The sequence below is a fragment of the Engystomops pustulosus genome, chromosome 6 (genome assembly GCF_040894005.1).
Source record: "Engystomops pustulosus chromosome 6, aEngPut4.maternal, whole genome shotgun sequence".
NCBI classification, from domain to species: Eukaryota; Metazoa; Chordata; class Amphibia; order Anura; family Leptodactylidae; genus Engystomops; species Engystomops pustulosus.
In genome coordinates this window covers 121816482-121877429 of record NC_092416.1, presented here as the reverse complement: position 1 = coordinate 121877429, position 60948 = coordinate 121816482, and the positions used below count along the sequence as shown (strand labels likewise).

At 43.6% G+C, this 60948-nt stretch overlaps 1 protein-coding gene across 1 annotated transcript; it reads left to right on the top strand.

Moving 5' to 3' along the window:
* Window positions 1-13874: 13874 nt before the first annotated feature.
* KIF3B (kinesin family member 3B) lies at window positions 13875-39838 on the top strand. The gene is made up of 9 exons (XM_072110729.1): window positions 13875-14022; window positions 22330-23792; window positions 25598-25699; window positions 25779-25901; window positions 25984-26102; window positions 33992-34105; window positions 34185-34290; window positions 38221-38399; window positions 38847-39838. The coding sequence occupies exons 2-9, from the start codon at window positions 22392-22394 to the stop codon at window positions 38932-38934; spliced, it is 2232 nt and encodes a 743-aa protein (XP_071966830.1). The 5' UTR covers window positions 13875-14022; window positions 22330-22391; the 3' UTR covers window positions 38935-39838.
* Window positions 39839-60948: the final 21110 nt, after the last annotated feature.

The window sequence follows — 60948 nt, the reverse complement described above, 5'->3', positions numbered from 1 at the left end:
ACATATTCCATTTGTTTTGTACTTCTTTCTATAATAAATTTCTAAAATCTGTGGTATTTGATTTTTTTTGTGTTGCCTATTTTTGTATATTTGTGCTTGCCCTCTATTAGTGGGAATGCTGCTACCCTGACAGCCAAACACTATTTACAAGTGAGGGTTGTTGTGTTTTTGTTTTTTACAGGGTTCAGTCTAGATAAACAGATCAGTAGTTCACATCTCTCATGTGTCCCATGGAATCATTAATGGCTGCAATAATACAGTGTTGAGCTGATATCCTGCTCACATCAGCACGTAAGCATGCTTGGTTTACAATCCTCCATCCTGGTGGTAGATGTCCTTTAAAGGGGTTTTCTCACGAACAGAAATTACAGTGGCTGCTAAAAGTATTGGCACACCTGCAATTCTGTCAGATAATACTTGTTTTCTTCCAGAAAATCATTGCAATCACACATTATTTGGTACTAATATCTTCATTTACTTTGCTTGCAATAAAAAAAACACAAAAAAGAATGAAAAAAAAGTAAAATAATTGATTATTTTACACAAAACTCAAAAAATTGGCCAGACAAAACTATTGGCACCCTCAGCTTAATACTTGGTAGCACAACCTTTAGACAAGATAACTGCGAAAAACCACTTCCGGTAACCATCAGTTTCTTACAAGGCTCTGCTGGAATTTTAGACCATGCTTCTTTGGCAAACTGCTCCAGGTCCCTGAGATTCAGGTCTGGACTCATTGCTGGCCACTTTAGATGTCTCCAGTGCTTTTTTTCAGACCATTTTCTAGTGCTTTTTGAAGTGTGTTTTGGGTCATTGTCCTGCTGGAAGACCCATGACCTCTGAGGGAGACCCAGCTTTCTCACACTGGACCCTACATTATGCTGCAAATTGTATTGGTAGTCTTCAGACTTCATAATGCCATGCACATGGTCAAGCAGTCCAGTGCCAGAGGCAGCAAAGCAAAAACAAAATATCAGGGAACCTCCGCCATGTTTGACTGTACGGACCGTGTTCTTTTTTTTTTTTTTTTTTTTTGAAGGCCTCTTTTTTTTTTTTCCTGCAAACTCTATGTTGATGCTTTTTCTCAAAAAGCTCTACTTTTGTCTATCTGACCAGAAAACATTCTCCCAAAACGTTTTAAGCTTTCTCAGGTAAGTTTTGGCAAACTCTAGCCTGGCTTTTTTTATGGTTCTGTGTAAGAAGTGGGGTCTTCCTGGGTATCCTACCATACAGTTCCTTTTCACGCTGACTGACACTGTTGTACCCTTGGACTACAAGGCAGCTTGAACTTGTTTGGATGTTAGTCGAGGTTCTTTATCCACCATCAGCACAATCTTGCATTGAAATCTCTCGTCAATTTTTCTTTTCCGTCCACATCTAGGGAGGTGCTACAGTGCCATGGGCTTTACACTTCTTGATGACACTGCGCATGGTAGACACGGGAACATTCAGGTCTTTGGAAATGGACTAGTAGCCTTGAGATTCCCCATGCTTCCTCACAGTTTTGATTCTCAGTTCTTTGGTCTTCTTTCTTTTCTCCATGCTCCATGTCATATAGACAAGGACGCAGGACAGAGGTTGAGTCAACTTTAATCCGTTTCAACTGGCTGCAAGTGTGATTTAGTTATTGCCACCACCTGGTGCCTCAGGTAAGTTCCAGGTGCTGTTAATTACACAAATTAGAGAAGCATCACATGATTTTTCAAACTGTGCCAATACTTTTGTCCACCACATTTTTTATGTATGAGGTGGAATTATATCAATTCTTTTTGACAATTCTTTTTGTGGTTTTCCATTAGAAAAAAAAAAATAATAATACCAAACAATTTCTGATTGCAATAATTTTTTTTTTTTTAAATTGAGTATTATCGGACAGAATTGCAGGGATGCCAATACTTTTGGCCTATCCTGTGGACTAACTTGCTGATAAGTGGGGTTTTTCGGTGCTGAGACCGCACAGATCCCGAAAAGGAGGGGCCTCCTGCATGCCATATTTGCAGGGTGACCAGGTATGTTATGGTGTTGAACTGCTATTGCACAAGGTGCCTCCTCAGGTCGTCTGAGGCTTGTGAGGGATCTGGTAGGTCACAGGGATTCTGGTCGTACCATCACTTCTATCCTACCCCAACTGCATTAGGTGCATTATCTTGTCAAGGTAGTGCATGATTTACTCAATGATGAGGGATGGCCTTGTCTCCTTCCCAGAGCCAGTTGCCCACACACGTCACCTTTACAGGAGCTCAAAGGGAGAGAACCTTGTTTAGGCTTGTGGAACCTCCAGGTAGGCAAATAGTAGGTGTGGGAGGTACAACTCACAGTAAAGAACCTTTGTCTATGTTGATGGTAAAATCGCCTCTCCTCTAGGCGTAGAGGATGCCCCCTTGTCCTGGTCCCCTAATAATCTTGGTTGCTCTTTTCTGCACCTGTTCCAGCTCTACTATGTCCTTTTTTACACTGGTGCTCAAAACTGTACACAATATTCCATGTGTGTTCTGACCAGGGATTTGTATAAGGGCAGAACTATGTCTTTATCATGAGAATCTATTCCTCTCTTGCAGGGGCGTTGCTAGGGTTGTAAAAGATCCGGGGCAAGGGCCCCAATACATATGTAGTGCTCTTTTAGTAATGCCCCCTCCTGTACATAACCCCCTCACATAACAACTTTACTGACAGTGTATACAGCTACAGAAACACCAGAGAAATCCCTACTTTTTCCCTCCAGTGACTACAGGTGATGTCTCCTCCATCTTCTCCATTAGGCATCACCACATCTTATGTTCCTCATTGTCCCTACATCTTGGTTCCCTGGCAGTGTTATCCTGCTGCCGCCCCTAACAATCTCCCCAAATACTGTAAGGCAGTGCTCACACTTTGTCTTGCATTTAAACAAAACCAGGTGCGTGTTGCCCATCACGCCCCAACAGTAAGTAATGTGCCCACACAGCCCCCCAGTAATGTGCCTCACACAGCCCCTCACTAAGTAATGTGCCTCACACAGCCCTTCAGTAAGTAATGTGCCCCACACAGCCCCCAGTAAGAAAAGTGCCCCACACAGCCCCCCAGTAAGTAACGTGCCTCACACAGCCCCCCCACTAAGTAATGTCCCCACACAGCCCCCCAGTAATGTGCCCCACACAGCCCCCCAGTAAGTAATGTGCCTCACACAGCCCCCCAGTAAGTAATGTCCCCACACAGCCCCCCAGTAATGTGCCCCACACAGCCCCCCAGTAAGAAAAGTGCCCCACACAGCCCCCCAATAAGAAAAGTGCCCCAAACAGCCCCCCAGTAATGTGCCTCACACAGCCCCCCAGTAAGTAATGTGCCTCACACAGCCCCCCAGTAAGTAATGTGCCTCACACACAGCCCCCCAGTAAGTAATGTGCCTCACACAGCCCCCCAGTAAGTAATGTGCCTCAAACACAGCCCCCCAGTAAGTAATGTGCCTCACACACAGCCCGCCCCAGTAAGTAATGTGCCTCACACACAGCCCCCCCCAGTAAGTAATGTGCCTCACACACAGCCCCCAGTAAGTAATGTGCCTCACACAGCCCCTCCAGTAAGTAATGTGCCCCACACACAGCCCCCCAGTAATGTCCCCACACAGCCCCCCAGTAAGAAAAGTGCCCCACACAGCCCCCCAGTAAGTAATGTGCCTCACACAGCCCCCCACTAAGTAATGTCCCCACACAGCCCCCCAGTAATGTGCCCCACACAGCCCCCCAGTAAGAAAAGTGCCCCACACAGCCCCCCAGTAATGTCCCCACACAGCCCCCCAGTAAGTAATGTGCCTCACACACAGCCCCCCCCAGTAAGTAATGGGCCTCACACAGCCCCCCAGTAAGTAATGTGCCTCACACAGCCCCCCAGTAAGAAAAGTGCCCCACACAGCCCCCCAGTAAGAAAAGTGCCCCACACAGCCCCCCAGTAAGTAATGTGCCTCACACAGCCCCCCACTAAGTAATGTGCCTCTCACAGCCCCCCAGTAAGTAATGTGCCTCTCACAGCCCCCCCCCCAGTAAGTAATGTGCCTCACACAGCCCCCCAGTAAGTAATGTGCCTCACACAGCCCCCCACTAAGTAATGTCCCCACACAGCCCCCCAGTAATGTGCCCCACACAGCCCCCAGTAAGAAAAGTGCCCCACACAGCCCCCCAGTAATGTCCCCACACAGCCCCCCAGTAAGTAATGTGCCTCACACAGCCCCCCAGTAAGTAATGTGCCTCACACAGCCCCCCAGTAAGTAATGTGCCTCACACTGCCCCCCAGTAAGAAAAGTGCCCCACACAGCCCCCCAGTAAGTAATGTGCCTCACACAGCCCCCCAGTAAGTAATGTGCCTCACACAGCCCCCCAGTAAGTAATGTGCCTCACACAGCCCCCCACTAAGTAATGTGCCTCTCACAGCCCCCCCCAGTAAGTAATGTGCCTCACACAGCCCCCCAGTAAGTAATGTGCCTCACACAGCCCCCCAGTAAGTAATGTGCCTCACACAGCCCCCCCAGTAAGTAATGTGCCCCACACAGCCCCCCAGTAAGTAATGTGCCTCACACAGCCCCCCAGTAAGTAATGTGCCTCACACACAGCCCCCCCCAGTAAGTAATGTGCCTCACACAGCCCCCCAGTAAGTAATGTGCCTCACACAGCCCCCCAGTAAGAAAAGTGCCCCACACAGCCCCCCAGTAAGTAATGTGCCTCACACAGCCCCCCAGTAAGTAATGTGCCTCACACAGCCCCCCACTAAGTAATGTGCCTCTCACAGCCACCCAGTAAGTAATGTGCCTCTCACAGCCCCCCCCCCCAGTAAGTAATGTGCCTCACACAGCCCCCCCAATAAGTAATGTGCCTCACACACAGCCCCCCAGTAAGTAATGTGCCTCACACAGCCCCCCCAGTAAGTAATGTGCCCCACACAGCCCCCCAGTAATTAATGTGCCTCACACACAGCCCCCCCAGTAAGTAATGTGCCTCACACACAGCCCCCAGTAAGTAATGTGCCTCACACAGCCCCTCCAGTAAGTAATGTGCCCCACACACAGCCCCCCAGTAAGTAATGTGCCCCACACAGCCCCCCAGTAAGTAATGTGCCCCACACAGCCCCCCAGTAAGTAATGTGCCCCACACAGCCCCCCAGTAAGTAATGTGCCTCACACAGCCCCCCCAGTAAGTAATGTGCCTCACACAGCCCCCCCAGTAAGTAATGTGCCTCACACACAGCCCCCCCCAGTAAGTAATGTGCCCCACACAGCCCCCCCAGTAAGTAATGTCCTCACACAGCCCCCCAGTAAGTAATGTCCTCACACAGCCCCCCAGTAAGTAATGTCCTCACACAGCCCCCCAGTAAGTAATGTCCTCACACAGCCCCCCAGTAAGTAATGTGCCTCACACAGCCCCCCCAGTAAGTAATGTGCCCCACACACAGCCCCCCCAGTAAGTAATGTGCCTCACACAGCCCCCCAGTAATGTGCCTCACACAGCCCCCCAGTAATGTGCCCCACACAGCCCCCCCAGTAAGTAATGTGCCTCACACACAGCCCCCCCAGTAAGTAATGTGCCTCACACACAGCCCCCCCAGTAAGTAATGTGCCTCACACACAGCCCCCCCAGTAAGTAATGTGCCTCACACACAGCCCCCCCAGTAAGTAATGTGCCTCACACACAGCCCCCCAGTAAGTAATGTGCCTCACACACAGCCCCCCAGTAAGTAATGTGCCTCACACACAGCCCCCCAGTAAGTAATGTGCCTCACACACAGCCCCCCAGTAAGTAATGTGCCTCACACACAGCCCCCCAGTAAGTAATGTGCCTCACACACAGCCCCCCAGTAAGTAATGTGCCTCACACACAGCCCCCCAGTAAGTAATGTGCCTCACACAGCCCCCCCCCCCAGTAAGTAATGTGCCTCACACAGCCCCCCCCCTCAGTAAGTAATGTGCCTCACACAGCCCACCCATTAATTAATTAATGTGCCATTAATAATGACCCTCTGTTTTCTATCACTAAGCCAATTACTTACCCAAACACACAGATTTTCCCCTAATCCCAGCAGTCTCATTTTATATACCAACCTTTTATGCGGCACGGTGTCAAATGCCTTTGAAAAGTCCAGATTTACAACATCCACAGCATCACCCAGATCCAGTCTGGAACTTACCTCCTCATAGAAACTAATCAGATTAGTCTGACAGGACTGATCTCTCATAAACCCATGCTGATGCTGGGTTATAAGGTTATGCATAGTGAGACAAAACAGGATAGCATCTCCAACAAACCCCTCAAATATTTCCCCCAACACAGAAGGTAGACTCACAGGTCTGTAGTTTCCAGGATCACTTTTTGAGCCTTTTTTTGTATATTGGTACCACATTTGCTATGCACCCGTCCTGTGGAACATAACCAGTCCTCAGTGAATCTTCAAATATTAAAAATAACGGTCTATCACGGTACATAGTTCATGTAGAAGCCGGGGGTGTATGCCATCTGGCCCCGGTGATTTATCTATCTTAGTGGTTGCGAGGCGGCGCCGTACCTTTTCTTGGGTTAAACTGTTGACATTACAAAGAGAATTTGCATTATTCCTCATTGTGTCTTCCACCAGGGGATTTTCCTGGGTAAAGACAGTCAAGAAGGCGACATTCAGTAAATTGTCCCTTTCCTCATCTCCTTCCACCATGACACCCATGTTATTCCTAAGAGACCCACACTCTCCGTTTTTAGTTTCTTATCATTTATATACTTGAAAAATAATTTGGGATTATTTTTGCTCTCCCTGGCAATATTTCCCTTTATATGCTTTTTATAGGATTTATTTTTCTCTCTATAATCCCGTAATGCCTCAAATGCCTTCACGTTTTAGCATCTTAAACGCCTTATCTTTCTCGCTTATTGCTTTCCTTACAAAACTAGTTAGCCACATTGGCTTTTTCTTGTTCCTCTTATGCTTTTTCCCATATGGTATGTATTTCTCACAGGACTTTTTTTCGAATATATGAGAAAAAGTCCCATTTTTGAGTTGACCAAATCTTAAACATGTGCTTAGTCTGTGCATGTTTACTTGATGTTACACCTCTATCTGTTCCTTGAGAGCTTTCGGGCTACCGTCAGCTTTCAATGCTGTCTGATACCCCTGACTGGAATAAACGAGGCTGCTATGTTTTCAATAAATACCTTATCTTCATGTTGCTGAAGTTAGGGACTCGCCACATAGCCTGCCATATTCAGAATCTAGAACTACTCCACCATAATTAGTATATTACCACAAAAAAACGGAGTTACAACGTTCTTATAAAATCAATACATATAAACCTTTATTTTAAATACAAGACAACACAGAATTGTATTATCATAACTTGATAAAATAATGTAATTAGTGTTTTTTATATACAGAAAAATCCAACACGAAAGGTCCGATGAGACAAGAAACCATATGACTGCATAACAGGGTATATTGCTCAATTCTATAAATCACACATCAATATTAAGTAACAGACAAGTGTCCTACCCATTATGCGCCGTCTATGGCTGCCTCCCGGACTCCCCACCGCGCGTTTCGTCCACGCTTCTTCAGGGGGTACGAAACTAACGCTGGGAAGCCGGTTTATATGCATCGGGGCGGGTAGCATCGGCGCACGCGCCATGACCAGCTTCCGGGTCCGACACCTGCCCCACTTCTGGCAGAATGGCACTGGCGCGCATGCGCGGGGTCCGACAGCGCTATCGGACACCCGGTCATGCGCAGTGCGCCAAGTGATGCCGGCGGGGACATGGGCGGAGCCTCACCACTCAGTGCGCGTGCGCACACCCGCCTGAAGGTATGCATCCCTATACTCTGGTGAAGGTAAGGAGAGAGGGGACGAGGAGAATGGGGGACCAGGGAAGAATAGGTCTTAGGAGGGGGAGGAGAAAAAAAGAGTAAGGAAAACCAAAAAAAAGGAAAAAGAAAGAAAAATGAGGAGAAAAAGGAGGAGCGAAGTGTCATATTAGCGGTTACCAGTCTTTCATAACATTGTAAACAACACTATAACTGTGATGTAGATGTGGTGAATCATGAATTTTGTGACATATTTCTAAAAGAGGAAACCAGCGGGTGTAGCACAGCTCCAATGTAGGCGAGCCAAATGCACAAAAGCAAAGTCCAACCAAAGCAAAAGAAAAAGAATGCATTCAAAAGGGCTCATGAGATAGTGCAAAAACAATCATCAAATTTTATTAGTACACGACAGACAATAACCAGTGCTCTAAAAACATTTAAAATACAAAAAATGTACATACCGAAAAACAATGTACAGTGACCTGGTGTTTAGGTACACCGTAACTGTCCACTGTCAATCACTAAATAGTGATATAATACCTCCCCGGAGTTCTCTGCCTTGAAATGACAAAGGTATAAAGTGCCAAAAGTGCTATGTGCATAGAGATCTAAACAATGCTCCGTATACCCTGAGGAAGTTGCCCTCCTTGGCGACGAAACGCGTGGGGAGCCCAGTGCCCCTGTCCCTACTTACCTCCCATCATCCCATGCTGGTCTGCTTGTGGTAACCTTCCATCTCTTTATCCTGTATGTCTTTGATTTGTCACGCTTACCAGCATATCGATAGCAATCTTTATCGCAGGTCACGATTATTGTTTTTCTCCAGCCTTGGAGATACGGAGCATTGTTTAGATCTCTATGCACATAGCACTTTTGGCACTTTATACCTTTGTCATTTCAAGGCAGAGAACTCCGGGGAGGTATTATACTATTTAGTGATTGACAGTGGGCAGTTACGGTGTACCTACACCAGGTCACTGTACATTGTTTTTTGGTAGAGCACTGGTTATTGTCTGTCGTGTACTAATAAAATTTGATGATTGTTTTTGCACTATCTCATGAGCCCTTTTGAATGCATTCTTTTTCTTTTGCTTTGGTTGATATTTCTAAAAGAGGGAAAAGGAAGAAAAGAAATAAAAATGATAAAAGAAGAGTAAATTCGTTGAGGTTAATAAAAATCCAATGTGTGTCTGCCACATCTTATGTGTAAAGTGTAATGTGCATATTAAAGTGACAGTGCTATTATCCAAAATACCAGACAGATAAAAAAAAACTTTTTTCCTTTCCTCTATACACATCAAAAAAATCCTGTGCACAAATAAAAATTACAAAATTGTAGTGAATACAAAAAACTGAGTTGTGCTAAACAAAAAAACAAAACAAAAAACAGACCCGTTAAAATTATTATATGTTACTACATGCTTACAGTAATCAAATCACTGCTTAAAGTGCAGACAGTGCAACTACGCTGCATATATTGCAGCAACTCCACAATCTCAGATGTGACTACTTCATTAGTGTCAGTGTCAACTGTCCCCCATTAATGCATCCAATGTATACCGTCCTCCCGGATCCATAACGTTTGATATCTTCAACATGAGTTGTTATTCGTCCTGGTCCGAGAGATCCCATAAGTGTCAATCATTCTTCCGGCAATATGCTCCCGGAACCAGGATACATCCCCATATAGTTCTCCTTCATCTTTTGTCATCCGGCTATTCCCAACGTACTGTACAATAATTCTAACAAGACAATACAAAAGTGACAATTAAAAACAGTGAACGATAGAGATATGCATGGCTATTACCAATTTGAACTGATCTTTATTTATAGAAATTGAATAAAGCTGAGCGCCTCGTTGAGACCGACTGGGGACATAGTCCCCAGCTGGACTATCCATCTACACTCTCTCTGTGCCAGGATCTTTTTCAAGTCCCCCCCTCTGATTCCACAATGTATTATTTCAATACCTCGTACGGAAAGTCCTCCAGGATCACATCCATGGTGGTGGAAGAAATGTCGCAGAATTGGCTTAAGTTCTTTTGGATTGGTGGTGCTCTTCGTCTTGATGATATCTCGGACATGTTCTCTCACCCTAGTGCCAAGTTCTCTTGCAGTCAGTCCCACATATTTTTGCGGACAGCTGCATGTGGCATAGTATACGACTCCGGTGGTATTACAAGAGATATAATCTCTAATTGTAAACGTACGCTGTCCATCGGCTGAATTAAATGTGTGGGAACGTAGCATATTGGGGCAAGAGATACAATGGCCGCATGGAAAGCTGCTGGTCTTTTTTGTCCTCTGCCCAAAGGGGTTTTCTATTTTAGGGATGTAGTGGCTTTGTACCAATACATCTTTTAAATTTTTGCTCCTTCGGCCGTTAGGAGAGGTTTTTCTGTTAATAATGTTTTAAGGGTCGCGTCCGTCTGTAAGACACTCCAGTGTTTATTTAATGCGCCACGTAGTTCCTCCCATTGTTTATTATAGGTAGAGATAAATCAGATTTTTGGGTCTCCCTTTGGTTTCCTTTTCGTTTGTAACAGTTCTGTGCATGTTTGTTTTTTTGCATTCCGGTACCCTGCTTTTATGCATCGACCACTATATCTTCTATTTAAGAATCTCTCTTTGAGATCTCTTGCCTGATGCTCAAATTTTGCATTTGTAGAACAAATGCGGCGTGCTCTCAGGAATTGTCCCCACGGTATGGCTTTAATGGTGGACGGTGGGTGAGCTGAGGAGGGATGCAGGAGAGCGTTTATAGATGTCAGCTTTCTAAACATGTCTGTTTGAAGATGGGTTGTTGTTTAATTCCTGCATAAACTCAATCAGCTCACCCTCCGTCCCCTGCCAGATGACCAGGACGTCATCTATGTACCGAAGCCAGCACTGCACATGGGAGGACCTCCCGGCGCCGTCACCGCCAAAGATGGTTCTCTCCCAATATCCTAGGAAGAGGTTGGCGTATGACGGCGCACAGGCGGCCCCCATGGCAGTGCCCTGCTTCTGCACATAGAATTGGTCTCTAAAGGTAAAGAAGTTATGGGTCAATACAAAGGATAACAATTCCAATATTAGCAATTGCAGTTCTGTCTCCAACGTACTCCCTGAGAGGAAAAATTTGGTTGCTTCCAAGCCATCCTGATGCCTTATACAAGTATATAGGCTTTCTACGTCGACCGTCACCAACAGCATGTCAGCTTCGATGCAGATCCCATCGATCCTCAGTAGGGCGTCCATACTGTCCCTGACATAAGATGGCAAAACCTCGACTAATGGTTTTAAATAATAGTCTATAAATTTACAACTCGGGTCACATATGCCACCGATCCCAGAGACAATAGGACGCCCCGGAGGATCGACAGGATCCTTATGTATCTTGGGGAGCAAATAAAACGTTGGAACCTTTGGTTCCTTCACTACCAGTCCGTCAAACACTATTTTTGGGACAATTCCTTCTTCTACAGCAGAATCCAAGATTGAGATAATCTGGTTCTTATATCCCAATATTGGATTAAATGCTAGTTTTTCGTATGTATCTTTTTTCCTAAATTGGCGCATAGCTTCCCTCTCATACTTATCCTTTGGCCAGATCACGACGTTCCCCCCCTTATCCGCTGCCTTAATGACAATGTCATCAAGTGACTGTAGTTCCTTCAGAGCTTTCCGCTCTGGTGCAGTCAGATTATCTCGTTTTTTATTCTTGGATTGTGTTAAAATTTTGAGCTCCTCCGTTACCAATTTGGTAAAAATCTCAATTTGTGGGCATAGGGACAAGGGGGGGAACGTCCTAGATCTGGGTATAATGTCATGGGGAAACTTACCTTGAGTTTCGGATGCTTGTGCGCCGATGCTACCCGCCCGGATGCATATAAACCGGCTTCCCAGCGTTAGTTTCGTACCCCCTGAAGAAGCGTGGACGAAACGCGCGTTGGGGAGTCCGAGAGGCAGCCATAGACGGCGCATAAGGGGTAGGACACTTGTCTGTTACTTAATATTGATGTGTGATTTATAGAATTGAGCAATATACCCTGTTATGCAGTCATATGGTTTCTTGTCTCATTGGACCTTTCGTGTTGGATTTCCTCTGTATATAAAAAAACACTAATTACATTATTTTATCAAGTTATGATAATACAATTCTGTGTTGTCTTGTATTTAAAATAAAGGTTTATATGTATTGATTTTATAAGAACGTTGTAACTCCGTTTTTTTGTGGTAATATATGTTTTCAATAAGTTCCCTCGGGTCTCCTTGTTACATCTGAAATGGCAGCCACTAGGTGAGTCTTAGGCCGACACATGTGATTTTGAAAAACGCATGCGTTTTTTAACAGACTGCTTAAAAAACTGACCAAAAACGGGTTCAAAGCTGAGATTCACGTGTCTCATTTAAACCCTATGTTGGACACTGCCTATCTGCCCCTGGAAAGGTCCAAGTGTTACTCCCCCTAGGTTGAATCTGTGGACCTTTCCAATCCTAGGACAGGTTAGAACTTCTCAACAAAGTATCATAGAGGGGTAGTGCTGGTGCCATTGGATCCATCTGGTTCCCCAGCATGTTGGACACAAAACATGGCTTTGTTTCCATTAAGAATTTTGAATATCTCCCCACCACAAGGTCTTATTGAGACCAAGGTGGGCCATAACTCCCTTTTGAAGTTACAGTGCCGTATGTCTGGTAGAAGACCTTTGCAGTATGGCTGTCCTCCTTAGGCTGCGTTCACAAGTTGCGTTTAGTTTGTGTAAATATGCGTTTTCAAATGCATCAGAGCAGCAGAGAAGAGGATATTTGCCTAATTTCATTGCTGCCAACTTTGCGTTTATAAAACGCCTGTGTTAACGTTGATTTATAAATGCAATGTGGACAGCAATGTAATTAGGCAAATCTCCTCTTCTCAGCGGCTCTGATGCGCTTGAAAACGCATACATTAAGGGCGATGTCACACGAGACGTTTTGGCTGCGTTTGCATTTGCCAAACCGCACCCACCGGCGGCGGGCCACGGCCCATTCCCATTGGTGTTTATATAGAAACGCCTGCGATTGGGAACGAGCCACCGGTGTTTTGCATTAAAGTAATGCAGTAAAAATACTGTATTGTAAAATAAAGTAATACTGTGCGAAAATGCCATATACTGCAATACAGCGGTATATGGTAAGAAAGATCAGACCATCTGGGGTTAATGTACCCTTGAGGGTCTAAAAAAATATTTTAAAAAATCGTTTCAAAAATAATTTAAAAAAGTAAAAAACCTAAAAGTTCAAATCACCCCCCTTTCCCTAGAACTGATATAAAACGTAATAAACAGTAAAAATCACAGACACAATAGGTATTGTCGTGTCCCAAAATGCCGGCTCTATCAAAATATAAAAACGTGTATTGCTGGCGGTGAACCAAATAATAGAAAATAGCGCCCAAATGTCCAAAACACGACTTTTACACCATTTTACATGACATAAAAAATGGAATAAAATGTGACAAAATGTCGCACAGTCCTCAAAATGGCAGCAATGAAAACCTCAGCTCATTTTAGAAAAAATGACCTATCACAGCTCCGTACACTGAAGTATGAAAAAGTTATTAGTGTCAGAAGATTGCAAAAAAATAATTTCTTTTTCACACAAAATCATTTAACTTTTGAATTAAACACAGTAAATGTATTAAACACAGTAAAACCTATACAAATTTGGTATCAACGTGATAACACCGAACCAAAGAATAAAGTAGATGTATTATTTGGAGCGAAGATTGAAAGTTGTAAAAATGGAGCCCAAAACAACGTGGCGTGACATGGAGAAGTAAAATTTCTTCTGGAAAGTTCTGGATTTTCAAAGGTGGAGAGCGAGAAATAGGTGAAAAAACCGTGCGTCCTTAAGGGTTAAATGGTATGAAATGTCTGGCTGTCTAGTTCTAGTTATAAAAGTTCTGCATGTGGTTTGCACAAGTCACTATCATATTGAGCTGCCAGTGTTTTGTTAGTGTGACCTTTATTGGGAAACCTCACATATTATAGATTTCCTCTCGGATCATTGCGCCGATTGTGGGAGTGTTCACGCTGCTGTTGCTAAGGAAGTACAAGCCGAGGCCTGTTGACCGTTGCTAAGGAAGTGAACGCGTCTTCGCCGGGCCTGTTGCTAAGGAAGTGAGAGCCGGCGGTCAGTCGGCATCCGGCGCCCGGACAGAGGGACACAGTGACCGGCTGTGAGACATGGCAGGTGAGGGACGGGCCTCTGGGTGACAGTGGGTGCTGGAGGGGCGGCTGTGCACGGTGGTGGGCGGCGGCCGGGATTGAGCGCAGTGGCTCCCTGTACTGGGTCACAGAGGTCCGGGTATCGGATACAGGACACATGAATGACACCCGGAATACCGGCCCATATGTAACATCCTGTGCCCTGTCTTGTGGATGCCCCTCACAATAACACTCCCTATCTTCCAGTCTGAGCCCTGCCCTGTATGTGCCCCCCGCTCCATATCTTCCGAGCTGTGCCCTGTCTGACGTCATGATGTTATATCTCGTACCTCAGTGGCTTGATGACATGTTTATTGCCTGATCTAATGATGTCATACGACCACTGTTATGGCGTCCTATCTTCTGCAGTCTCACTCATAGACATCATGTCAGTGTCTGGTTTGGGGTCACCATTATATGGCTGTGTGATTATCTCTGCACTGATAATAATGTCTATTATTTAGGTCTTGTTCTAATATTTGTCTACATTTTTACCAGGCTTTATCTTTAATCAGATGTGATTCTCTGGAGTGTAAGGTTATGTTCACATGTACCTCATACAGTGCTGATTTAAAGTATTTTACAGTCCCAACAAAGTGGATGAGATTTTAGTAAATGCAGGTGCTGCAAAATATATATTCACAAAGGAAACTGACCCATCCACACTATGTGTAATTATGCTGCAGATGTTTTATAGCAGTATCATGTTTGACCCCAAATTTCTGTGTGTTAGAGACCCCTGAGGATTTTCATAACACTTATGTCTGCTGACCAGCACAAATCCTTTCCCTCTCACAAGAGATGAAAAGATGTACCCTTTTACTGGTTAAATATCAGGTCTCCAGCACCCCCAAAGCTGCGCCAAAGAGACATACAAATTGGGGCACAGGCTTAATGCTTCCAGTGGTAGGGGATAGCTTTCCAACCTCCTGTCCCCGAGTATATAGTTAGCCCTCCCAATGTCCCCAGTATATAGTACGCCTCCAATATACATCTAGTGTCTGCCCCATTATATAGCCAGCCCCTTTGTAGTATGTAACCAGGCTGCCAACCCCTTTGTAGTATGTAGCCAGGCTGCCAGCCCCTTGGTAGTATGTAGCCAGTGTGCCAGCCCCCGCTAGTATGTAGCCAGCCCCCAGATTACCCAGAACATAAAAAAAAGTCAATACTTGCCTTTCCGACACCCCCCACAGGTCCTCTTCTTGATTCTTCTTCTTACTTCTGGCAGTGGCAGGTCTTTGCATACTGGCGGCGCACCCACTCTGGCATTAGCAGCCGGTGACATAATAGGCTGTGTGCTGGCAACTGCAGGTCCGGCACTACACACACACACACACACACACACACACACACACACACACACACACACACACACACACACACACACACACACACACACACACACACACACACACACACACACACACACACACACACACACGTCAGCGCCTGTTGATGCCGGATTGTGTGTTCGGTCAGCGTGCACAGAACTGCCATGAGAAGAGGACCAGCGGGGGTGTCGGAAAGGTGAGTAATTAATAATAATTCTTTATATAGCGCATACAGATTACGCAGAGCTGCACAGAGTTTGCCAGATCAGTCACTGTCCCCAATGGGACTCACAATCTAATCATTTTTTTAATTGATTATAAGCAGAGTTTGTTTGGTTTTTTTCAGCACATTTTTGTTGTAAGCGTAACATTGTGGTTTTGATCACACATACACACATGTCTGTGTTGGAAATGGAGGGTTTTCGGCCTGCTCACCGTTCCGCTCAGGGAGAAGAACTGCCTTATCTTTTCTGATGGCGGCACTGCTCAGACGCAATGTTCACGCTATACTGTGCCTGTGCAATTTCTATGGTGGCTGTGAGCTAGCCGCCGTTTTTGCAGCTATCTTTAATTGAACAGTTATAAACAAACGGAACATACTGGGTTCTATTACGGACCAAAATTACAAGTGATACAGGAGAGCTATTATAAGTGACATTCCATATACTAGAAAATATGCAATTTGAGTCTTGGGTGACAATGCAAGTAAATGTCTTGTCTTGAAGTCCCACTTCTGTATGTTTGCTAGAGGAGCTTAGTCAAATTTCTGTGTTACAATTCCCCCAGTATATATAGGGTACAGCAAGTTTCTCCCTCGACTTCAAGGATGTCAATCATTAAGGGACACAGATCATGCCAGAAAAGACACACTATTAAGACAAGGGATAACAAACCACTGGGACAGACAGGGGTAGTGGGGGAAGGGGTTAATATCCGAACTGCCCGCCCACACAGAGTGTCCTATCAGTTCCTGGCTCACAGTGTTTCCAGGCCAATAGACCCTAAGGTACCAGTGGATAGGCTGATATCTTCGCCCTCCATGGATTCCAAACTTTATCAAATCTTTTGTATTAAGCAGGCTGCTTAATTGGTCGTTAATCATAATCCATGTTAGTTTGGTCCTGATATAGGAAAAGGGGATGACATTTGATTTCCAGAAACTTGCAATAGCGATTTTAGCTGCTAAGAGGGTATATTGTATCAGTTAAAGCATGGTTTTACGGATTTCCGTGATTCAACCATTCAGGAGAGCAGTTACCGGGTTGAATTGCTGTTGACAGTCCGTCAAATGACAGATCAGATCCCAGACTGTTTTCCAGAGTCTCGCTACAACCTGGCACACAATAGTATATAGTAATATTTTGCCTGTACACATTGATTGACATCTCTTGCAGGAAGATAAAAACCGGTGCATCAGCAGGTACAGCCCCATTCCAGGCACAACAAGAAGCGAATTTATAATATTATGGTTCACTGAGAAAATAATTTTGAAAATGGTAGAGGCTTCGTGCACATAAATGTAGGATTTGCTTGGAAAAATGGATTTCTATGGGCTCACATGCATTGCTGTGGTTACTACAGCCCTTATAGGAGCTGAATTTCCAAGCCGCAAAGCAGTGTTTCTATTACCTTTTAAAATGCAACCAAAGCTCAAGGTGTGAACATGGCCTTTATGTGAAATTGAAGGTTTCCAGGAAAGAGCAGTAAATGAATTGTAAAATCTAAGGCTCGATGCACACAACCAACGTGATTTTAAGCCATGAAAAAACGGTCATTAGGTTCCATATTTCACAACCATTTTGGCATCCGTTTTTCACAAATCCATATGGTGCCATCATATCCTGCATAGCATTGCAAATCATGGGTTTCAAAATTATTATATACATATGTGTATAAAACATACATAGTCAGATTATTCAATAGTAATCCATGGAAAACTGTTCTAATTTGGACATGCTATTCTTTTAACATGGTCCTTCATCTGTATTCAGTGTGCAATTCGTTCACATAAAGTATGGCGCACAATGCCGTTTTACACTGTGGTAGGCATGTGTGCTTAACCCCTTAAGAAACATAAACGTGTATTTTCCTCCTGAGTGAAGACTTTGCTACTTAGGATGGATATCCACATCCTGGAGATTGTACAGGTACCCGCAGTGTGCCCACTTTATCAGCTAAAGGAAGGCTTTGCAGTTGTATAGTGTGTACTGTGCAGTGAATCTGCAGTGTAAGGACTTATTCAGATTGGCGTGTTTGAAAAAATGCTGGCGTGTGATGTCCATTTTCAGTCCGTTTTGTATCCGCATCAGATGGTTTTTCTAATCTATTCTCTGTACAGCCCAGCAACATTTGAGAAAAATCTGTGTGCCATTCATATTTTTTGCAGATCCATTGACTTCTTTGGAGGTTCAAAGTCTGCAGGTGAGAAAAAAAATATTGCATGCTGCTATTTTTTTCTCCCTGTCTGCATATTTGTGAAAAAATTGGATGTGTGAACAGACCCATAGGAATCAATGGGTCAGTATGCCATCCGCAAAAAAAACAATAGCATATGGAACTCAAAAACACCCGTCTGAATGAGCACTAATACAATGTAAGGGATTCATGATAATCCTATATAAAAAAAAAAAAATTATATGTGTCAAATTTGCATGATATATCCCAGTGATGGGCAACCTTTTGAGCTTGGTGTGTCAAAATTCGGCAAAAAACCGAGCATAACTCGGTTGGTGTGTCACCTCGACAAAAAAAAAAAAATAATTTTATGATATTTATAGTTTAAATAACAAATATGTATATTATTTAACTTCTAGGGTACTTTAACCCTAGGAATGTGTGATTGATCTTACCATATACTGCCGTACTACAGTCTGGCAGTATATGGGGATTTTCCACATCTATTACTATGTGCAAAACGCACAATGTAATAGATCGGTTACAATCAGACACGTGTAGAAATGCTTAGTAACCTGTGAACTTTCAGTCATATATAAACTCATAGAACCAGGCTCTATGACTGTGAAAATCTTCTTACATTTATAATTCACGGCCCCCTAAATAAAAAAATTTTAAATTATGCTAATGAGCATGAAGGGCTTTACCAAAGCCCTTCCTTGCTGCAGATTCACACACGGCTACACTGTGCAGGGGCACTATAATCCCCCCCCCACACACACACTGTGTGCCCCTTTTATATCAAAGCTTGAATTTGATGGTAGATTTCCCTTTAGTTAAAGTAATAAGTGAAAATGCCCAAAAAATTTATATTGAAGGGCAAAATACATATGAAATTCCCAACTTTGCTCACTATCTCTGGCCCTTTAAGAGCCATGAACTAGAAGCAGTCCTGTGATCTGATGATGCCGTCACTGGGCGTACTTGCAGTATCATGGTTGGTGCTGATCACAGGTCTGACTGATGCTGGGTATATCATACACTGTTCAGCCTGTTTTCTGAACTCTCAAAAGGCCATTATTACAAGCAGCGGCTTGTGCAACTTAAAGGTATAGTAACTCCTTGAATTCTGCTCCGAGGCTCGGCAGACGGCATGTAACCTAAGAGGGGAAGAGTCATAACAATGTACAGTATATGTTTAGACCGATCAATATATAGCGTCTGCGGCATCGTCTGGTATATGCATTTCCTGGAGTGGAGCACTAAGATGCCCAAGAAAGGAGTAGCAAATTGGTGAACGTGTTGAAAGTAATTTAACCCCTTAATGACCAGACCTAAATGACCAACCCTTTATCACCAAATGCTATTTAGTGTTTTCATGGACATGATTCTGTATCAATTCCTCATGGTTTTCTAGATCTCTGCTTGCTGACCTTCTATAGAAAGCTTCTATGTTTACGTCCAGTGGATAGAAATCTGTCCATGGTCACACAGGTGCATGGCTCATACAGTCACAGACAGTAATCAGAGCTGTGAGTTATATATGAGCTGTGCACCTGTGTGACCATGGGCAGATTTCTGTCCACTGGAAATAAACAATGAAGCTTTCTATAGAATGACAGCAAGAAAACCGTGAGGAATTGATACAGAAAGTATATTGGAAAATTGTATAACTTTCCTTAATTCAAACAATAAAACTTATTTGCTGAAATGGGAATACCCCTTTAAATTAGCAGATTAGCTGAAAGCTGCTCTGTTGTTATGGGCAACCCCTCCACTTTATATGCTCAATCGTTTTCAAAAGCAATTTCAGTATACATGTCAAATGTTACCTATACTCTGCTGTGTTAAAGCCTATATTATACTCTAAAGCTACACTCGCTATTCTGCTGGTACGTATTTCTTCAGAATTGCACCTTCTGCACACAGTGTACTGTACCCCTTCTGTATTTCATAGCTGCACTGGATATTGTTAATACCCTTTTGGGCTTGACTTCAGTCAACTATTAGTGTAGAACATGCTATTCTATTAAGATGGTATTAAAGATCAAATGGTAACTGTTACACATTGTACCTCCAGTGCTGAGAATTATCAGGTTTGTGTCCATACGTATGTGTGTATGATTGATATCCGGTATTCAGAGAGCACAGAAAATACTAATGAGACCCTTCTAATGTGTCAATCCATTATCTATGGTGCACAGGTAGCGACACATTAAACATAAATAGCTTTCTCATTTCCAGTGCTGTGTACAGTTACAAATTTAACAATCAATTAAACAAAAAAATAAGAAATAAACAGTTGTTTTGCCTCAGCAATTCGCTTTTGGATTCCTTTCCCCGTTACTTTTAAATGAAAAAGGTGGATTCCTTCTTGGGTAAGGAGCAGATGCTGTTGGAAAAAGCTGCAAAAACATCCACATGGCTACTGGTATCATCCGCATGTGTTGCTGCATGCCGTAACCCTGTACTTTGTACGGTTCAGCTAGAGGTGTGGGGTGGTGAGGAGCTCCCATCTTTTGGACTTCCTGGGAATTTGTGGATATTGAAGAATGATGCTTGGGCTCCTGGTTGCTGTCCTCCAATACATAGGTGTGTGAGTGTGTATCTTGGGCAGTCTTTTCTTCTGTCATCAGCTTAGAAGCAGACCTCACAATAAGTACAAAAAAGTTGGTCCAATGTAACCTAAGAAAGATATTAACATCCCAAGATAGTAATCAAGCATCACAGAAAGACAGGATATAAATAGGAAATAATCTTTATTCAAAAATTCATAAGTTAAAAACAGGAGTATGCGCACTGGAGAGCTTTTTAACAGTTTTTTCTTATGAATTTTTGAATAAAGATTATTTCCTATTGTTTACATCCTGTCTTTCTGTGATGCTTGAGACCTCACAATAAGGTTACATTCACACGAACGTGATTTTTCCAGTCTTGTATTTCTGTGCTGCATGAATCCGTATATATGTGACAATTTTCATCCGTATCCATATAAAACGCGTTGACTATTGGCTGGCTGATAGAATGCACCTCCCGCTAGTTCTGGATATTGCGCACATATATATACGGCAGAATACAGTGCACAACCATATTCAGCACATATAATTTATAGGTTCCCACAGGCTTCTATAAGGATGTGCGGAAATGTATGATAAAAAAAAAGGAAATGCTCTATATTTTTATATTGCTCACTATATAATACAGTACTGTGGGCAATACGGCCATGTAAATGAATGGCCAAATTGCCCATTATTATGAATGGAACCATTTTCTACCCGTATAAAGGGCTGTTTTCATACATTTGTTTGAATGCAGCCTAACACACAGGCTGCAAACAATGAACCACAGTACAATTGTTTGCGGCCTCTGTTACAGGAAGCATAGAGCAGACATATGGTAAATATTAACTTGAAATAATATGAGTAATAGGTCCTTTATTTAATTCTTAAATAAAAATGTCAATATGTAGCGTTGTATTCATTGCTGATGGTGTTATTCCAGGGGAGTAAAATATGAGAACAGGAAGCAGCGTCTTTACTACAACTCCTTGGAATGATCCTCCGGTGAAATGGTCCACCTCTTCCAATAAAGGCACAATAGTAAATGATGTGCTTCACTATTTATGGTGCATGGACACTGATTGTATTTTGTTGCAGCCTTAATGTTTCTATACGGCTTTACATGCTATGTGTCATTAAATACCTCATGGGTAATGCACACTAATATTGGATGCATGGAATCATGTTTTATAGAAACCTGTTATTTTTGGGGTGAAGACTTTATTCCTTTTTATCACAGCTTTACAAGAAGGCATTGATGCCACACCACCTTATATTTTGGATTGTCTATATATGATATTAATCGTCAAATGTTACATTACACATATTTTAAAGGCAATCTGACACCCCAAATCTACTCCATAAACACCAAATAGTACCTTAGATAATAAAGTAAGTGTGCCTTAATGCTTCTGCTGTGGCTCTTTAATGTTGCAGCTTCATTGAAAAAATTCCTTTTATTTCTCCTCTAGTACAGTATGTCAGAGATCCAGTAGAAGCATTGTGGCATATTTGCTGTGTTGTATAAGGTACTATTTGGGGTTTTTCACATGCTTTTGTCTTTACTGCCCCAACACACTTGATAGTGCTTTTGGTAGTATTTTCTAGTCTGTTTTTTTTTTTTTTTTAATTGGGTGTAGTGGTTAATTATATTTGAGGACTCTAGCATTTACATTACCCTTGTGTGACCTATTGCCACTACAAGCAGTGGCAGTAAGTTGTTTTTTATCTTTTGTTATTAGTTTTTTTTGTAATGGACCTTTGTGAAGCTCTGAGTATTTGAGCTGTGAGCATAGCAACAACAGCAATATTATCTCTTCCTCTCCTGTGACCCACTTTACTGGCACATTGACCTTGAACAGATATCAGGCAGTCTGCCTCTTTCCACAGAGATGACAGATGTTCTGCTGAGCCACTACTGTATGTAATACACTGCATGCTATGGAGACGTACTCGAATTTAATTCTAGAATTACTTTTTTCACAATGTAATCTCCTTTCTTCCTCTTAGGGTGGTAATTAGAAGAGTGGAGAAGTGAATCAGGACCTCAGAACCACCTGAACCAATTCAAGATGTCAAAGTTAAAGAGTTCAGAATCTGTGCGAGTTGTGGTTCGTTGTCGGCCCATGAACAGCAAAGAAACAGCTGCCGGGTTTGAAAAAGTAGTAAATGTCGATGTAAAGCTTGGTCAAGTGTCTGTGAGGATCCAGAAAGGAGCTTCCAATGAGATGCCTAAAACGTTTACCTTTGATGCCGTCTATGATGGTAATTCCAAGCAGGTTGAGCTTTATGATGAAACGTTCCGGCCTCTGGTTGACTCTGTTTTGCTCGGTTTCAATGGAACAATTTTTGCATATGGGCAAACAGGCACTGGAAAAACGTACACAATGGAAGGGATAAGGAACGACCCTGAGAAGAGGGGAGTGATACCAAACTCATTTGATCATATCTTTACACACATTTCAAGGTCCCAGAACCAACAGTACTTAGTGAGAGCATCATATCTAGAGATCTACCAGGAAGAGATCAGAGACCTTCTCTCTAAAGACCAGTCTAAACGCCTGGAGCTGAAAGAAAGACCGGACACAGGTGTATATGTGAAGGATCTTTCATCTTTTGTCACTAAGAGTGTGAAAGAGATTGAACATGTCATGAATGTGGGAAACCAGAACCGCTCAGTTGGTGCAACCAACATGAATGAGCACAGCTCCCGTTCACATGCCATCTTCATGATTACTATTGAGTGCAGTGAGCTTGGTTTGGACGGCGAAAACCATATCCGTGTAGGAAAGCTAAATTTGGTAGATCTGGCTGGAAGTGAACGGCAAACAAAGACCGGAGCCCAAGGGGAAAGACTAAAAGAGGCTACAAAGATTAACCTGTCCCTTTCCGCACTGGGAAATGTAATATCAGCCCTTGTAGATGGCAAAAGCACTCACATACCATACAGGGATTCCAAACTTACTAGATTGTTGCAAGACTCTTTGGGTGGCAATGCCAAAACAGTCATGGTAGCAAATATTGGCCCAGCCTCATATAATGTGGAAGAGACCCTGACCACATTACGTTACTCAAACCGTGCCAAAAACATCAAGAACAAGCCCAGAGTCAATGAAGACCCCAAGGATGCCTTATTAAGGGAATTCCAAGAAGAAATTGCAAGGCTCAAGGCACAGCTAGAAAAAAGGGTTGTGGGTAAAAGACGTAAAAGGGGAAAAAGGAGAATGGGTGTGGATGGAGCGGGAGAGGATGATGAAGATGGTGATTCTTGTGAGGGAGAAGATGAGGTGGAGGATAAAGAAGATTATTGGAGGGAGCAGCAGGAGAAGCTGGAGATTGAGAAGAACGCCATTATAGAAGACCACAGTCTAGTGGCAGAGGAAAAACTTAAACTCTTACAAGAGAAGGAAAAGAAGATGGATGATCTAAGAAGAGAGAAGGAAGCTATGGAAATGTTGTCATCCAAAGTAAAGGTAAAAAGTCTTTTAAGTTAGAAGATGGGAATACACCTAATTTATGAAGTATTATAGAGAGCTGTTGATGAATCCTTCAGAACATAGATCTGATTGTAAATCTCTTATCAAGTGCCATAGGGTTTTACCTTCTACTTTTCATATTCCCATCAATACTGACATCTGGTTTCTATTTAATTCATTGATTCATGGGTCCATTGATTGTCAAATCTACTCTACAGACTAGACTCTAAAGAACTTTCCAAGGTTCAGAAATTAGAGGAGTTATCCACTTTCAGCAAATAATTGATATTGTTTGTGTAAGGAAAAGTTATACAATTTTCCATTATACTTTCTGTATCAATTCCTCACCGTTTTCTAGACCTCTGCTTGCTTTGCTTCTATAGAAAGCTTCAAGTTTACTTCCAGTGGATATAATAAGTCCATGGTGATGTGATGGAGTTGCAGGTGCAAAAGCCGTTATTATCACACAGCTCCTATTACTCTCAGTGATAATAACGGCTCGTTCACCTGCCCTTCCATCACATCAGCATAGACAGATTATATCCACTGGAAGTAAATAGAGGAGCTTTCTATAGAAGTACAGCAAGCAGAGATCTAGAAAACTATGAGGAATTGATGCAGAAAGTATATTGAAAAATTGTATAACTTTTCATTACACAAATAGTAATAAATTATTTACTGAAAGTGGCCAACCCCTTTAATTTCCAAGATGCACTGTTTTATTCATACCTAAGGTGTTGAGTTCAGTAGGTCAGCTCTTGCTGGTCAGTGGTAGTAGTCCACTAAACTGTGTTTTGCCTTGCTGTCAATGAACAATCAGGGGTTCTTATTACTTATTGGAGAGGACCAACGTAGATATTAGGTGACATGTGTTACTGACCATAAATGATGCCACATTGTTAGATGTAACATTATGCATATTAGCCTTCTGCCGTATAAAAATTCTTGATGTATTGAGTGCCTGGCTTTGGTGCAAGATTTTATCCGCTATTCAAGTCATTGCATTATTATACTCTCCGGTGCCTGTCTATTTAATCAGCTGAGATCTTTATCAGCTGTCGCCATAATTTAGCACCCTCATGTAAGCTATGAAATATCTTTTCTACTATTGCATCTTTCACACTAAAACATAACTGTTTGATATATTTGTCTTCAATTCCATATGGAAATGAGCTGAAAAGAATAATTTTTAGAGGCTAGAAAGTGAACATTGCTTCAGATGCTCCACTTTTGGGCTGTATTGCACAACCATGGGACTGGTGTCATTGTAAAGAGAGTCTCATCTTTCAAAATGTATCAAATTGGTGGTTCTGTTTATTTAAAAACTTTGATTACCGGCAATAAAAGCCGTATTTGGGAATTGGATCTTTATCTGTAACTCAAATTCCCAGCTATTTCTAACTGTCCCCATCTCCAATTCTTTAGTATACAGAACCACAATCCTTCTCATATTCACTATGACCAGTAACATGGTACCTCTATTCAGTCCAAGTTAGAAGTGTCTGAAGTAGTGCTGCTCCTCCATCCTCCTAAAAGACTTTGCATAAGACTTTGGAGTCTATTTTATTTTTTTATAGGTATGTAGGAAAGGCAGAATGATGGAAAGGATATATCATACCCTACCTAAGGGTGCTGGTAGTTCGGCTGCTGACAGGTTCCCTTTAAGGGCCCATAACCTCTTCACATCCTAATTCTTAGCATGGATATGTTTTCCTGGTTGAATATAAAGGAAATTCTGAGTAGCGTATTGTTATATCAGCTTGTCACCCTTTATGTACACTAATGCGGAGGCTGTCTCTTAGGCTATGGAGAGTAAACTTCTTGTTGGTGGAAAGAATATTGTTGACCATACCAATGAACAGCAGAAGATCTTGGAGCAGAAAAGACATGAGATCGCTGAGCAGGCAAGTACTAGATCTACTTGAAAATGCCTAAATCTACACTACAAGGCGCAGAAGTCTAAATTATGTCTACTTAATCTAGAAACGTAGAGAGAGGGAGATGCAGCAGGAGATGGATAGTCGTGATGAGGAGACGCTGGAGCTGAAAGAGACGTACAGTTCCTTGCAGCAGGAGGTTGACATCAAAACTAAGAAACTCAAAAAGGTGAGTTTTGTGTTAATGTTTATCACTCCACAGTTTGGGTGGCACAATTTAAGGCCATCACTCATTTCCCTTTGTTTCTCAGCTCTTTTCCAAGCTTCAGGCAGTTAAAGCGGAGATCCATGACTTACAGGAAGAACACATCAAAGAGCGCCAGGAACTGGAGCAGACGCAGAACGAACTTACCAGAGAACTGAAGTTAAAGTGGGTATCTGAAGCGCTATGACAAATCTATTATTATCTCTGCCAAATGGTATAGTCAACAGCAGAAAACAGGGAAAGGTCTCATGGGTATCTAGATGCAATTGCAAAAACTTGCAAATCAAAGTTGAAGCAGCTTTTTGGGGATGCCATTAACTTGAGACACCCTGCTCCCCGACAGCGTATACAACCCCTCTAATGAATCTCTGGGTGAGTCTGCATGACTTCATCAGCAGATATATGGTATCTGGTTGCTTGTGGTCTTGTGTCCCTGTAATCTGTTTAGGAAATGGAGAGCAGGATGTGTGAATTATTTATCAGGCTGTTTATATCTGCTTTATAATTGCAGACATTTATAACAAACAGACTTTGAATCATCACTACAATGGCACATTCCTCATTACACAGGCTCAAAGCTATGGAAAAGAATGAGACCCAGTTTTATTACACCCTATTTCAGAGTTTGTCTGGGATTACCTATATTTTTACTATGAAAATTACATGCTGCACTGCTGTTGCCCGCCTGCTACAGCTATAGTGGCTATTTAGATGGGCTACTTTTAAGTGTTGGTACCAGCCTTGATGGCCAGTGCTATTTTTTTTTTTTACATAAAGAGTTTTATACCTATCACAGAATGTGCTTATTTACATTAGAGGATTCAATTTGGGACTTTTCTCTGCCAAACTAGTCAAGAGGTAGCTTATATCCATAGCGGAGAAGCTGTTCCATCCAGTCATATGATTGGTACCTTCAGAGGTTAATAATTTGGCAGAAGTGTGTCAGATGCTGCATTTAAAGGCCATTTACCATTAGTTTTACTAACCATTTCCTAAGGAACTATTCTTCTCAGGACTTCTTTTACTATAACTCTATTTGCCAAGATTTTGCAATAGAGTTATAAAAATTATGCTCCCGCTACATCACCAGAGCAAATCGTCTTTTAATTTATTCACTCCTACGTTACGCGACCAGTCTCACCTGGTCCGTGACGTCACCTGCTCTATGTATTGTGGACAGGCTGGACTTGTAGAGTAACATAGGACTAAATAAATGATATGACAAGGTGCTCTGAGGCTCTCCGTTGAAGTAGCCACTGATTAGCATAATTTTGAAGATTATATTACCGAAATTGCGGCGTATAATAATAAAAGAAGTGCCGAGGAGCATAATTCCTCAGGATATGATTAGTAGGATATTTCTACCTTCAGTAAAACTGGTGGTAGATGTCCTTTAAAAGTAACCTGTCGACAGAAATGTACCTAATAAACAGCTGCCGTTATGTTGTTAAGCAGCTAAAGCCCTTCCAGTTCATGTCTCTTTTATTGCCTAGTGTGGTGCCATTATCCAGATAATCAACATTGAAGTGAGATGTAGTAGATCTGGTTGTGTAAAGTAACAGAAGCAGAGCCTTTAACAATGAAGTTGAGCTCTCCCTTCATCAGAATGCCTTCTTCATTGTAATTGGTGTTTCTACATCCAGGAACATCATAACTGGCTCCCCGAGAATCTAGTGTGTCATGTCATTCGCATCACATCAGACATTATCATTAAGGGAGAACTTGACTTCAGTTCTAAAGTCTCTTTATACAACCAACAATTTCAAATTTGATTTTCAGAATGATGGGGCATGAAAGAAACTGGATCTGGAAGATGTTAATCTGCTTGACAAGATGCTCAAAACCAGTTATTAGGTTAATTTCTATTGACATGGAAAACAATAGGAATAGTTCCAGCACTCCAGTATTTTATTTGTCATAACAACTGGTAAAAGCCATCCATAATGAACAGTTTACACGTTGCAGACTTGGCAGAGTCTTTAACGCCCATCATAAAATACATCAGGCTGTCGTAAATGGGAGTATGGATAGGGCTCACGGACAAATCTCACTGCCTGAGAAAAAGAACACTTAAAATATTAAATTTTAATTCAATCAATTTAAAAAAGGGCCACTCTTCAGCCACTAGAAATTCAGTATATCAGGCGTATTCAGTGTATGTATTGGGGATCGGGACTATATTGCTACTCCCACTCATATCACCCCCTTTATTTATTATTGTTTCCTAATTAACATACAACTGACTAGAAAATGTGTCACACACACGCAGTCATGATTTAACCAGTTGAGGTCACTGCATACTGCTAACACACAGTCCACCAGTAGAGTGCTATTCACATTAACTATAACTTGCACTCTAACTAATCCTATGTTTGTCCTCCGCCTGACGCGTTTCTACACTCCCCAGCAGGGTAGTGTGTCATCAGAGGCTTAAAGGTAGAACCTATAGGATATCGCCGATACACAGAATCATATTTATGTGTGTATCGGCCGGCGTCACCCGGCACTATTGAGGCCGTAGACGCGCGCGGCAGATCGCGCGAAGTATAAAGGGTAAGCCACGCCCACAATGGGAGGAGCTACCTCCGAAAGTGGCCAATCGCGGCAGGACCCCAGAAGAGGGCTCGTCCCCTGATTGACAGATTGAGAAACCAGGGACCTAGCAACTTCAGCAGTATCTGTAAGTATACCCCATAGTCGCCGATGCAAATTGCAATCCATTTAGTTGTGTTCCCATGCCCAGGATTGTTTAATACATGCATGGCCCCCACATCGGATTGCATCAAATTCAACAAAAGAGTTATTTGAGGATCGTATTGCGGTTTATATACTCCAAAAAGTTCTGACAAATCCATGATGACAGAAAGAGTGTACAGTGAAAGGATCCATCATACAGTAAAGGATGTTCAATAAAAGGGATGGAACTAGGGTGGTATAGGCCAAGAGCACACTGAAAAAATATAGAGGAAAAGAATATAAAGGTACCATCCATGAGGAGATGGAATGAGGTTACTCATGAAGATCATAAGAAACAGCTATAATTTATTAGATCATTGAGACCCCGGGGTTTCTCTGTGGCCAACACACAAATCCATCTCGCCTCGCGTTGGAGGAGGACACGATCAAAGTCCCCTCCACGCGCTGGAGGTGTCACCAATTCCACCCCCTGAAACTTAATGCTCAGGGGGTCACCATCATGATTGTCCCATACATGACGGGCGATCGTGGTGTCTTTGGAATTTTTAATATCCCTGACATGTTCTCGGATTCGCACCCGGAATTCCCTAAAGGTCTTTCCGACGTACTGGATGCCACATTGACATGTACCCAGGTAAATCACCCCCATGCTTTTACAGTTAATAAATTGTCTGTTTTTAAACACTCGCTTGGTTGATGTGCTGGTGAATGATTTACTCGTGGCGATGGATTTACAAGCCTTACATGACCCACATTTGAAGGTACCAGTGGGTGGTTTAGGCATCCAAGTACCGACCATGGGTGGTCCAAGATGGCTATGGACCAATTTGTCCCGCAAATTTTGACCTCGTCTATATGTAATTTGCGGGACATCGCCCACTTGGTCCCCTATATCCGGGTCCAATTTAAGGACCTTCCAGTGGGTGGACAGGATATCCCTCACTTGTTGGTATCGAGAATCATAGGTCCCTATGATCCTTGCAGTGCCGGGCGAGGGATCCCTAGTTTTAGGAACAAGGAGATCATCCCTATTGCTGGTAATGGCCGCCTGATACGCAGTTCTTAAAACATCATCAGGGTACCCTCGATCTTTAAATCTCGATCTGAGGTCCGCTGCGGCTGATAGGTATTCAGCCATGTCTGAGCAATTTCTCCTAATTCTGAGATATTGCCCCTTTGGTATGCCGCGTTTCAGCGCTTTAGGATGCCAACTGTTCCATACCAGAAGGGAGTTTGTTGCTGTAGATTTCCTGAACACCTTGGTGCTCAGCCTACCCGATTCAGTTTTTGTGATGGATAGGTCCAGAAAGGAGATAGTGTGTGATTGGATCTCTGAGGTCTACAGCAACAAACTCCCTTCTGGTATGGAACAGTTGGCATCCTAAAGCGCTGAAACGCGGCATACCAAAGGGGCAATATCTCAGAATTAGGAGAAATTGCTCAGACATGGCTGAATACCTATCAGCCGCAGCGGACCTCAGATCGAGATTTAAAGATCGAGGGTACCCTGATGATGTTTTAAGAACTGCGTATCAGGCGGCCATTACCAGCAATAGGGATGATCTCCTTGTTCCTAAAACTAGGGATCCCTCGCCCGGCACTGCAAGGATCATAGGGACCTATGATTCTCGATACCAACAAGTGAGGGATATCCTGTCCACCCACTGGAAGGTCCTTAAATTGGACCCGGATATAGGGGACCAAGTGGGCGATGTCCCGCAAATTACATATAGACGAGGTCAAAATTTGCGGGACAAATTGGTCCATAGCCATCTTGGACCACCCATGGTCGGTACTTGGATGCCTAAACCACCCACTGGTACCTTCAAATGTGGGTCATGTAAGGCTTGTAAATCCATCGCCACGAGTAAATCATTCACCAGCACATCAACCAAGCGAGTGTTTAAAAACAGACAATTTATTAACTGTAAAAGCATGGGGGTGATTTACCTGGGTACATGTCAATGTGGCATCCAGTACGTCGGAAAGACCTTTAGGGAATTCCGGGTGCGAATCCGAGAACATGTCAGGGATATTAAAAATTCCAAAGACACCACGATCGCCCGTCATGTATGGGACAATCATGATGGTGACCCCCTGAGCATTAAGTTTCAGGGGGTGGAATTGGTGACACCTCCAGCGCGTGGAGGGGACTTTGATCGTGTCCTCCTCCAACGCGAGGCGAGATGGATTTGTGTGTTGGCCACAGAGAAACCCCGGGGTCTCAATGATCTAATAAATTATAGCTGTTTCTTATGATCTTCATGAGTAACCTCATTCCATCTCCTCATGGATGGTACCTTTATATTCTTTTCCTCTATATTTTTTCAGTGTGCTCTTGGCCTATACCACCCTAGTTCCATCCCTTTTATTGAACATCCTTTACTGTATGATGGATCCTTTCACTGTACACTCTTTCTGTCATCATGGATTTGTCAGAACTTTTTGGAGTATATAAACCGCAATACGATCCTCAAATAACTCTTTTGTTGAATTTGATGCAATCCGATGTGGGGGCCATGCATGTATTAAACAATCCTGGGCATGGGAACACAACTAAATGGATTGCAATTTGCATCGGCGACTATGGGGTATACTTACAGATACTGCTGAAGTTGCTAGGTCCCTGGTTTCTCAATCTGTCAATCAGGGGACGAGCCCTCTTCTGGGGTCCTGCCGCGATTGGCCACTTTCGGAGGTAGCTCCTCCCATTGTGGGCGTGGCTTACCCTTTATACTTCGCGCGATCTGCCGCGCGCGTCTACGGCCTCAATAGTGCCGGGTGACGCCGGCCGATACACACATAAATATGATTCTGTGTATCGGCGATATCCTATAGGTTCTACCTTTAAGCCTCTGATGACACACTACCCTGCTGGGGAGTGTAGAAACGCGTCAGGCGGAGGACAAACAGAGGATTAGTTAGAGTGCAAGTTATAGTTAATGTGAATAGCACTCTACTGGTGGACTGTGTGTTAGCAGTATGCAGTGACCTCAACTGGTTAAATCATGACTGCGTGTGTGTGACACATTTTCTAGTCAGTTGTATGTTAATTAGGAAACAATAATAAATAAAGGGGGTGATATGAGTGGGAGTAGCAATATAGTCCCGATCCCCAATACATACACTGAATACGCCTGATATACTGAATTTCTAGTGGCTGAAGAGTGGCCCTTTTTTAAATTGATTGAATTAAAATTTAATATTTTAAGTGTTCTTTTTCTCAGGCAGTGACTTTTGACACTTGAACACAAATCTCTTTATCTTTATTCTGTTTTGAACTCACGGACAAATCTCTCTCCATACACGGCAGGTGGGCAGTGCTGGCACCGACCGTTGACAGGCATGCTTCAGGGCGACGTCATCTTTAAATGGCCTATTAGATGCTCCCATAGCTGTCATTAGTAATTCTATATTACAATCTGCTCAGTTGTATTGCAGTATATTTTATAAGTGATCAGACCCCCTGGGTTCAAGTACCCTAGTGGGACTGAAATAATAGTTAAAAATATTGAAAAAAAACTAAAAATTGTAATCACCCCCTTTACCTAGAACACATATAAAAGTAAACAAGTAAAATCGTAAATATATTAGATATCGCCGCTTTTCAAAATGGCTGATCTATTATAAAATAAGAAGAACTGCTATTAGCAATGGAACCCATAACGGTAAATAGTGCCTAAATGTTCGAATCGCCTTTTGCCTCCAATAAAAAGTGATCCAAAGATTGTACAGTTTTCAAAATGGTATAAATGAAACGCGATCCGATCCCGCAATCATTGATCAACTTACACCACTCAGTACACTGAAGTATGAAAAAGTTACAGGTGTCAGAATATGACAATGCAAGTATTTAGGAATTGAGACATAATCAAACAATATAAATATGGTACCCTGTTTCCCCGAAAGTAAGACAGTGGGTCTTTTGGGGGTAAAAAGAATGTATGACACTGTCTTACTTTCGGGGTATGTCTTATATTGGAAAAAAATGTCGATTTTTGTTCAGGCGGGGGGGGGGGGGTGTTTTAACACAAACTATAGTACTGTGCAAGCAAACACACTGACACACACTACATTCATACATTATACATGCATACACAATGTTCACATATAGATCAGGCATCACACCTATATACACACTACACAAAAACACATAAACATACATACTTTTCAGTGTTTCTGATGGGCACTGACTGCAGGGCTGAGTAGTAGCTGGTCCAGGATGACATGTGCTTCCCTGCTCCCCCCCCCCCCTCCTGTTTGGACTGATGTAGCAGAGTTTAGCAGCTACACAGGAGGGGGAGGAGCTGCTCCAGTAACATAGAGCAGGAAGCTTCTCCCTCAGCTCCATGCTGCAGACTCCACAGTGTGCAGCGCTGTCTCCTCTGCCTTGAGTCATGTGACCGGAGCCTGCACGGAGTAGCTGAGCTCCGGTCACATAATCTTCTATTGGGCCGGGAGCTACAGCAGTGACATGAAGAGGCTGCATTGACATGAAGCGGCTCCGTCCGCTCTAACTATGTCTTACTTTCGGGGTACGTCTTTCATTAGCCGACCCCCGTAAAACACCCACTACGTCTTACTATCGGGGGTGTCTTTCTATCGTGTCTTTCGGGGGTGTCTTTCTAACATGGTATAACTGAAATCGTATTGATCCAAAGGATAACAGAGGTGTCATCTCGAGCGCACGTTGAAAGCCGTTCAAATAAAACCCATCAGAATATGGTGCAAATTTGTTTTTTTGCTCATTTAACCGCCATTGGACTTTTTTCAAGCTTCCCAATGCATAGCACAGAATATTAAATGGTGCCCATTGAAAATAAAATTTGTTGGACATAAAACAAGCCCGCATATAGCCTTGTAAACAAAAAAAACTAAAAAAAAGTTGGAAGGAGGAGTAAAAACCGGAAATTAAAAAAAAAAATGAAAATAACTTGGTCTTGAAACGATTATAATAACATTGTCTGAAACACATAAACTGCTCATTAGTGTTGTTATGACAAATAAAGACTAATATTAAGACCATACCAGGAATTTTTGGAGCTGTTCCTATTGTTTTCCCATGAAGATACGCGTGCCTATCCTGCATTTTGTTTTGTGACACACTTACTTTGTTACTTTGGTCCTATTAAGAGAAACGCCTTTTATAAGCACTGAGCCGGTTTGGACTTCTGTCCTCTCTTTCTAATTTCTGTTGACAAGTTCCCTTTAAAGACAACATGCCCTGTACATTTTATCACCTCCTTTCATGTCATATGTATTTGTTACCTGCTATTTTCTGGTTTTACTTTCTGAATCAATGAATTCATGATTGGATCACAAGATGTTTGATGACTTCTGGCCCTTTTACACCCCAGGCATTTGATCATTGAGAATTTCATTTCAATGGAAGAGAAAAACAAAATGATGAATCGCTGCTATTTTGAGGAAGAGGAGGATCAATGGAAGCTTCACCCAATCAGCAGGCTGGAGTGAGTACTCAATTACATGGATCTACCTTCTGTTCTAACCTCCTTTGCATCCGTCTTAACCGCATTTTTATTTTCATAGAAATCAGCAAATGATGAAAAGGCCCACGTCTGCCATAGGCTACAAGAGGCCGCTGTGTCACCATGCCAAGATGTCTATGATGGTCCGGCCTGACCCCAGATACCGGGTATGAAAACTGCTCCATGTAAAGCACATTGGGGCACATTTACTTACCCGGCCCATTCGCGATCCAGCGGCGCGTTCTCTGCACAGGATTCGGGTCCGGCTGGGATTTAAGATGGTAGTTCCTCCGCCGTCCACCAGGTGGCGCTGCAGCGCCGAAAATAATCTTAACGCCCCGGAATGCACCATCCCATAGAAGGTGAAGGTGAGCGCTCCCCAAGCGACACATTTTCGGTTTTTAAATGCGGCGGTTTTTCCGAATACGTCGGGTTTTCGTTCGGCCACGCCCCCCCGATTTCTGTCGCGCGCATGCCGGCCCCGATGCGCCACAATCCGATCGCGTGCGCCAAAAACCCGGGGCAATTCATGTACAAGCGGCGCAAATCGGAAATATTCGGGTAACACGTCGGGAAAACGCGAATCGGGCCCTTAGTAAATGACCCCCATTGACTCCTATAAATTGGTCGCAAATGTTCTGTTTTTACATTTTTATCAACTGCACAAATACATTTCACTTGCACTGCTACACTGCAAAAAGTACTCAGCTACTCGGCTCAGAAAGAGGGTGCTCTTGTAGCACTCCTTCACCAAAAGAGTGATGAGGACGTGGTGTTCCATACCCTGCATATAGAACATACAACGTGTTTATCTGTTGACAATAAAAATAGCTTGGGTGACAAAAACTGTCCTAAATGTTATATTTATCAGGTACACTTTGGATAAATAAATTAAACAGTGCTGTTTTGCCCTTTCTTTTTTAATATTAAGGGCTTGAGACACTTTTTAAAGGGGTTTGCCCATGAAAGAAAATTCTCAAATTTCCACCCCCTAGTGATGTTTACACAATAAAGATCATTTTTAAGCCCTTACTTTACAAAGTTTTATTGCTATTTTAGCTCCTATCACTCGGTGATGGTCAGTGTAAGATTCCAGATTGTGGATGGGGACACACACATTATGATCCCTGTAGTGCTGTGAGATAGTGTCATGACAATGTGATGAGATTATCAGGGTACAGGTTTATCTACACTTTCATTTAGTTTCTGAACATTGTACTTTCTCCCCTCTGCTATCACAGCCATTACATACTGTCAGCTCTACTATATACCCCCCTCTCTCTGCTCTGGATAAAGAACTTGCCTGTAGCTTGAAGCTTTACACTCCTCACACTGTGATGCCGACAGGAAATCAGTGTCTATGTCAGTGTGTTAGAGCTTGTCCTGGAATGCAAGGAGAGGGGCCCTTGCAGGGAGCAGAGGGAGAGAGAAGATCCAAGCGTCAGGCAAGATGGCTGCCGACCCTAAAGTCAGAAGATCCGGGGTTGGAAACCAGGGGGAACTGAAATTGTATACACCAGGACTGATAGAGACTTGCCTTTAAGGACTTATATGACTAAAACAGACACTGCCTTGCAAAAGGGGACTGCCAAACTTTAAGAAGCTTTGAATATAAATGCCCAAATGACTTCGTTTATTGATAATGTTATGAATACTGCTGAGGTTTTCATTACACGGTTATTTATAACAATCGCTAATATATGACATAAACCTTTTAAAACAAACCTGTCATCAGCTAAAAAAAATAATTGCATATAAGACATGCTTTATTGCCATGCACCTTTTTCTCTGTTCCTACCACCTGCCATCAAAGTGGCACACACCTTGTAACTGGATCTATTGTATCTCAATAAAATATATTCAAATTTGCCTAATTACTGGAAAGATTGAATCTTTTGTAACTAAATAGAAAGAGGGTCTTGCTTTGTAGTGGTTTAAAAGCAGGTGACAGGTTCCCTTTAATTGTCCTCAACCACCAGAAATGTTAATAGGGTTGTCCATTTTAAGCACATTACAGCAGATAACCGATATTGTTTGTGTAATGGAAAATTGTACAATTTTTCAATATACATTTTGTATTATTTCATCTCTGTTTTCTAGATCACTGCTTGCTATTCTTCTATAAAAAGTTTTTTATGATCACTTCCTGTAGATAAACCGTCTTCCATAGTCATGTCACACAGGTGCATGTTAGCATCACACACCGGTGTAATAACCGGTTCAGGACTGGGCCCTTTCCTGTTTTTTCATTTCCATTTTTCACTCCCCACCTTCAAAAATCTAACTTTTTTTATTTTTAAACGTAAAGCGCTGTGTGACGGCTTTCTGTGTGACGGCGTAACAAATTGCACTTCATAGTGGCGGTATTTATTATTCCATGCTGTGTACTGGGAAGCGGAGAAAAAAATTCCAAATGCTGTGAAAATGGTAAACAAACGCATTTGCGCCGTTTTCTTGTGGGCTTGGATTTTACGGCTTTCACTTCACGTGCCAAACGACATGTCTACACATTTGTATAGGTTTTATAATGTTTTCATACATTTGCAAAAATTAAAACCTCATGTACAAAATTTTTTATTTGCGCTAATAACTTTTTTATACTTCAATGTACGGAGCTGCGAGTGGTGTCGTTTTTTGTGACTTTTGATGATGTTATCAATTAATTTATTTTCAGGACTGTACGACCTTTTGATCACTTTTTATAGAATTTAAAAAAAAAAAAATTAAATGGAAAAAAGTTCAATTTTTTACTTTAGGTGCGGTTTTACGTTACAGGGTTAAACGCAGTGAAAAACCGTTATTATATTTTGATCGGGCATTTTCGGACGCGGCAAAACCTAATGTGCTTATGATTTTTACTGTTTATTTATATCAGTTCTAGGGAAAGGGGGGTGATTTGAATTTTTAGGTTTTTTTATTATAATTTTTTTAACTTTTTATTTTTACTATTTTTCAGACTCCCTAGGGTACTTTAACCCTAGGTTGTCTGATTGATCCTACTATATACTGCCATACTACAGTATAGCAGTATATGGGGATTTTACTTCTCATTCATTACAATGTGCTGTTAGCACATTGTAATGAATGGGTTAAAACGAAGTGGCCTCGAGTCTTCGGAAGACCCGAGGCTACCATGGGACGGATCGTCGCTTCCCAATGACGTCACGGGGAGCGACGATCCTCGGAAAGATGGTGGCACCCATGCAATCAGCAAGAAAATACCCACGATCGGTGCTGGCAATATGTAGCAAAGACTTACCGGCTATGGAGAGGGCTCAGCCCATGCACCGGGACCCGGTGTTTGGACTGGTGTTTATCTACAGGAGATAAACAATGAACCTTACTGCTGCGTGACAGCATGCTGACAACAAGCAGAGATTTTAGAAACTGTGAAGAATTGTTATAGAAGGTATATTGGAAAAATGTATACCTTTTTATTACACAAACAATATCAATTATTTTCTGGAATGTGCTTAAAGTGGACAACCCCTTTAATGTAACCTGGCACTGCCCTACCATGAGTGCACTGACAAACACTTTTAGGGCCTATTCACAAATAGTCATATTCACTGATGGCTTACTTGCTCTTTATTTTTTATGCTTTTTTTTTCAACAGATCTGGTTAACAATATTTTAGATGTGAAAAAAAGATGCATATACCAGACTTAAAAGTCTTAAAAGGGTCAGCTTGCTTGCCTTGGATCTTGGATAGCATACTGAGGAAAAAAAAAGTGACTCCCAGATATTAACCCCAGACTGCCCTAGAAGAACATGAATGTTGGCTGATTTGTATCTCAATATTAAAATGTTTGTTAATATTTATTTATTGAGATTCTCTATGTAATGGAAGGTTACCCACTCATTGGCTTATGCAGAACATTGGCAGTGATGTAGCTGTAAGGCATAAGGACCTTGGGGTTAAATGTTGACAGTCTTATATTAGGACTGTTACAAAGGCTGAACATCCAGCCTGCTATCATTGATTGTGATTTTCCCATAATAATGACTAAGTACAGTATTTAACAGCAATAGGTCACTGGGGAGTGGTCAGTACTTTCAATGGCATCATGTTCACTTCACCACTTTTTCTCTTATAGGCTGAGAATATTGTTTTGCTAGAGCTTGATATGCCAAGTCGGACAACTCGTGACTATGAGGGGCCGGCTGTGGCCCCCAAGGTCCAAGCTGCTTTGGAAGCTGCTCTGCAGGATGAGGACGACATCCAGGTAGATGCCTCAACGTTTGAGAGCTCTGCTAGTAAAAAATCCAAAGCCAGGTGAGTGGTCTTACAGGTTTTAAGACAGGAAGGATTTATTGGTGTTTGTCCTGCACATCCCTGACTTCAAGGATGGCCCATCCCAAAATTTATAATTACTATAGGGAAGCTCAGTGGGGCTGATTGACTTAAATCCCCACAGTCAGACCCCCAGGGATCAGACACTAATCTGCTATGCCGTGGATAGGAAATCCGTCTTTAATGTTGAAACTCTTTAATAGAACCTTTCTAGAATGTTTTTTATGGTAATTTATGGGTGATTAGTGTCTTAGTGAATTAACCTTATTAAACCCATCACAAGTTAGTCATGATCAGTGACTCCACCATAGCCATGCTGTTACTGCACTTCTCATTAACTATTGTCCAAATGGAAATTGAATTTGTGTACTTTTTGTACCCACTCTCTTATGTTGTAAATCCTTATATTTGTTCTTCCATTATTTTCAGACCTAAGACTGGCCGAAGAACTGCTCCACCTCCTGGTCAATCTGGATCTTCGCATTTTCCACAATCAAGAGGATTGGTTCCAAAGTAATGTAAGAAATTTTAGCTGTAACTAAGACTCTTGAATCAGTAGATGAAGTAGTAGGATGAACTGACTAGAAGATGAACTGCACGTGCCACAGGGCAGATCCCAACTCTTCTATGGCCATGCATCCCGCAAGGTGAAGATGGGAATCATCCATACGTAAACAAAAGGCTTGTAACATGGCAACAAATTTGTGCTCGGCATGACTTCATCTATATGGAAAGTGTGATGGTGTCGGAGTAAATTTGGAATGGATCGAAGGACGTGGAGACCATAAGTGTACTCGGCTCCACCTGAAATTGGGTGTTATCTGTACACATAAGATGTACCAGACACTCAGCCTCTGCACTGATCTCTTAACACCCTCACCTTTCTTTTCTGGTATTTATCCTTTTTTTAAAAAAAAAACTTAGATGTATATTTAGTCGTCCACTTTTATACTGTAAATTTGAGCAATGAGGTACGGTATTGATCAGACACTAAGCTTGCTGTGTTCTCTCTATGCTCAGTGAAGGAGATCAAAGGGTAGACATCATAGAGTTCCCCTGGTATTCACAATTACAAGTGCTCCAATCCACTTCATGCCGTCTGCCATTTTGCTGCTTTGTATTGTGACTGCACTCAGTTTCTTGTTTGGCGTTAAGTGTTCATGGCTATGCTTGCTTGTTTGTTTGTGTCCTTTCATGCTTCCCTCTCTGACATTTAGCCCTGGAGGTGCAATGTGATTGGGAGGCACTGCACGTCCTTGGCCTTATCTGAAGGAGCCATAGGTACTGTGAATTTTATAGGGCAACATGATGCAGTGATGGCTTCTTCCCCGTCCAGGAACAAGCAGGAGGGAGATCTATTTATTTGTACTTTTGTCTCTCGGTGAATGTATATTTAAATAAAATCTCTTTTCTGCACCAGAGAGAGTGTGTCCTCCTTCACCATCCATGTGACCCTTACAGCTCTAATATTTTTACATTTCACCCTTTGTGAAGCTGTACTTTTATTATGAAACTATGATGGGGAATTGAAAGGGAAGACTAGTTTTGTTTGGGACACTGTGGTTGGCACTGATAGATTTATTTTTTATTGAAGCTGAATTGTACTGTTTTATTTTAATAAAATAGTAAAAACTTGCCACTTAAATGTAGAATACGGTACTTCATTTGACTTCAAGTGCCAACTCCGCACAGTGGAAAAAAATGTATATTGCCAATGTATACTATCTTTAATGAGGTATTTAAAAAAGAAAGAAAGGGGTTTACATTTATATGGAGTGGATATATGGAATATTCTTCCACTATAAAAAGGTCATGGAGAATTTGCACTGGTTGTGTAAAAGTGAGCAATCCAAACACATACAGACCATGCTGCTGGATTCAGCGCTTCAAGAACCACCACACAGACGTATCCAGGTCGCGGGTCACAAGTGTTGCATTCCATGTGTTAAGCCACTTGTGACCAATAGACCATGCCAGAGGCCTCTTACCGGGGCCAAGGAGGAAAAGAACTGTACTGTTACTCAGTGGTCCAAGGAGCATGTTTTCTGATGAAAGTAGATTTTCACAATCTGTGATGGTTTGGGGAGCCATGGCATCTGCTGGTGTAGGTCCACTGTGTTGTATTGTTGTGAAATGGACTCAACAATGCAAATGAGCTGAAGTCTGCTACCAAAGCAACCAGGGCTTCCATAACAGCTCTTCAGTGCCATCAGCTCACTGCCTCTAAGCCACTATGCATTGATGCAGTCATTCATGCAAAAGGAGCCCCGACCAAGTAATTACTGTAAATACTTTCCATTTGGCCAACATTTCTATAATATTCTAATTTTCTGACATAATGACATAATCATCAACATTAAAGTAAATACATAGTTTACTCTGTAATCATGTAATACATGAGTTTCACTTTTTGAATTGAATTACTGAAAAAAAAATATTGAGATTTAATAAAAAAAGATGATGCTTCTGCATGAACCAGTCATTAGCCGTGATCTTGTATACAGGCGGTCCCCTACTTAAGAACACTCGATTTACATACAACCCCTGGTTACAAACGGACCTTTGGATATTGGTAATTTATTGTACTTTAGTCCTAGGCTACAATAAACAGTTATCACAGGTGTCTGTAATGAAGCTTTAGTGTTATATTGATTCTTATGACACCCCAACATTTTTAAAATCCAATTGTCACAGAGACCAAAAAAGTTCTGGCTGGGATTACAATGATAAAATATACAGTTCCGACTTACATACAAAATCAACTTAAGAACAAACCTACAGACCCTATCTTGTATGTAACCCGGGGACTGCCTGTATAGGGATCAAGGTGCCTAGGATGCATTGTAGCTTGTTTATTGGTATCTAGTGCTTGAAGGATAACATAGACAGGAGGAGCACACAGGTTAGTGAAAAGAGTGTGCATTACATGCAGTTAGGGTACATTCACACACGAATGGCAGGTGGGCATAGGTCAGCGCGCTGGAGAGGAGGAGGGGTGAGCGCTGCTCACCTCTCCACAGAGAACAGTGCCACACAGCTGCACACACAGGAAAAGATAGAGCATGTTCTATCTTTCCCCATGTATGGCGCGGAACGTTGCCAAGTGTGGCACCGTGCTGTCCACATTGCCTTCTATAGGGACATACATGCGGCCGCATAAACGTCCCCCAGACTTTAGGCCTCATGCACACGAACATACGAAAACGTCTTTATATATGTGTAGCATACATCCCCATTTATTACATTGGGCAACACGGCCATCCGTTTTAATGGCTGTATGGTGCACCCTACCATTTTCAAGACGTAAAAACAATATAGAGCATATCATATTTTCTCATGTACGCCACATAGAAGTCTATGGGGACGTATAAAACACAGGTTTCATATGTGCTGCATATGTTTGTGCACCTTATGCTGCCGTATATACATGCAGTATCCAGGGAGACCAGCCATCATTTGCCAGCCCACTGTATTTTATACGGATACAGTGCTATATGGGTGAAAAACGTTCTGTATTTATGGGCAAAATACAGCTGTATACACAGAACAGGAAAAACATACGGTTTTGTGCATGAGGTCTCAGTCTAATTATAGGGCAATCCAAAGAACTGGAGCAGCTCTGGAGAAGCCCTAGAGATGTCAGTGGGAGGTTAAAATTAAAGAGAAAAATTGTAGGGTGCATGCACACAAACGTGTGCCCACATGGCTACGGCCAGCCCGACACACGTCAGTTGTGCTGGAGAGGAGGAGAAGCGAGCATTGCTCGTCCTTCCCCTCTCCATACAGAATACATGGGGGACGTATATGCGGCCGTATATACATCCCCCATACGTTCGTGTGCGTGGACCCTTAGATTGCTGGAAAATCGAAGAGCACAGGCTAAATGGTAGATGGATATGAGGGAAGAGAGGTAGGTAGGTGCAGCTCTGTGGAGACAGGCAACCAGTGCAGTGCCTGGCACAAACTGGAGGCATCCGTGTAGCGTCTAGATTGAAAGACAAATCTGGCTGCTGCATTAATAGATTATACAAGGGAGATTTAGTAAGTGAAAGACCTATTATTAGGGGGTAACAGTAGTTGAGACAAGAGTGAATGAAAGCATCACTTTAAAGTGTATGCGGCAAGAATGTGCAAGTCACTTAATATTACGTGGAAAGGAGATGTAGGAGTCCAGCACAAAGATAATGAGTATGCTGCCTCCAGCTGGAAACCATGGGTGGAGACCTGCCAGGAGAGCTGCATAGGGACGGGAATCTCCGGACAGCCTGGGCAGTCCCAGACGATTCCCTGCTTCTCAGGTATGTTGCGGGAGTGGGATCTTGTGCTTTATTCTCTTTGGCTTCCTCCTAAAGCAGAGAAAAGGCAAGGCAGTGTGCTAGTTTGTGTATGATGCTGGCTGTGGATGCCTACAGGGGTCAAGGTGGCAGTATGTTTTTTGTTTTTCTGGTGCCAATTTTAAACCTATGGTGCTTGATAGCTGTCTTAACCCATTCCCGACATTTGACGTAATAGTACTGCATCGCGGGAAGTGCGTTCCCGCAAAATGCAGTACTATTACGTCATGCTTCTGGCGCCGGCTCCTAAACGGAGCCGGCGCCAGAAGCTGCAGGTGTCAGCTATATATTATAGCCGACACCTGCCTCTAACACCCGCGATCGGAGATTTCTCCGATCGCGGGTGTTAACCCCTGACACGCCGCGGTCGCGCTGACCGCGGCGTGCAAGGGGCATTTCAGAAGAATCGGACCCCCCCGCGGCGCTTACCGGGGGGGTCCGCTGCTCCGATCGCAGCCCCGGGACTGCCGGTGCCCGGGGCTGCGCGATCCTCCTGCCGGGAGCCGGGTCCTGCCTTCTGACAGGACCCGGCTGTAACACACTGAGCATGCGCAGCATGCTCAGTGTGTTACATTACACAGTGTAATACATCTGTATTACACTGTGTAATGTGAAGAAGAGCTTGAACAAGTGATCAGTGGATCACTTGTTCAAGCTAACCTGTAAAAGTTAATAAAAATGTTAAAAACATTACATAAAATAATTGTTTAATAAAAGTAATTAATTAAAAAAAGTTAGAGTCCCCTAAACACAAATATTCCCTATACACATGGAATAAAGTGAAAAAAACACAAAATCGCCAAAAAACCCCACATATTTGGTATCGCCGCGTCCGCAACAATCCGAACAATAACTCAGAAACATTATTGGACCCGCTCGGTGAACGCCGTAAAAACAAAACCCGAAAAACACACCAAAAATGTACATTTTTCATAAAATCTCTACACAAAAATGTTCTAAAAAGTGATCAAAAAAAGTTATGTGCGCAAAAATGGTACCACTGAAAAGAACAACTCAACACGTAAAAAATAAGCCCTAAACTAGCTCTGTCAACCAAAAAATATTAAAGTTACGTCTCTGAAAAGATGGCGATGCAAAAATAAATGAGATTTCCTCTATATTAGTTTTTATCCAGTAAAATTGTAAAAATAAATGAAAAACTATATAAATGAGGTATCACCGTTATCGTAGTGACCTATAGAATGAAGATAATATAATATTTTTAGTGTACGGTGTACGACCCCCAAAAAATACGAAAAGAAAGTAAACCAAAATTGACAATTTTCTTTTCACCCATACATTCAAGAGTTAATAAAATCTCATCAATAAGCTAATGACCCACTAAAATGAAGTATTTGTAAAGTGCATCTCATGTCGCAGAAAATAAGCCCTTAAATGTCCAAATTGCCAAAAAAATAAAGATTGTATAGCCAATAAAAATTGACAATGCATAATCTGCTCTGAATGGCGCAGCTCCCTTCGATGCCCTGGCGTGTGCCCATACAGCAGGTTACCACCACATATGGGGTATTATTATACACGGAAGAGATTGGGTATCAAATTTTGTGGAGCGTTTTGGTATTTTATCCACTGAGAATTTGTACATTTTTAGAAAAACATATTTATTTAGCCAAAAAAATGTTACTTTCAAAATTGCATCCGATTTTGTTTTAACCCCTGTAAAACAATTAAAGGGTTAACAAACTTCATAAAAGTTGTTTCACGTACGTTGAGGGGCGTAGTTTCTGTAATGGGGTAATTTATGGGGTTTACTTTTTATTTAGGTCTCTCAAAGTGATTTGAAACCTGAGCAGGTCCCTCAATAGCAGGATTTTGCGTTTTTTATGAAAATGTGAAAAATCGCACCTAATGTTCAAAGCCCCATAACATCCTACAAAAATAAGAGTATGCATAAAAAACCATGTCCACATAAAGTAGACATTTAGGGAATGTTAGTTATTATGTTTTTTTGCGGTTATGACTATGTATGGAAAAAGTAGAGCATTTTGAAGTTCAAAAATCTAAAATTTTTCCAAATTTTCACCAAATATCTGATTTTCTCATAAATAAATGCAAAACATACCACCAAAATTTTTCAAATAACCTGAAGTACGATGTGTCACGAGAAAACAATTTTAAAATCACTTGGATATGTTAAAGCGTTCCGAAGTTATAACCACTTATAGTGACACGGCAGATTTGAAAAAATGGGCCTTGTCAGGAAGGTGAAAAGTGGCTTCAGCGTTAAGGGGTTAAGCTGCAGTTATACTAAACTACTATTTGGACCCCTTTCAAAATGTTTCACTCTTTCATTGCAGCCAATTGGTAAGATCAAAAAGGTTCTTTTTCTGTGCTCATTAATGTACACTCTGCACCCCATCTTGAAATGTAGATTTTTTGCTAATTTATTAAATAAGAAAAATCAAAATATCACAGTCATAAGTATTCAGACCCTTTGCTCAGTATTGAGTAGAAGCACCTTTTGAGCTAGATAGATCTTCTTGGGAATGATGCAACAAGTTTTTCACACCTGGATTTGGGGATCCTCTCCCGTTCCCTCAGGTTGGATGGTGAACGTTGGTAGAAGCCATTTTCAAGTCTCTCCAGAAATTCTTAATCTGGTTTAGGTCCGTCTCTGGCTGGGCCAGTCAAGAATGGTCACTGAGTTGTTCTGAAGCCACTGCTTTGTTATTGTAGCTCTGTGTGAGTCATTGGGGCACATTTACTTAACTGGTCCCTGTGCGATCCCCGAGGTGTGTTGTCCGCCGGAATCCACATCTGCCGCAATTCATAAAGATCGGGCACCTGAGCTCCTGCATCTGTCGCTTCCCCGATCGGGTCCGCCGCAGTTCACCATTTTCCTCCTGGTGCATATCAGTGCTTGGCTTTTGACACAAATTGCTTTGTTAAATCCCGTGCATAGTCTGAATCCGACGGATCGTCCGATGGCCCGCCCCCCGATTTGTGTCGCGTGAAAGCCGGCACTGATGCGCCAAAATACGATCGTCTGCACCAAAAACCCTTTCTAAATGGGGCACGCATTGGAAATCGTGGGGTATTCCGACAATAGTGTGAACCTTTAGTAAATGAGCCCCAATGTCTTGTTGGAAAGTGAAACTTTGGCCCAGTCTGAGGTCCATAGCAGTCTGGAAGAGGTTTTCATCCACGATATCTCTGTACTTGGCTGCATTCATCTTTTCCTCAATTGCAACCATTCGTCCTGTCCCTGCAGCTGAAAAACGCCCCTAAAGCATGATGCTGCCACCACCATGTGTCACTGTTGGGATTGTATTTGGCAGGTGTATTTCCACACATACCGCTTAGAATAAACACCAAAAAGTTCACTAGCAGCTAATCAAGTAATACGTGGTGTGCTAGAAATCTGCTGCAATTATCCTGGACTGATCCTGTGGCACATACCTGGCCAGCACGGGGACGGGAGATAAGGAGATGTAAACCCTGGGGAACGCCAGCAACACAGCAGGGTGATCCTCTGGCCTGCTAATGATCAGCAATAGGCTTCTGGAAGCTAGTGGAGAAGCAGGGGATCTCCTAAGATTGCACCTGGTACACAACAGGAAGCTGCAGTCGGTAACAGCAACAGAGAAAGTAGCCACTCACCCCATCCTGGGAAGCCAAGCAAGTCCACAGCACTGCAGGACTCAATTTTGGGGGAAGAGGAGAATATGATAGAAGAGGGCACAGGGATAGAGGAAAGGTGGAGGGGAAACTCCAGAGCCAGACCCCGCTGCTGAACCCACAATAGCAGACTTCCTCAGAGCTGTGCAACATAATACATCAATGCTGCGCAAGTTAACAGGCTGTGTGGACAGTCTGAAAGAGGACATTTTGCTAATGCGCCATGATATATATAAAGTGCAGAAAGAATGACTGCAGTAGAGAATAGAATACATGAGGTGGAAGAGTTGCTACCTCACCTGCGGCAGGAAGTCCGAGAGCAGTCACAGATAGTTCTGGCTCTTCAGGCGAAAGTTGGCGACCTGGAGAATTAGCTGTCACAATAATGTGAGAATTGTTGGGATACCGGAGAAGGTTGAAGGACAGAACCCGGATAATTACTTTGAGAAATGGCTCATTGAAATATTATATAATTACAGTATATCAAGAGGGCCTTATTCCATTGTTCACAGTGGAGCGGGCTCACCAGGTACCTACTGTCAGGATTCCCATGGACCACTGTGGGAATTGGTACTAGCCAACATCTGGGACCAGAATCGAAGTGAGTGGCGCTGGTGCTGTGCCCGCGGGCAGCGAGGAGCACGGGTGAGCCCGCTACCCGCTATATGTGTCGCGGGAACACACGTGACACCTACGAGGCCAGTGCAACCAGGCAGACCACAACGACCTGTGATTATTAAGCTGCTATACTACAAGGATCGTGACCAGATACTACGCTTAGCCTGGGACCGGATTGATATCACTGTCAACGGGATGAGCAGTGGCGTAACTACCGCCGTAGCAGCCGTAGCAGTTGCTACGGGGCCCGTGAGGTTAGGGGGCCCGGGGACGCACAGCTGCATGTGCCTAACCCGCCTACTGCCTCCCAAACAGCTGAGCCTCCCACACGCCAGCAACACTGAACTTTCCTAACAGCCGCCCGCACAACGAAACGCCCACTGAACTGCCCGCCCACCACACTTGCCAGCCAAACGCCCGCCCACCTTACTTGTAGTCCGCCCGCCCACCTCACATGCCGTCCGCCCGCCCACCTTACTTGCTGTCCGACCGACCGCCCACCTCACTTGCCGCCTACCCACCTCACTTGCCGCCTGCCCACCCGCCGATCGCACTTGACGCCCGCCCACGTGCCCATCGCACTTGCCGCTCGTTACGCCCGCCCACCGCACTTGCCACCCGCCCGCCCACCTTACTTGTTGTCCGCCCGCCCACCTTACTTGCTGTCAGACCGCCCACCCACCTCACTTGCCGCCTACCCACCTCACTTGCCTGCCGCCCACCCGCCCATGGCACTTGACGCCCGCCCACGCGCCCATCGCACTTGCCGCCCGTTACGCCCGCCCTCTGCACTTGCCAACCGCCGCCTGCCGAACTTACCGCCCGCACGAACACCGAAGCACCCACTTGATGGCACGCCCCAACAACACCGGCCTGCTGACCCATACAGCCGCCACTCTGGACATCAAAAAAGTAAGTTACATTATTAACATGTATCTATATACATATACATACATATATGTGCATGTGTGTATATATATGCTTATGTGTGCATGTGTGTATATATATGCTTATGTGTGCATGTGTGTATATATATATATGCTTATGTGTGCATGTGTGTATATATATATATATATATATGTATATATATATATATGCTTATGTGTGCATGTGTGTATATATATATATGCTTATGTGTGCATGTGTGTATATATATATATATATATGCTTATGTGTGCATGTGTGTGTTTTTGTATATGCTGATGCATGTCCTGTATGTATGTGAATGTATGCGTTTGCTGTATGTGTGTGTACATGCTATATATACTAAATGAATGTGTGTAAATACTGTATATACTGTATGTAAACGCAGTATGTATGTACATGGTGTGTTTATACTGTATGCATAAGTATACATATACATACTATAAGTATATATGCATATATCTTTTAAAGGGGAAGGGGGCACCATGCAGAAATCTGCTATGGGGCCCAGCCACTCCTAGTTACGCCACTGGGGATGAGAGTCGCCTTTTTCCAAGACTTCTCGACTGAAGTCCAAAAAAAGCGGATGCAATTCTTGGACATTAAACTATGCCTAAGGGTCCTAGAGGTCTTGCTTTCTATGCTGTATCCGGTCTGGCTAATGGTGGTAGACCTCGGCTCCACTCATTTCTTTTATAACTCTTGGGCAGCGCTACAGTGGCTGGATGCCCATGAGGCCCGCCTGCCGAGGCAGGCTGATAACCCAAGAGGGGACTGATCTGCTGTCTGAAACTCCCAAGGCAGGATGGGAGACACCTGGAGGGTTCTGGTAATGTTAGCACTGACCCTCTTTAGAGAAGAGAAATTTTTATGTTTGGGGTTGAGGTGGGAGAAGGATGGGAGGGGTCGGAGTTTGGTCTGGCTGAATCTCCGATTCCGATGGGATTGTGTTCTGTACGTGGTGTACATTCTGCCACCATATTCTATGCTGTTGAGGGAACTGCTGGGAAAATTGGCGGCACTGCCTGATGTGCCCTGGATAATTAAGGGGCTATGTGAGGGGGCAGATAGGCTAACTCATGGGAAACAAGGGTTATACCCTGAATTTTCAGGAAGGGTGGTGCAGAGATAGGTTTACATGATGTGTGGAGTGAACGTAACAAGGAAACGAGCTGTGTGTAGTCTACATATGGCTTCCGATCTCAAATACACATGATATTGGGCATGGAGAAACCAATATCAGCTGGAGTAGATGTTAATTATTTGCCATGTACAATAACGGACCATTCTAACAGTAAATTGTGGGAGAGGTGGTACACACTACAAAGGTGGGTGGCCCATGAATGCTTCCTGGCTGCAGTTGATAGATAAGATGATGGTTAACCCCTAGGCGCACCACGACGTTATACTACGTCCCCGGGGCTAGATGCTTAGCGCACCGGGACGTAGTATAACGTCCAGCTTCTGGGCCCGGCTCACGAACGGAGCCGGTACCAGAAGCAGCGGCTGTCAGCTGTCTAGTACAGCTGACACAGCGCTGTAACACCCGCGATCGGAGTCGGCTCAAGCATGACCGCGGCGTGTAAGGGTGTTCCTGCTGTGGATCGGATCCCCCGTGCCGCTTACCTGGGGATCCGATCCTCTTCTGGGCAGCTCCGAGGACTGGCATGTGCCCCGGAGCTGCCCGGTCTCCATGGCAGCCAGACCCCTTCCGGGTCTGACTGTAAACTGTCTGAGCATTGGCAAGCTTGCTCAGACAGTTTACACTGCTCTACAATAAAATAGTATTGTAGAGCAGTGTATTGGACTTAAACCAGTGATCAGAGCATCACTGGTTTAAGTTCAAGTATGTATAAGTAAAAATATGCGAAAACAGTTAACACTACACATTATAATAAATAAAAAATAAATACATAAAATATAAGCCCCTAAAATGTCACTTTCCCATAAAAAAAACTCAATAAAGTATAAAAAACATAAAAACACAAAAAAACCTGCATATTTGGTATTGCCGCGTCCGTAACAATCTGCATAATAAAACAGAATTGTTACTGGACCCGCACGGTATTAATTTTTAATTAATACCCTATAAAAAATGCTCTAAAAAGTGATTTAAAAAATGTTATGCACTCCAAAATAAGCCCACTAAAAAGAACAACTGTTCTTGCAAAAAATAAGCCCCTAGCAAGATTTGTCAGCCAAAAAATAAAAAAGTTATGCATATAAAAAGATGGTGATGCTAAAATGAATAAGATTTTCTCCAAATTAGTTTTTATTCAGTACAATTGAATAAAATACACAAAACCCCCACATATTTGGTATCCCTGCGTCTGTAACAATCTGTATAATAAAACAGAATCGTTATTAGATCCGCAAAGTGAACCCCGTAAAAAACAACCTAAAAAAACTCTCTCTGATAAAGATGATTTTTTATTAATGCCCTTTAAAAATGCTCTAAAAAAAGTGATTTTAAAAAGTTACGCAATCTAAAATAAGACCACTAAAAAGAGCTATCATTCTTGCAAAAAATAAGCCCTTAAACAGATTTGTGAGGTGAAAAATAAAAAAGTTATGCATATGAAAGACGGTGATGCTAAAATTAACAACAATTTTGCCAAATTACTTTTTATTCAGTAAAAATGGAAAAAATAAAAAATGTATATAAATGAAGTATTTTCATAAACGTGGCGACCCATAGAATAAAAATAATATACTATTTTCATGGTATGGTTAACGGGCAAAAAAAAAACACATAAAAATTTTCCTAAAAATTGATGATTTTCATTTCCTCCACCAACAAAGAGTTAATAAAATCTCACCAATTAGCTATAGATGCCCCAAAATTATGTATTAGAAAAGTGCATCTCATGTGGCAAAAGAAATAAGCCGCTATAGGTCCTCAATAAAAAAAAGAAAAAAAATTATAGCCTGTACAATGTGACATAGCAAATCTGATCTGGATGGCGCCTCCTTCCCTTCTATGCCCGGCCGTGCGCCCATACAGCAGGTTACCAGCAGATATGGGGTATCCGTGTACTCGGGAGAAATTGGGTATCAAACTTTGTGGAGCCTTTTTTCATTTAATCCATTATAAATGTTTAATTTTCCACCCAAAATGAGAGTATTGTGAAAAAATATTACAATTTGCAGACTCCACCTCCATTTTGTTTTAACCCCTATAAAACACGTAAAGGGTTAACAAACTTCTTAAAAGTGGTTTTTCATACGTTGAGGGGTGTAGTTTCCACAATGGGGTAATTTATGAGTCTCGCTATTATTTAGGCCTCTCAGTGTCAATTAGAAGTTGAGCAGGTCCATCTAAATACGGGTTTTGGCGATTTTACAAAAAATGTGAAAAATGGCACCTAAATTCTGAGCCTCATAACATTCTAGTAAAATATGTGGAATCTTAAAAAACCATGCCAACATAAAGCAGACATTTGGGAAATGTAAGTTATGAATTTATTTGGGTGCTTTGACTATCTGCATCAAAAGTAGAGAATTTAGAACATTGAAAATAAAGAATTTTTCAAAATTTTTGCCAAATTTTGTTTTTTTTCATAACTAAACGCAAAAGATTTCATCCAAATTTTTAAACTAATTTGAAGTACAATGTGTCACGAGAAAACAATCTCAAAATCCCCTGGATATCTCATAGCGTTCCCACGCTATAACCACTTATAATGACACAGGCCAGATTTGAAAAATGGGGCCGCGTCCTTTAGGTCAAAAGATGCTGAGTCCCGTAGGGGTTAAGGAACGTCTGAGAGAATACTTGGAGTATAATAAAGGGTCAGTACAAAGAGCTTTACTTTGGGATGCCATGAATATGTACCTACAGGGAGCTCTGGCCAGAGAAATTAAAAAGGTGAAAACTAGATGTAGACAAAATGGATGGGATCTACAGACTAGGGTAGTAGAAACTGAGGAACAACCCATTCGGTGCAGAACATAGGAGACAGAACATGGATGGATGGAAGTACAGAAGCAGATAATGGCCCACATGATGGAACAGGCTGAGAATAAACTCATGTTCCTAAAGGAACAGTTAGATGGTGAGAGGGAATAAACAGGGAAGTTGCTGGCCAGGATGGCGAACGCCCAGAAAGAAAATTAATCTGTTATATATATTATGTATATTTAGCTGCTTTTGTGAATATTCATTGTTTGGATTCTTTAGTTTTCTTCCTGCTTTTACCAGCACAGCGCTCCCGTCCTGCTGAGGAGATATACAGCCTGTGATCATTTATCACAGCTGAGAAGAGGAGATTTGCCTGATTATATAGCTGTTAACAATGTGTTTACAAAACATATGCGATAACATACTTGTTTATTACTTCTGCGTTAGCGAGTGTTTTGTAACTCAGGCAAATCTCCTCTTCTTAGCTGCTTGAAAACAGATGTGTTACTGCCATGTGTGAATGTACACTAAGGAAGCAGTCAAAGGCGGAGTCACACGTGGGTTGGGTCTTGCCAACAACGACAACGACTGTCCCAATGACTAACCCAACCGCCTTTAGAAAATACCCTGCACCCTCCTAACGCGTTTCAGCTCAACCAGAGCATCAACAGAGGGGAAAAGGTGTACAGATGGAGACCGGCAGAATAGTTGCGATGCTAAGTCTACAGATTGATGAACAGTGCATTAGAGTAGAATAGATACTATCCATGGGGGTTGGAGTGCCTAACTATCCTGGAAATCCCTGGGGCAGGGATCCGGTGATGTTCACATATTAGTGCTATTAGGGATCTTAGTATGTCACATACACAATATATATAGGAAACAGCAGGGGCAGCATGCATGGATGCCTCTGAGGCTGCTTAATCGCACCATTATGCCAAAATTATGGGCAACAGCATGGCCATGACAGAGTGACCGAATGAGGCTAGATAGCATCTAAAACATGCAATAATTGACCCTGACACTATAGGGGACGGCATGCAGCGGCAGCAGCGGCAGGCTAGAGAGTGTCATGGCGACATACCCTAAATGCAGGGCCGCATCTGCCATGAGGCGAGATGAAAATCTCGCCTCAGGCGGCAGAATGCGGGTCCCTGTAAAGGGCGGCGAAATTCGCCGCTCTAAAGTGGGCGATTCGGGCGTCCATTACGCCCGAATCGCCCACCAGCTAAATAAATCGCGCCTGTCTCTTTAAGACACAGGCGCGATTTATATGCGGAGCGACGCAGCGCCTTTCCGGCAGCTGCGTCACTCCGTTCTAATCAGTGACACAGGTGTCATGACGTCATGCGCCTGTGTCACTGTGCGGAGCCGCGGCTCACAGGAGAGCCGCGTGAAGACCGGGGCCGCGCGCCGAGGGAGCAGCTGCCTGCAGGTGAGTGTGATTTTTTTTATTTTTCATGTGCTGTCATTTATTTTATGTGGGGGAGTGGGGAGGTGTCGTTATCGTGGGAGGGGGGAGGGAACACTGTATACATTATATGTGGCCATAATTGATGTATACTGTGTGTGTGTGTGTGGGGGGGGGGTTATACATTACATGGGGCCAGAATTGTTTTATACTGGGGGCGGGGGGGGGGGCGGTTTTTCACTGTATATATTGTATGGGTCCAGAATTATTTTATACTGGGGGGGGGGGGGGGGGTTTGGTTGGTTACTCTGTATATTGTATTATGGGGCCAGAATTGTTTTATACTGGGGGGGGGGGGGTTACTGTATATATTGTATTATGGAGCCAGAATTGTTTTATACTGGGGGGGGGGGGTACTGTATATATTTTGTGGGGCCAGAATTGTTTTATACTGGGGGGATGCGGTATATATTATATGGGGCCAGATTCATGTAAACTGGGGCAGGGGGGGGGGGGTATTGTGTATATTATATGGGGCCAGATACATTTAAACTGGGGTGGGGGGTGCTCTATATATTATATGGGGCCAGAATAATTTTATACTGGGGGGCTGTATATATTGTATGAGGCCAGATTATTCTTTTCCTGGGGGGGTTATATATTTATATGGGTCCAGATTTCAGCTGGGGGTATACAGTATATTACTAAGCTGGGGCTGTATATGGGATACAGTATATTACTAAGCTGGGGGGATGTATATGGGATACAGTATATTACTAAGCTGAGGGGCTGTATATGGGATATTGTATATTACTAAGCTGGGGGGATGTATATGGGATACAGTATATTACTAAGCTGAGGGGCTGTATATGGGATACAGTATATTACTAAGCTGGGGGGATGTATATGGGATACAGTATATTACTAAGCTGGGGGGATGTATATGGGATACAGTATATTACTAAGCTGGGGGGCTGTATATGGGATACAGTATATAACTAAGCTGGGGGATGTATATAGGATACAGTATATTACTAAGCTGGGGGGCTGTATATGGGGTACAGTATATTACTAAGCTGAGGGGCTGTATATGGGATACAGTATATTACTAAGATGGGGGGCTGTATATGGGGTACAGTATATTACTAAGCTGAGGGGCTGTATATGGGGTACAGTATATTACTAAGCTGGGGGGCTGTATATGGGATACAGTATATTACTAAGCTGGGGGGCTGTATATGGGATACAGTATATTACTAAGCTGGGGGGCTGTATATGGGATACAGTATATTACTAAGCTGGGGGGATGTATATGGGATACAGTATATCACTAAGCTGGGGAGCTGTATACGGGATACAGTATATTACTAAGCTGGGGGGCTGTATATGGGATACAGTATATTACTAAGCTGGGGGGCTGTATATGGGGTACAGTATATTACTAAGCTGGGGGGCTGTATAAGGGATACAGTATATTACTAAGCTGGGGGGCTGTATATGGGATACAGTATATTACTAAGCTGGGGGGGCTGTATATGGGATACAGTATATTACTAAGCTGGGGCTGTATATGAGATACAGTATATTACTAAGCTGGGGGATGTATATGGGATACAGTATATTACTAAGCTGGGGGGCTGTATATGGGATACAGTATATTACTAAGCTGGGGGGATGTATATTAGGGGGTGCTATATATTCACATTGGTCAGAGGAGCACTGTATGTAAAATCATGTAATATAATAACAGGGTGGGATATATTAGTTATAGGATACAGATTACTTTGCATAATTTAAACTAAATGTTAGGGGTCTGTATTAATAAATTGGGGGTGTTGTATATTGATTGGTGCTGTGCCTGCTATAATTCCAGTAGAATATATATAATGAAGGGATGTGTTATATGTGGGGAGAGTGCGGTCAGTTGTGCTGTGAGGGGTATATATTATTTAGGAGCGCAGTGTTGTTATCCAGGAGACTTTATACTGTAAGTGACTGTGGTATTTTTAGGGACACCGGGTGGAGATGCTGCACGGAGCTGAAGATATCCGGCCGTGAATTCAGCAGTGATACGTCATGGATTGGAGAACCCGGAATAAAGTCCTCCTGATGGAAGAGATTGTCATCTATAAGGTACTAGATGCCACTAATATCTCTCAGATCCTGTAGTCAGTCACACAGTGTCAGGGAGCTGTCTGTAGGGTTGTTACTTGTTAGTAAAGTTTTCCGCATTTACTTAACAGGGAGCGGGGGGGGGGGGGGGGCAGCATTTTAATATTCGCCTCAGGCAGCAAATATGCTAGAATCGGCCCTGCCTAAATGTACTCAGGCTTCACCAAAGGAGGTGAGCAAGAAGCGCTGCAATGATTTCCTATGTGAACAAAAGGTTGACGGTATATTTAGTCGATAACACAGCATGGTGGCGACATAGTGACCAAGTTCCATAACGTATCTGGTGAAACACCCGAAAAATGAGCCTGACACAGCTCTTTTGATAAGGGGACGACATGTGGAGGCAGCCATGGAGACGACTTCCATGATTAAGAGCGACAGTATGGGGCATTCATATTGCGCTGCTATTATTGCAACTTCAGGTCTCCAGCATGGTGGCGACCGATGGGCCGAGTTCCACTATGTATCTGGTGAAACACCTGAAAATTCTGCCTGACACAGCTCGTTTGATAAGGGGATGATGTGCTGTATATCCTCTCGTGCTCCAGCATCTGGGGTATAGAGAGTTGAAAGTTGCGCATGGAGACATTGGTGGACGCTGTGGAGGATCGTGGAGGCAAAATAGACAGGAAACAGCAGGGGCAGCATGCATGGATGCCTCTGAGGCTGCCTAATCTTGGGATGGAGCTGGTGGTCCACTGCCAGGCGAGCTTTCACCTGTCCAAGCCCCTGTCTCTCGGCTCCTCCCCACCCAAAATGGGCCTGGGGGCCAGAAGCGTTTACTTTGAAAAAATTATAATTTTCAAAGCAGGCCGGGTTGTTTGAATATTTCACCTAGGAATAATGGAATAGCATAGTGGTTCTATTTTTAATTGTTTTTCCGGAAATGGTTCCATGATTAAGAGCGACAGTATGGGGCATCCATATTGCGCTGCTATGATTGCAACTTCAGGTCTCCAGCATGGCGGCGACAGATGGGCCGAGTTCCACTATGTATCTGGTGAAACACCTGAAAATTCTGCCTGACACAGCTCGTTTGATAAGGGGACGATGTATGGAGGCAGTGAACTAGTAGTAGATTAAAGGTGCTGCAGTTAAAACTATGTTAGTTGGATCTTGGGATGGAGCTGGCGCTCCGCTGCCAGGCGAGCTTTCGCCTATCCAAGCCCCTGTCTCTCGGCTACTCCCCAAACAGCACTTCTAAGAATCTTTTGTATAAGATCAAGTGTAGTAGTGTTCTTATAAGTTTAGGATATGGCGGGTGAGGGGAATGTAAACAGATGCGCAAGAAGCGCTGAAATAATATTGGTAAATGATAAAAGCTTGCCAGTATATTTTGTGGATTACACAGCAGGGTGGCAACAAAGTTAACAAGTTTGATGTGGAAGCCATGAAAACAACCCAAAATTCTGCCTGACACAGCTCTTTTGATAAGGAGACCATGTATGGAGGCAGCTATATGGACGACTTTTGGAGGCAGCTATGGCGACAGGTAGCAATGGAGACAATGTGTGGAGGCAGTCCAAAAAAGTTTTCAAACCAGAGGAGCAGGTAGGTGGTCCTCCAGAAAAATTAAATAGATTGAGTGCCTGTATGTGGCACTTCCAAAAATTGTTTAAAACAGAGGACCGGGTAGGTGGCCCTCCAGAAAAATTAAATACATGGAGTACTATGGCTAGAGCCAGTTGGCCCTGGCAAAAAATAGCCAGTTTCCTCTGCTTTAGTGTACAAAGAGGAGGAGAAGGAGGACAATGAGGAGGAGGAGTGCATACATTATTCAGGTTGAGCTTCTTTCACCTGGTGGAGAATGGAAATCCTGAGAAATCCAGGCTTTATTCATCTTGATAAGCGTCAGCCTGTCAGCGCTGTCAGTCGACAGGCGTGTACGCTTATCGGTGATGATGCCACCAGCTGCACTGAAAACCCGCTCGGACAACACGCTAGCGGCAGGGCAGGCAAGAACCTCCAAGGCATACAGCGCCAGTTCGTGCCACATGTCCAGCTTTGAAACCCAGTAGTTGTAAGGAGCTGTGTGATCATTTAGGACAATGGTATGGTCAGCTACGTACTCCCTCACCATCTTTCTGTAAAGATCAGCCCTACTCTGCCGAGACTGGGGACAGGTGACAGTGTCTTGCTGGGGTGACATAAAACTGGCAAAGGCCTTGTAAAGCGTACCCCTGCCAGTGCTGGACAAGCTGCCTGCTCGCCTACTCTCCCTCGCTACTTGTCCCGCAGAAGTACGCCCCCTGCCGCTAGCGCTGTCAGAAGGGAAATACTGTTTCAGCTTGTGCACCAGGGCCTGCTGGTATTCATGCATTCTCACACTCCTTTCCTCTCCAGGGATGAGAGTGGAAAGATTTTGCTTGTACTGTGGGTCCAGGAGAGTGAATACCCAGTAATCGGTGCTGGAATAAATTCTTTGAACGCGAGGGTCACGGGATAGGCAGCCTAGCATGAAGTCTGCCATATGCGCCAGAGTCCCAACGCGCAAGAATTCACTCCCCTCACTGGCCTGACTCTCCATTTCCTCCTCCTCCAACTCCTCTTCTTCTGCCCATACACGCTGAACAGTGAAGGACTGAACAATGGTCCCCTCTTCTGTCTCGCCAACATTCTCCTCCTCTTCCTCCTCATCCTCCTCCACCTCCTCCGATATGCGCTGAGAAACAGACCTAAGGGTGCTTTGGCTATCAACAAGGGAATCTTTTTCCCCCGTCTCTTGTGACGAGCGCAAAGCTTCCGACTTCATGCTGACCAGAGAGTTTTTCAACAGGCCAAGCAGCGGGATGGTGAGGCTGATGATGGCGGCATCGCCACTGACCATCTGTGTTGACTCCTCAAAGTTACTCAGCACCTGACAGATATCAGACATCCACGTCCACTCCTCATTGTAGACTTGAGGAAGCTGACTGACCTGACTACCAGTTCTGGTGGAAGTTGACATCTGGCAGTCTACAATCGCTCTGCGCTGCTGGTAAACTCTGGATAACATGGTTAATGTTGAATTCCACCTCGTGGGCACGTCGCACAACAGTCGGTGAGCGGGCAGTTGGAGGCGGCGCTGCGCTGCCCTGAGAGTGGCAGCATCTGTGCTGGACTTCCTGAAATGCGCACAGATGCGGCGCACCTTCGTGAGCAAATCAGACAGATTGGGGTATGTCTTGAGGAAACGCTGAACTATGAGATTTAACACATGGGCCAGGCATGGCACATGTGTCAGTCTGCCGAGTTGCAGAGCCGCCACCAGGTTACGGCCGTTGTCACACACAACCATGCCCGGCTTCAGGTTCAGCGGTGCCAGCCACAGATCAGTCTGCGCCGTGATGCCCTGTAATAGCTCTTGGGCGGTGTGCCTTTTATCGCCTAGGCTCAGCAGTTTGAGCACCGCCTGCTGTCGCTTAGTGATGGCACTGCTGCTGTGCCTAGAGCTACCGACTGATGGCGCCATGCCCGCGGATGGTAATTCGGAGGAGGAGGTGGAGGAGGGGTGGGAGGAGGAGGAGGCATAGTAGGCCTTTGAGACCTGGACCGAGGTAGGCCCCGCAATCCTCGGCGTTGGCAGTATATGACCAGCCCCAGGGTCAGACTCGGTCCCAGCCTCCACCAAGTTAACCCAATGTGCCGTCAGCGATATATAGTGGCCCTGCCCGGCAGCACTCGTTCACGTGTCCATGGTCAGGTGGACCTCGTCAGAAACGGCGTTGGTCAGGGCACGGATGATGTTCTCTGACACATGCTTGTGCAGGGCTGGGACGGCACATCGGGAAAAGTAGTGGCGGCTGGGGACCGAATACCGAGGGGCGGCCGCCGCCATGAGGTTTCGAAAGGCCTCGGTCTCTACCAGCCTATAGGGCAGCATCTCCAGGCTAAGCAGTTTGGAGATGTGGACGTTGACGGCTTGGGCGTGTGGGTGGGTTGCACTATACTTCCTTTTGCGCTCCAGCGTCTGGGGTATGGAGAGCTGAACGCTGGTGGATGCTGTGGAGGATCATGGAGGTGAAGATTGGGTTTTCGCACGGGAGGTGTTTGGGCCGGGGTCCTGGGCAGGGGGCTGACTAGCAGATGACACAGGGGAAGGAGCAGTGGTGTGCCCGGCCGGAGGTGAACGGGCTTGGTGCCATTGAGTGGGGTGTTTAGCATTCATATACCTGCGCATACTGGTGGTAGTTAAGCTAGTAGTGGTGGAACCCCTGCTGATCCTGTTTTGGCACAGGTTGCACACCACAGTCCGTCAGTCATCCGGTGTTTCTTTAAAGAACCTCCAGACTTCTGAAAATCTAGCCCTCGCCACGGGAGCTTGACTACGGGAAACATTTGGCGCTGATGCACCAGCTCTGGCCCTGCCTCTCCGTCTGGCCCCACCACTGCCTTTTCCAACCTGTTCTGCAATAGGACTCGCCTCCGTCTCAGAAGCACTGTGTTCACCCGGCCTATCAACCCAGCTTGGGTCTGTCACCTCATCATCCTCCGATCCCTCAGTCTGCTCCCCCCTCGGACTTCCTGCCCTGACAACAACTTCACCACTGTCTGACAACCGTGTCTCCTCATCGTCCGACACCTCTTTACACACTTCTTCCACTACGTCAATAATGTCATCATCACCCACAGACTGCGACCTGTGGAAAACCTGGGCATCGGAAAATAGCTCAGCAGCAACCGGACAAGTGGTTTGTGACTGTGGGAAGGGTCCAGAAAACAGTTCCTCAGAGTATGCCGGTTCAAATGCCAAATTTTGCTGGAAGGGGCAGACTGGGGGGAAGGAGGCTAAGGTGGAGGAGCTGGAGGAGTGCTGATTTCGGTGACATGGGTGGACTGCGTGGAAGACTGACTGGTGGACAAATGGCTAGAAGCATTGTCCGCAATCCACGACATCACCTCTTCGCACTGTTCTGGCCTCAACAGTGCTCTACCACGAGTCCCAGTAACTTGAGACATGATGAACCTAGGGAGTGGAGCTCTGCGGCGTTCCCCTGCTCCCTCATCAGCAGGTGGTGTCTCACCCCGCCCAGGACCACGGCCTCTGACCCCTGCAGTAGTTGGACGCCCACATCCATGCCCTCGTCCTCTACCCCTAGCCCTCGGGTTAAACATTTTCCAAATTAAAGTGTAAACTTTTTCTTTTTAAACAAAACGATGCTATCCTATTGCTATGGCTAGTTTCTAACCTACACTGACAGCACACAACTGGATTTTGTGCTGTGCCTGATGACTTTGAGTTATAAAAAGAAATAAACGTAAAAAAAAATAAATCAGAAGACTGTGCCTAATTCAAATCAAACCCCTAATAAATTGTCCCACTTCGGTGTTTGAGGTGGATATGTGTGTCACTTAAAGCTAAACACAACGGTTGCAAGTCTCCCAGCAAATTCCTCACAATATGGTACTAGCTGCACTACTAGTGCCAGCAAGCCCAGCCACAAGCAAACAAAAAAAAGTAAAATATAACGCTATTGTAGGCCTAAGTAAGCCGTTGGGGTTCTCCTATGGCTATTTTCTAGCCTACACTGAGAGCACACTGCTTTGCCAGAT

What these genes read in the sequence shown, in the direction of transcription:
- KIF3B (XM_072110729.1), top strand. Translation starts at nt 22,392, where the DNA reads ATGTCAAAGTTAAAGAGTTCAGAATCTGTGCGAGTTGTGGTTCGTTGT. An exon ending in GACATGAGATCGCTGAGCAG is followed by an intron (nt 25,700 to 25,778) that starts GCAAGTACTAGA and finishes TACTTAATCTAG; the next exon opens with AAACGTAGAGAGAGGGAGAT. An exon ending in AGTAAAAAATCCAAAGCCAG is followed by an intron (nt 38,400 to 38,846) that starts GTGAGTGGTCTT and finishes CATTATTTTCAG; the next exon opens with ACCTAAGACTGGCCGAAGAA.